Source organism: Gossypium hirsutum, chromosome A07 (genome assembly GCF_007990345.1).
Source record: "Gossypium hirsutum isolate 1008001.06 chromosome A07, Gossypium_hirsutum_v2.1, whole genome shotgun sequence".
In the NCBI taxonomy this organism is placed as follows: domain Eukaryota; kingdom Viridiplantae; phylum Streptophyta; class Magnoliopsida; order Malvales; family Malvaceae; genus Gossypium; species Gossypium hirsutum.
In genome coordinates this window covers 50,529,682-50,601,770 of record NC_053430.1, presented here as the reverse complement: position 1 = coordinate 50,601,770, position 72,089 = coordinate 50,529,682, and the positions used below count along the sequence as shown (strand labels likewise).

The window sequence follows — 72,089 nt, the reverse complement described above, 5'->3', positions numbered from 1 at the left end:
AACCACTATCAAACCCCAAACCCATTCCCCAAAACTTCCCAAGAGAATATCAGCAGCCGAAACCTTTCCAAGTAAAACAGAGCCTCAAAACAATCAAAGATCTAGAAAGAAAAAAGCATTGAAACAACCACCATTGGAGATTCGCAAGAACCTTCTCCAACCCACAAAGCTGAAAACCTCCTTACTGATGACAAAGACAGCAAGCCCAGTCCGCCTCCACTATTTTCTCCACAGAAGCAGGAATTTCTTCAACCCAAAAGCATGCCAAAGATCGTCCACGCCCCTCCATAGCCAATGAGTGAGCCGCTTTATTAACACCACGCGGAACGAAATAGTAAGACACTTCTCAAATTGGCCTTCCAATATCTGAATATGCTGTGAAATTGGCCTGAGTATAGATCTATCCTCCCTACTAGAACTGAGTTTTATAATAGTAGTTAAAGAATCTCCTTCCAGAAGGACCGACCTAAAACCCATAGAAATCGCAAACAGGATAGCCCGCTCACAAGCCCTAGCTTCTACAACAAAGGCATCTACAACAGCTTTATAAGGGTAAGTGCATGCACCCATTATTTTATCCTCTGCATTTCGAGCAATAACAGAAGCAATAGAAGAATTAGAATCACTATTAAAAGAGGTGACAAAATTTAATTTAATAACCCAAGGGTTGGGAGGTTGCCAAATTTATTTCCCTTTATTACTAGGCTGACCAACAGTAGCATAACTCAACCTTAACTCCTGTGTATACCTTTGAACAAACATCAAAATATCCTGCAAAGAAAACTTTAGACCTTCGTGAATGGCCTTGTTTCGTTTAAACCAAAGAGCCTAAAATGCAATGATTAACAATTTCCTTGTACTTTCATCTGTTTCAATAAAAAAACTTACAACTTGATTCTTGCAATCCAATGTGTTCCTGATGAGAGCGATTGGAATATTCAAAAAGTGCCACAGTTGTCGTAGAATATCACAGTACCACAATAAGTGATCAGAATCCTCCGGAGACTCCTTGCACAAAGGACAAGCATTGTCAACACAAAGTCGCCGCTTGAGTAGATTAGTGAAATGAGGCACATAGTCATTAATCAATCTCCACATGTGAATTTTTAGTTTAGAGGGAAGCTGTAATTCCCAAAGCAACTTGTAGAAATTCTTATTGTTGTCTATAACAGCTGATTTGTACTTAGAACACTGTGACTTCTCTGTAAGCAAAGCCCGATATCCACTTTTAATCGAGTACTCCCTAGTGGTGTCATGACACCAAACCAACGTGTCTTGAGCTCTGATAGGTGCTAGAGGTATACTAAGGATACGACTAGCTTACTCTTGGTCAACAATTCGATAGATCACATCCTTAATCCAGGTATTTGAAACTCCATCGATTAACTGATCCATGGTAGTCCAAGTAGTACTGATACTCTGAACTGACAATCTATTGTTTCCAGGGCCAGGAAGCCATGGGTCGTTCCAAATGTTCACATCTTCACCATTACCAATCCGCCAGAGTAATCCGTCTTTAATCAACTCCTTAGCACTACATATACTTCTCCAAGTAAACGATGGATATGAACCAATTCTAGCTGACAAAACATTAGAATAAGGATAATAACGTGCCTTAAAAACCTTCGCTAAGAGACAACCAGGTTGGGCCAAAAGTCGCCAAACTTGCTTAGCTAATAAGGCTTTATTAAACAACCATAAATCCCGAAATCCCATTCCACCTTCAACTTTGGGGAAACACAAATCGCTCCAAGTACTCCAATGGATACCCTTTTTTGATTTACTGTTAGCCCACCAAACTTGTTTAAAATTCCTTCTAACTCATTACATAAACATTTCGGTAAAGAAAAACATTGCATGATGTAAACCGGAATCGCTTGCAATACCGCCTTGATGAAGACCTCTTTTCCTCCCACCGAAAGATATTGAGAGCTCCAACTCTCAATCTTTTGACAAAACCTGTCCACAAAATTGGCAAAAGCCCATCGTTTCTTCTTTCCTACCATCATTGGCAAGCTCAAATGTTTCTCTAGGTTTGAGGCCACCCTTACTCCTAAGATGCTGGTGATAGAATCCCTCTCTTGTTGGCATATATTAGCTCTAAAGTAGATAAGCGATTTATCCAAATTTACTTGCTGTCCCGAAATCAATTCGTATTCTTTCATTATATTCCTAATGACATTGGCCCCCTCCTCAGATGCATCTCCAAAAAGGATATAGTTGTTCGCAAACAACAAATGATTGATTACAAATCTATTCCTTCCTATTAGAGTACCTCTCAACATCTTGTTATTAGTAGCCTCATTCATCAAGATAGAAAGTCCTCAGCACAGATTAAAAAAAGGTAAGGATTCAGCGGGTCGCCTTGTCTCAGCCCCCTTGTAGGAGAAAATCGATCATTAATGTCTTCATTAATGCCCACAGTATAAGTAATCGAGCACACACATCGCATTATCAAAACAACCCAATCCTGATGAAACCTTAACTTAGACATCATACCAGCCAAAAAGTCCCATTCAACTCGATCATATGCTTTGCTCATATCGAGCCGCGTTTCTTCATCTTAAGGGAATGTAAGACTTCATAAGCGATTAAGACATTATCCGAGATATGTCTCCCCGGAATAAAAGCCCCTTGGGCTTCATCAATACAATGACCCAGAATTAAACTCATTCGATTCACCAACACTTTCACAATAATCTTATAAATCACATTACACAAGCTTATGGGTCTAAATTGTGAGAGAGTCTTAAGTTTCGCCACTTTTGGGATTAATACTATATGGGTTTTATTGATTTCCTCCATTTTAGTATCCCCCTTTAAGATAGATAGACAATAATTAGAGACATCAGTGCCAATAACATGCCAATACCTTTGATAGAATAGAGCTGGAAAACCATCAACACTTGGGGACTTAAGGGGCGCCATCATTTTCACCGCTTGCCAAATTTCATCCGCAATAAAAGGTTGAAGCAAATAATCATTCATATTCTTCGAGATCTTTCGCTCAACAAGGCCCAATAAAACGATCATCTTCGCCAACATCAGAATCCTGTATAGATCACAAAAAAATTCGACGCAATCTACAACATTTCAGTTGATTTAGAAACCCATTGTCCATTCTTATCCTCAAACCCCAAAATTCGATTACTATTGTGACGAGAAACAACAAATTTATGAAAAAAACTAGTATTTTTATCACCATTTTGTAACCAATTAACCCGCACACGCTGTTCCCAGAACAGTTCATCTTTATCCGCTTCCAAATTTAAACCTAACTGCACCTCCACAATTTCTGCCAACACTTCATCAGTTGGGTCTCTATCATAGAGCTCCAATAGACGTTTCTCTAAAATCAACCGCTGCTCTTTTTTCTCCTATCCTGTAGTGCGACTCCAAGATTTAAAGAGATGGCCCGCCTTAGTGAGTTTAGCAGGCACACTCATATTTGGATCAGCCCAAGCCTTGCGAACGGACTCTTCAAAGGATTGCTCAAGACACCATTTTACTTCAAAACGAAAAAGCAGGTTCCACTTACTCTTCCCATAACACATTTTCCCAATTGTATCCAAAAAGATCAGGCAATAGTTTGAGATAGTGTGAGCCAGATGCTCAACTAGATACATTGGAAAAAGATTTATCCAGTCCAAATTTGCAACTCCCCTGTCTAACCTCTCTCGTATATTAGTAGACTGAAAATGACTTCTCTCCCACATGAACCACCTTCCAATAAACCCCAAATCGTTTAGGCGACACTCTTCCAACACATTTCTAAACTCAGCTATTTGTAAGTTGTCCCCCTTTTTTTTCAAAGGAGCTAGTAATTTCATTACAATCTCCAAGTACCAACCAAGGCCCCAAATGATCATTAGCTAACTGAGCAAGCAACTCCCAAGAATGTCGCGATATCGTTCATCCGGATGTCCATAAAACCCTGTAAGTCTCCAATTGACGCCATTTTCATTGTCATAAATATCAATATTCACATGGTAATTCGAATAACTTCTAAGAGAGACCAAAGAATTACCATTCCATCCCAACGATAATCCCCCTTTAGTACCAACTGCCCTAACGTCAATACTATTTGTAAACCCACATTTCAACCGAATCATCTCCATTCTCTTCGCATTTAACTTTTTTTCCATAAGAAACAAAATTCGGGGATTAATGGCTCTTAATTTATTTTTGAGCCTTCTAACCGTTCATGGCCTTCCCAAGCCACTAACATTCCAACTAAGGATCTTCATTGTGCCCGACTACTCTGACCTGCAAAGCTAGCCAATATGATATGGGCCTCATCAATTGAGCCACTGTCTAGAAGGGTAATTAAATCACTCACCACCCTCTGCCTTTTCTTTCCTTCCAAAGGGCTTATTGGATCATTTTCATTAGCCATATAAAACTTCATAGGCTCACTCCTATATTCGGCCTCAGACAAGCCATTATGACCCATATTTGTCCATTTATCAGCTCCCTTAATTAATGATAATTGACCAGATCCTTGGGGAACCAAATTGGGATTGTGATAAGATTCAACCGCCATACTCCCCTGATTGCTCCCATAATTTAACCCCTCCCCTAAATTAGCGCCCCAAAAATCTTTCTTTATTCATCGTACAACACTCCGAGCCATCTGCCTCTCTAAGCCATTTACTCACCGATGTATTCCACCGTCACACCACCGCCCGTAAAGAAATATCCCACCCAAAAACAATCTTGGAAGGCTCAATTCTGGTACGAAAATGGCAGAAACTCTCCCCATGCCCTAATTTACCACAAATGAAACAGAACAAGCTGAGCTTCTCATATTGGAATCTTGTATAAACAACCCGATCTTTTCCAATCATAATTTTCTTCTTCCGCTTCAAAGGAACTGTCACATCCAACCGAACTCGAATACGCATAAAAGATTGAAAACCCCTTGACAAAAGCGACGTGTCATAGTCAATAAATTGTCCTAGAAAACTCCCAATTTGTGCGGCCATTTGTTCTGACATCAAACTTGGTGGGAGATCATGAACTTGCACCCAAAAATCTGATAAGTTTAACAACACTAACATCGGATGTTCCCCCAATTGAATCCTATGAAGCAACAATAAATAGTTGTTAAAGAACCATGGTAAACCCGCAAGAACACGTTGGACATCTACCTCATGAAAGAATTGGAAAAGCACCCATTTCTCCCCTAAATTTGAAATACAAATTCCTTTGATTGGATGCCAAAGGTCTACTAAAGTGTTCGTAGTGAAGGAAAGTGAACTACACTATTAGTCAAGCAGCACCCCACTAGACAAAGATGATACGACTGGTCAAACACCGCAGCGTCCCCATGAAGCGCTTCTTCTTCCTCATCAAGCAACGACAGATTAGCCAAATCTTCCTCCATCACAAACCGTCTTCAGACCAAAACACACTACTTAACACAACAAAAATCTCAAAAACGTGTCAAAAGACAGACGAAAGAACCATGTCAAAAGACAGACTCATTAAAAGGTATGACTTAATTAAGTACTAATTTAAGTTACAAAGTTTGTTTGTTATATTACTTAAAATAAACACGGAAGGTAATTAGATTGCTTTTAAAAAAATTAAAGGTAAAATATTTAAATAATAATTTTTTTAACATTAATTTCATTATAGGTTTCTCTTTTTGATACAATGCCTAGAATATCCATAGTACCTCCTCACCCCTTAAATAGGAGGATAATGCACTTCAACATACTTGAACTCACGTCTTCCTGCATTAATAACAATGTCAATATCAATTGAGTTAAGACTCAATTGCCTTAAAGAATAATATTAAAAGAATATAAATAATTGAAAAAATTCCACATTAAGTGATAAATAACTTTTTATCTACTTATGATTTTCAACTTTTTTTTCGTTGAAAAATTCTATTAATTATATTTTTATTAGTTTAAATTATTAAATATGCTTAAAAAATTAAATCATTCAAACGTAAAAAAAAAAAAGCGAAAATAATAATTTCATCTTTTGAGAATAGTGGAAATGTTTGTAGACATTGGGTATGGACTTACTAAAAATGGTTTATCTCGAGGGCTTTTTTCTTTTTTTTTTTTTCCTTTGATTAGTTGATGAGCTCTTCATCTTTGGTGAATGCTAAATGGTGAAGTGTTGTTTGCATGTAACTTGGGAAATGATACTGTAGCTATTTCAGGTTAATACGTCTGTGCCTAATCTAAATTATTGATTTAGTTGATGTCAATAATTATTTGAGCAAACAATTTAATTAGAGAAAATAATGAAAGTTTCGTAATTAAAATTATTTAATAATATTTTAGTTTTTTATTTTAAAAAAAATTAATAAAAATATATTTATGGTGAGATTTGAATCCATGTTAATTATATTAGTAAAATATTAAATTTTTTATATGTTCTTATTTTAATATGCAAATTTTATTACCTCTACTAGTTCTATATATTAATAATATTGTTAATTGATTTAGTGTCACAAGTTAAGTCGATATTAATTCATGATTGATAACAATATCATGATAAATAATTACAGTACATTTAGTATTGTTAATCTGGTGTTTCTATGTGTTTAGTTTTTTTTTTTACTTATAATTTAATTTTTTATTTTAATATCGTATATGTTTCTTATATTATTATGATTAATTAATTTTAAACCCTACGTTTTATTATTTATTATATGTTATTTTTAAACACGTTTATATTCTAAATCAATAGTTTTCACACGTATACATATGTAATAGAATTTCTTATATCGTAAAATATAACAATTTGGATGAATTTGTTAAATTAAGTTTTGCTTGAGTCTTTGCTCCTTTCAGTCATAGTTGTTTTGATTTCACCTTGTAGAACTTAAAACATAGTTATTTCCAGTCCAGGTGGTTTAGCTCACCAGGACATCTTTTTAATAATTTGATTTAAAATTATTATTTAATTTAATTTTTATTATCGTGTTTTTATTTTTTAAATAATCATAAATATAATAATGTCTTGAAATTTTAAGTACAATTAATAGTATTTGTCTTAATTAAATAAAAAATATAAAAATATCCATGCATTTTAAAATTGTTTACTAAGTTAAATAGAAATTATGTATTAATTACTGTAAAATAATCATGAATTTCTTGATTTATTTGCAAAAAGAAGTAAGGTTTAATATAACGGCACGCAAAATGATTTATCATCAATAGTTACAAGAATAAGATAACTCAAAATGTACAACAAAATTCCAATTTTAAATTAAAAATAGATACACTAAAAAATCTTTAACAAGTTGGATGAGACATTTGACTAACATAATTTGTTATCATTCTTATTGATACCCCTAGCAAACGGATGGGGGAACTACCGTCACTTTGACCCTGAGATCAAGAAACCGATGCTTGGACAATGGCTTGACATCAATAAATGCTTTCAATACCTAAAAATTCTCTCTAACCGCTTCGAATGTCTATAGTAAAATGAGAAGGTATAAATATCATTCAAAGACACTCATATAGAGGCAAGAACTAAAGACACAAAGATTAAGAGCTTAATTTTAACCTTTTTTTTATTATTATTATTATTATTATTATCATTTTTTCTTGTACACATTTGTGGTTTTAGTTGTTATTCATTCTTTTAAGTGTTATATTCTTGTGTGAGAGCGCTTAATTGTTATATATCAACTTTCTAGAAGTGATAATCATTTCCAAACCCTAGTTATAGTAAGCTAAAGTAGTAGAGATAGATAATTGTACATTAATACTTACTTTTTAAAGTATGTTTGCAAACCTATAATATTTTTTAAATCTAAAATGTTGAAAAAACTATTTTTTTAAAAAAAAACTAAAATTGAAATATCACTATTTCATTAATATTAGCACTAAATTATTTCCATTAAATGTTTTAAAATAATTTTTTTTGCATGCATTTTAAAAAATCTAAAATTGATCTATTTCTATTTAACCCTCAAAATAATAAACACACTGTAATAAAACAAATTATCAAAAGTTTTATTCAAAAATTTAAAGTACAATTTTACAAAATTTTAAAGCCGAAAATATTGTTTATAATTTTTCTAATAAAAGGTTGTAAGCGACATGGATACAATCAAGATCAAAATCGTAAACGATATTGTTTATATATTTCTAATTTTCAAATATATAAATTTTCTAATTAATATATTTAATTTTATTTAAATAATAAAAAATTTATAAAATAAATGAGCACGAGATAAAATAAAATAAAAAACAGTGTATATATAACATTGACCACCCCTACTACTTTTCAACACAATACCATTATTAAATATAATACAAATTATACTTAGACAATTAATATATTTATTTCAACGAAAAAATATATATATTTAATGGGTTAATTGCACTAAACAATCACTCATATTCTAAATTTGAAGTTCAATGGCTAATTCAAAATCCGAATTATAGTTTGGGGACATCCAGGGCAGTTAACCTTTAAAATTTGACATTCCTAATAATTTATGTTTATGTTATAGATGAATAAATTGCAAAATTACACGAGAATGATTTGCTGTAATTTAACCTTGTTGCCTGTACAATAACATTTACATTTTACCGAATATGTGACTTCGAAATAAAAATTTCATAGATACAATGAAAATCAAACTTGTCATGCATGTCTGTATTAAACATTAGATTTTGTGGTGCTTTAGAATGGAAAGATTGCATTATCATCCTCAACAAATGTTTTCATTTCATGCATTAATGATATCATTTAATTAAAACAAATGCAAATATTTTTATGTTTCTACCAAGTTGTAGATGTGTAAATCCATCAAGGAAGAAATCACAAATGTTCAAAACCACAAGGCAGTCAAGTTCTTCCAATTCCTTTATCCATCAACAACTGAGAACAACAGCTTCTTTACATAATCATTATCTATCTACCTTTAACTACAAGGGCCAAGTAATGAACACAAAAGAATAGCATGTTCACCCGAGATACTATCGTTTTAATCATTTTAACTAAACAAACTTGTTACCCCCGTTAGGAAATGAAAACAAGGCTCAGCTTCTTGGAATGTCTATGTCTAACAGTGCAGCAGAACAAACCGTGTCCTTTCATACAAGTGGGGCACCAAATTTCAACTTGTTAAATAAATTTAATGTCGGTCCACTGGCCTAGCTCAAAACCATCTGTATTTCATCACCCTACACTATGCTATGGACCCAGTATAGGCAAACAGTAAATCTTACATGATAGGAAATCAAGATCTTTACACCCCAATTCAGACATTCTCAGATGAAACATTTCCTTATTTAATAGGTACATGTCCACTTTCTTATTCAACATTTCACAACCAAGTAGCTCAAGGCAAAGAAATTATTTGTTTACAAGATTGCTAAAGCATCCAGTATCTCGTATGAATAGTAAACGATGAAGAAGAGACAGATTATACACTTCATAGATTAAAAAGATCTCACCATGATGCAGAGCACTGTACTGGAGTATACCACGTCTGCAGTGATTCTCTGATTCTGGATATTAACTGATCCAAAATCCGACAACTTAGGTTATACTTACTAAAACGAGCTATTTTTTTAATGCTTTTCACGAGTCACGACTTCCACCATATGCCAAGAAAATAAGCAAATGGCATTGAACCAATCTGGTAGATACCACAAAAGTTCACTGGTTTTGTAAAAGTTTTAAAAACCTCTCCCAAAGCCCAAAATAAAAGGAAAAATGTCAAACTTAAAATATTTTTGGGAGACGAGAATGCTAGATCAAAAATCCACAAGACGGATATACTCCAATTACCATAAAAACTCTCTGAGAAAGAAAAGTGAAAACAGATTTCATCAAGGTTTACACCTGAGCATAACAATGTAAGTCCCTTAAATAAGAGAAAAAGAAAAAAGAGGGATCCAATAACAATGTCCTCAGTACACTGTACACCACCCATGTTATCACTGAAATAATATGGATTATGGACACATAGTACATGCATATGTGATGCAGAACAGGGGAAACTCAAGATTAGAAAATAATCAACAAAAAAAAAACTGAAACACGATATTGAAGCATAATTACAAAGGCCTTACAGAATGTTAACCAAGCAATAAATAATGGAAATGAAGCAAGACAGTTTTATTATTGAACTTAGTATCATGATTCATTCATGAACTCTCTTAAATCTTTTTTTTTTTTTACTGCAACAAAAAGTGACTCGATTCAACAACCATGCTTACATTCATAATAAAATAAAAATTTAACATATGAAAAAAATTTCATAGATTTTATCACCTGAAATCACCGTCCAAATGCTCCCGTCTCCATTTTTATATTCCATAATCCATATGATATGCCAACCATGATGATCATCGAAAATGTATGTTTGAAAACTTCCAATTTCCCTCTCATCGGCCATCCTGGCATAGCTAGAAGCCGGCTGGACTTGGTATGTCGGCAATTCCGCACTATATAGAATAAAGACAAAAACGCAAGCAAAGCACACAGGAACCTAGAGCAGACTCTCCAACAAAATTTACAGCATGGGGTGACCGGGACCCCAAAATCCCCTTTGATAGCTAAACTGATTGCACTAATGCACAACTGCTTTTGCCCACCTTTCTACATATGGTTCCTCCCAAACTTCCTTGATCAAGTTCATGTCCAAGTTTCGCGGATTGACTCTACAAATTTTATAAAGAAACGATCAATTCCGCTATTCATTAGCATGTTTTTCATAAAGCATTAATCAATTAAGAGTGAAGCAAGTAAAAAAAAAATTGAACCTTGGCAATTGATTCAGCTAACAAATCGTCATCTGGAATTGAATCGCCGGATTCAAAATCCCCTACCGCCATACAGTCCTTAGGCGTTTCGAACATCGACAAAGGAAGCTGCTTAACAACGACACCAACGTCAAAATAAATGAGACCGGAGCTGGGAACATCGACCCCAATCCCTTTAACCGGGAACCAAAGAAACAACTCTTGAGCCGCAATCCCCGACAACGCCCCGATCTGCCCATAACTCAAGGTACCCGACACATTGGTATCAAAATGCAACTGGCTTTCAAACTTGGCATTACAGGCCTGATCCAAATGAACCTCGAAGCGGCCCGTATCGTCGATGTCAAATCGGGATATACCCTTCGGAAGCAACCCCATGGGCAGCCCATGGGCCTTTAGGATATCGTAAATAGAATCTTTCTCGCAGCTGACAGCCGCGAAGATGAAAACAAGGTGAATACATGTGGAAACAATTAAAGGAATCATCATTTTGGGGAGGGGTTCTCACAAGGAATTTTGTGTTAAAGCATGGGGATTGGAGAATTGTTGGTCATAGAAACGGGAATTTAGATTTAGGGTTTATGGAAAATCTGAGATGAGAAGAAGAAGAGGAAGGAGAGGGTGTTGCCAGCTTGAATACAGAGAGGATTAGGAGAATGATGAATTATTGGAAGTAAAAGACTGCTCCCTCGATTTTCCCTTTGTGTTTTTTTTTTTTTTTGGGGTGGTGGGGGGACAGTCGCCGTTATCTTCTACGGTTGGGGTTGGTTTCTCATGTACGATTCCACCAATATTTTACTGCCACGTTGATGGCTATATTGTGATTATAAAAGTTTAATGCGCGACTCTCCCGGGGCTTCGGTTTTACTTTTCGCCCTTCATTTGCTGTTCACGCACGAGAAGCTTTTGTGTGATAGACGCGCTTCTAAGGAACGTGGTGGGGTAACCCACAGTGACTGCGCCGCGTGTGGTGATTATGGTTAGAGCGCTGGATTAAGGGACAAACACCCCCCCTCCCCGAATTAATGTCCATATTTGTTATATCTATTTTCAGTAAACTCTTGTTATTGATTTTTTATTGTTTAGAATTAATTCTAAGATTAAAATTTTAATAAATTATGAGTTTAACTACATAATTTTAATTTTTATATACATAATAATATTTTCACAAAAATTATTTTTTATACGATATAAAGGGTGAAGATAGATAACTCATGTCAAATATGTGTCTAAGAATTTTTATAATCACTACATTCATGTCAAGACGTAAAAATCATTTATCTCTAAATAAAATTAACTCGCTGCTTTAAAACTGTAAATTAAGTTAAAATATATTATAAGTTTTTGTACTCTTTTTATATTTAGAATTCAATCATTATATTTTATTTTTAAAAATTTAATTTATCTACTTTTTAAATTTTAAAATTTAATTCTAATTATTAATATCATTAAAACATTTCAAAATAAAATAAAAATACATACTTAAAAACCATATAACTAAAAAATGATATTATAATAAACTTAAATTTAACAATAAAATATAATAATTTGTAATAAATGATTGCATCGTTAGCAAGAATGACCATGTTTTAATTTTAAGTAGATTATATAAGCAGTAGAAAATAAAACAAGTGTTTTAAAAGAAGAAAGGGGGGACAGTGCATGTGAAAGATGGAGAGATTTGGACATTGGTAGAGTGATTATGATGATGATGATTTTGTCTTTACATAAAATAATTTCATGGGATTAATTGGAAAAGAAATCTCCAAAGCATGTCTTTTGTGAATAATTGGTGGGTATTTTCATGAGGATAGGCTTGGGCAAGTGTATCCATTTTCCTTAGCTTTTCAAGGAAAATAAACTAGTTGGGGTCTTTCTTCATACATTATCATTAACTCCCGTACGTTACTAACTCATTACCCATCATGTTTCTTAGCCTACCAAGTTTTAATAATTAACTAATGCTATAACCCAACACCTTTTATTTATAAATACATCCGGAATCTATGTTATTATTTTTTTTAAAATTTAATTTACCATTACATACCAACTTTTTAATAATGAAACAAAAAACAACTCTCTTTTTTCGGGGAAGAATGTTTATTTGAGAGTAATTTGTAGTAAATATATGAATTAATATTTAATACGTATTTGTATATTATAATTAGACTTATTTATAAGTTGAGCTATTCGAACAGACTTGAAAATTTAAGGCTTCATCCTGCTTGATTTTAAGTTTATAATATTTTATATTATGTTATTTTTATATATTATATAATTTATAACACAAAAAAAATCTATACTAAATATATAATACTACTCTAATGTAAATATTAAAATAATATTAAGATGACTATATAAAAAAAATTAATAAAGAAAAAAATATTAAATTATTAAATATTAAATTAAAATAATATAAATACTTTTTTAAAAAAATTAAAAATTAATATGGGTGGACCTAAAATGGGCTTATGTTAGTCTTTTGCAAATATGAGCAGGTTTTGGTAAATTTCTAGACCCATATTTCAAGTCGGACTTGGGCAAGCATAAAATATTTTAATATCATGCTTAGACCTGACTGACTCATGAACACATCTAATTATAGTATATTGTAAAAAGATTTTTAGACATAAAATCTTATGAAAGAATCAGTATTTTTTTTATTTAAGTGTAATTGGTTATTTGTAACTTTATTTTAATTAAAATTAAACTTGTAACACTTTAAAAAAATTAATAATAAATTTAGTCTTTAATATTTATATTCTTTACATTTTTGTCTCGATTCTTTTATTCACACTTTAATAAATTTAGTCTTTTATTCACTTCACAAAAATTTAAAACATTACATAAAAAATTTAGAAAATGTTAAACAAATTTATAAAAATTCTAAAAAGTATCCATGCAGCAATAAAGTAAATGTGACATTGTCGCATCAATGTTGTTTTTTTTAAGTTGTCATATCAATGTTGTTAAATTTTTATTAGTTGATTTGACGTTAAATGTAGTAATTATTTTAGTCTATTTCCGCACTTAAGGAGCTTGTTTTCTAGCACTTTCAGTATTAAGTATTGCATTTTCGATATTTAGTAGTTAGTATTACAAGTTAGTAAAAATAAGTATTTTTAACACATTTTGTGAGTGTACCTATTAGACCGATACGGGCTTTAGGTAGTTTTAATTTGTGTAATTGAGTGTGTAGGATGATGAATTATAAGCCCAATGGACGTAGGAGTAAAGAACGAGTGATGTACAAGCTTCTTGAGTCATCAAAGCATGAAACAAACCAAAGAAGGCACAAAAGGCTTGTCGTGTCGCGCCATAGGCCTTGCATGGCAAGACATAGGGTCGATATGTAGCCCAAGTATTTCCGGGCTATTTTTGTCCACACAATCAACTTTATACGAAGACCTATGATGTGCTGAAGACCTAATTCAGGCTGTCAACACTCCTATAAATAAAACCTTAGGGGTTTGATGTAACTAAGTCGTCTTAGACACATCCAAAAACCCTTGTAGTTTAGGAGTAGGATTAGATTAAATTTTCTTTTACTTTTCATAAACTCTTTATTCTTTCCTCTTCGAATCGGTTTCAACCTAAGATTTCTTATATTTAATAGAAGTATTTCAATTTATTTGCTTTTACAAGCGGTGATATTCATTATTCCAATAAACAGATTTGTTACTTTGTTCTTCACTCGACATTAAATCAAGATTATTCCAATCTCTTTTCTCTTCTGATTTATTCCTGTTATTTACATGTTTAATTTAATTGAGTTTGAGATTATGGATAACATGAGTGGCTAAATTCGTTAGGAGAGATTAACGAGTGGATGGACACGTGATTAACGGAGGATTTAGGGTTTCTCGATAAGATTAGTTAGTTTAAATTTAATTATATTAATTTACTTCTCTTTCCTGAATAAGGGATCCAAAGTTTACTTCTCTTGCTCCTTTTGGACCCAACTCAAGGATTTTAAATTTTTTTGTTTACGGATCCCAATATGCCCATACACATTTTTATTCCAATCTTTGAGACCCATGGTAAGTTTGTCTAACATATCGCACATATCTCTATTATACCTCCAGATTCTTTTAACGATACTTGAGAAATTCTGATGTTGTGTCCAACTAGTCAGGAACCTGAAGGGACGTCTTTTAGGTAAATTAAAATCTAGGCAAAGTTTTATGAGAAAAAGCCGATTATCAGATTTGATTCTTACTAAATGCGTGATCAGACACTTTGGAAAGTTTTGAATCCATTCTATGTTCCCCATAGCTCGATCGAGCCATTCAAAGACCCCTCCTCTTTTCCAATTGAAAGAAGGTCATTGAAACCTTAAATCATGTAAATTATTAGACTCAACAAAATCGCCAAAATGCAAACAACAACTACCTATGGAATCACCAGCTTTCTTATCAAAAGTAGACAAAATAGCATTAAAATCGGCTAATACCATCCAATGGGTCAAACCATTAGGTATAGTTTCCTTTTGGACCTTCTATAGTGCTTTCCTCTCCATGCTTTTGAGATAGCTATAACAGCCCGTTTTCAGTAGTGTCGAAAACAATGGTTTAGGACCACAATTCTAAAAAAAGAGTTATATTTTATCATTTTAATGTCTTTGGGATTATATTAAGTTCGTATTAAAGTTTCATTAAGAAATTTTTAAGTTTACATTGTTAATTAAGTAAAAATGGCTAAATTGTAAAAAGTGTAAAATTTGAGTTCTATTAGTTAAAGGGGTGTAATGGCTTTGAAATCTTAAACTAAAGGACTTGAATGGTAGATAGACCATTGAATGAGTTAGTGGATAGTCATGGATAAGCTTTTATTGAAATTTTGATAATTTTTAAAGGATAAAATGGTAAATGAATAATTAAAAGAAAAATTAAGAAAATAAAGATGAGACAAGTCATCATGTTCTTCCTTTCATTTGTTTCAACCAAAAATCACGATTTTTATAGGGTTTGAGCATTTGACTAGGCTTTCATCTTGCATATAAGTGATTTCGAGTCTCATGTTTAATGATTTTTAAGTTTTTTTAGTTTGTTTTAGCTTAATCTAGCTAACCCGGGGATTAATTTACAAAAATGATAAAGGTTGAGGGACTTTCATGAATTTTTTGAATGGTTTTTTATTTTAGTTGATAGATTATGAATCTTTGTTGAAAAATAAACAAGTTCTGGTTAAATGGTTTTGATGAATTTTGGAATTAGGGGTTAAATTGTTAAAGGTGTAAATATATAGGTTTTATTATGAATTTTTCATAAATATGAGTTTCTTTAACGTCTCTTACAACATGGGTTAATTTGGATTTAGGTTAAAATGGTTAGATTTTAAGTTATAAGCTTAAGGACTAAATTGTGAAAAGTCAAAGTATTAGAGGTAAATTTGTGATTTTGCATAAATAAGAGTTATGGATTAAATTAAATTCTAGAAGTACTTAATTGAATGAAATTATTTATTTAGATCAAGGTAAATCATAATTGAACCTAAATCGAGGAAAAATTAAGGCTTCGGATTAGTTCGGTATTACTACGCCCCTAACTATCGAGGTAAGTTCGGATGAACTTTAATCATTTTAATGTTAACTAAATTAAATGTTTACTATGTTGTTTTAATGTAAATGAATCAATATGTGAATATATTCATGCTATGATGAATTGACGAATATCAAGTCCCGGTTGAACCTTAAGAATTCTTAGGATACGAATGACATGTCATTAGGGATTTCATGTTTCGAGTGCTAGTCTTGAATGTCCTACCTATGGCGGAGGTCCTGGATTTGTTGTGGATTCTCCACAGCTCGTGTGAGTAGCATCGTGTAGCTTACATTCTGACCATTTCACAGCTCGTGTGAGCATTGATGTAAAGGAAAGATTACGGTTATATGTAAAGGCACATTGTGTGTGAGCTTTCCTGAGTATCCTATGTAATTCTAGATGGTTCAACAGGTAAGAAAAGGAAATGAAATGGTAAGTATGTGAATGGATTGAATCATGTCTCATAGAAAGGATTTTGTGGGCTAAATGATGTATTTACCTATGGAATTTACTCATCTTATGGTTGATTACATTTGAATTATGAACAAGTATACTAACTTGTGAGTTGGTGATGTTATATAGGCTGTTACTAAGCTTGTGGCATTTATGATGATTTATGATTAATCTTCAAATTGTATAAATGACATGGTAAGTTATGTTTTAGTTTATACGAGCTTACTAAGCACTCGTTACTTACGTAGTTTCTTTCCTTTGTTTTATAGTTTTATTGAAAGCTCGATCGGTTAGAAGCTCTTCTGAGACCTATCACACTATCCAACAATTAATTCAGTAGTTTTTTAATATTTTGGCCAAGGTTTATAATGGCATGTATAGGGTAATTTGTAATGATATTTTATAATGTGTTAATTGGCATGTATAAGTTTTGGTAAGATATGTTGGTTTGGTACACTTTGATGCCTTATTAAGTTATGTCATTTTGGTTACTTTAAAGTGCTTGTTTATAAGGTTCTTTTGTCTTGTTGATGATGGCTTGAAAATGGTTACTTGTGACATGTTTTGGTACATATTTGAACTAAGGCATTATGTTTGAAAAATGACAATATTGACATGTTTAGGTAAATGATGTTTCAATGAAATTGTGGTGCCTTTGAATGGCATATTGGTTAGGTGAAATGAGTTGTTTGAAATGGCATGATTAGGTGTATTTGAATGATGCTTAAGTCCTTTGAAAGTGTGCATAAATGGAATGGTTAGTTATGCATGAATTGGTCATGAAAAGGCTTGATTTTAGGTAAATCTTGGGTTCACACGGTGTGAGACACGGGTTGCCACATAGCCTGGTGATACGGCTGTGTGTAATCTAAGAATTCTTAGTTTTCCAAGTTAGTGAGTTACACGACCTAGCACACGGCCTGGCACACGGGCATGTGGGCATCTCAATGAGTTACATGGGTGAGGACACGAGCTAGGACATGGTCGTGTGTCTCTTGTTAGATTGTTACATGGCCTGGGGAGATTTCACACGGCCGTGTGACCCCTGTTTTCCAATTTTTACAACTTTTTCTTAAAACTTATGTTTTGTTTCAAATTAGTCCCGAATTGCTTCAAAGCTATTTTTAGGGCATCAAAGGCTCAATTTAGGGACAAAATGTATGTGTATGATTGGTTTATGATATATTTAGTTTATTTTAATATTATGATGTTAAATGTTTTTGATTGTACGATAATGCTCCGTAACCCTAATCCGGCGATGGAGATGGGTTAGGGGTGTTACAACTGTCATATACAAAGGTGACTAAAATAGCTTGCATAAGAACACCATAATATATTTTTGCTAAGATAAACTGGGTGTGATTTTGAATAATTTCCAGATGAATCGTAGCCTCTGGCTTCAACTAAATGTGAGGATTGAAAACCAAATTTTGTAATAATATCATCTGTCTTTCCACCACTAACCTTTGGCTCCAAAAGGCTAACAATATTTGGTTTGTGCTCCACATTATTTTCTTTAAGAGTGCGAGGAAATTTCACATTCGCACAACTTTGACAAATCCAAACAAATATGGATAAATTAAAGTTCAACATTATTATTTTAATAAAATTGAAAAGCAGTAAAACAAACCCAATTTAATGCCGCAGATTTTCATGATTTCTTGGATTTGTATCCGGCTCATCAATAAGCTTGCTTATCAATTCTTGCTTGAACTGGTCCTATAGTAATGCCACTATATTATTGACTAATTCAATCAAAGGTACTCTAGGAGGCAACACTTTAAAGAGGCTACCTTTATCCCTTATAATTTTTTTATCATACTTTCACATATATTCAATTTGGTCCTTATCACTATCAACTAGTCTAAATTAAATCAATTCAGCTCATTTCATCACATCATCACATAACATATCTTATTTTAGTCTAATTTAAGGTCAATTCCATGATTATTTCAATTTGCAATTATAGCAATTAAACTTTTACCTCTTTTATGATTTAATCATTTTACCTTAATTGGTCACTAATTCGACAAAATTACACATCCAAAACCTAATTTACTTATATAATAACTCCTTATAAATATTTACAGGCTCGATTTATGAAAATGAGGTCTCAATACCTTATTTTCCAAAACCACTAACTTTAGGTACGCACTACTTGTATCTTGACTAACTAACCAATTAATAAAATCTATCAAATCAAAATTTATCATAATATTATACTTAACTCTTAAATTTTAATTACTAATGTTTGCGAACTCCCTCACCGGAATTTTGATCTCGAAACCACTATTTTTGATGTCGTAGAAAAATAGACTATTACAAAAAGTGTCAAATTCGGAGGGCTGAATGCATATTTGATCCTTGTAATTATAACTAAATATAAACACATAATATTATTTATATAATTATATTTTGCACTTTTTAATAATATATAATTTATATTTAATTATGTGTTTGAAAGTCAAATTGATAGAATGTGTAAGTATTAAGGATTATGTGTCATTATACTGGTTAGAAAAAGGCTACACCATCACTTTCGTTAACCATTTAATGAAGAGTAATCAAAATAAAAACGATCAAAATAAAAATAATTTAAAACATTAGTGACTAGATTAAAATTTTAATGAGAGAGTAATTGTTGCGTGAGTAATTATTCTCGTTAAACAAATGTCCCCAAAATAGATTCTTTAAGGTCAACAAAAATATCATCAATTAATCAAAATCTCATTCTGATCACTATAGCTATAGCTAAGGCTAAGGCTACCACTCTTGGCTTTTGCAAACTCATGTACTATCATTGTTCTTTAATTTTGAGGTATTAACTTAGTCAGCTCTTGAGGATGCTTTGATCACTCATCTTCCAGGCTTTTTTGGCATTTTCCTTTCAAACCACAGTTCTGGGTATTCCCTGATTCAACTTCTCACTGCAATAGTTTCATGTTTTCTTCTTGTTTCCTTTAGTGTAGGACTTGTAATAATTGGTGGTCAAACTTTTTCTTTTTTTTTGCTTGAAGGTATGTGAATATCGATAAAAGTAATGGAAAGAATTTGTTTTACTGTTTTGTGGAATCTGAAAGGAAACCATCAGAGGATCCAGTGGTTCTTTGGCTCAATGGTGGACCTAGATGCTCAGCTTTGATGGTTTTATTTACGAGCATGGTATTATTCTATAAACCATCTTCACCCAAAAAAAAGTTTCATTTCTATCTCATACTGTGTTATTTCTATTAAAAGTATTCTGTTTATCTGGGTTTTTTAGACTGCTGGAAATGTTTTATTAAACTGTAAGATTGATGAGTAGTGGAAGAAGGTAAACTAAAGTTGTGCAACTGCTTGACTTGGTCTTCCCCTAGATGCATCAGGGGTTTAGGGTTCCCAAAATTAACTTAGTTGTTCTATTTTTGTCCTTGATGAAAATTAAAGTGAGTCTATTCTGTGGCCAGTTGCATAATTTATTGAGGTTTCAATGGGTAAAAGTAAGGCAAGGTATATTAGATTAAAGAGCAAACTAGTTCTTTCTGTTAAAAATTCCATCCATTTCTATCGCTAAAAACTGGTAACAGTAAAAAATGAATGAAATTTTTAACAGGACTGATTTGCTCTTTGATATAACGTACAGGAACTAATTTGCCCATTTTTTTTAGTAGAGGGGGAAATGCAAATTGACTCTTAGTATAACGACCTCCATGGTACTTTTACGGTTTCAATGTTTCATGTTATTTTTTATATGACAATGATGAATGCTGAAATGAATGCTGGTGGTACCTTATTCTTCTCAGTTGGAGGGTGCTGAGACAATTTATCAACTTATAGCACTTGTTTCTTATACTTTCTGCCAAGGCCTTTCAATTTTGAAGAAGCAAAGACAGAGGGAAGTATGCCCTACCTGCATATTAATCCATATAGTTGGTCCAAGGTTGTTATTTCTTAGTTACTTCAGCTTGATAGGAGAAAATAGATGATTGATTTGTTTATATTAATTTCCCCTATATTTCGGGGCTCCAACATTATATATTTAGATTCTCCTGTTGGGGTTGGACTTTCTTATTCTAAGAATCAAAGTGATTATGTGACCGGTGACCTGCAGACTGTCGCCAACACACATGCATTTCTTCTCAAGGTGAGAAGTAATGAAGATTGGTAACATACGTACTCATCGTTGCTTGAGCTCTTTACTTGATGAGATACTTAGTCTGTAAGTATCTATTGTGTAACAGTGGTTTGAGCTGTACCCCAAGTTCCTCTCAAACATGCTTTTTATTGCTGGAGAGTCATATGCTGGAATATATGTGCCTACTCTTTCTTATGAAGTAGTGAAAGGAATATCCTCATAATTTAGACTTTTTATAAGTTTTAGGATAAATCTAAACGTGAAGATATGAATCTTTCATAGGAATCGATGCTGTTACTCAGCCTGTTCTCAATTTCAAGGTACAAGCATTTCCGGAAACTATTTTGGTTAAAGTTTAAACGCATGCATGCCTTCTAACCACAATCTTATGTTTTAAAATGTAGGGATATTTGGTCGGAAACGGGTTTACTAATGTTGAATTTGACGGTAATTCTTTTGTTCCCTTTGCCTATGGAATGGACTTGATTTCAGATTACCTATATGAGGTACGTTAGCAGCTCCTGGAAATGATATACCGTGTTTTACACCTTTTGTGTTCTTAGCACTAGATTTCCATTAATGACTCCTTATGGAAGGTGCAAGTACTGAATGCAATTATTAGGTCTGAAATTTGTTGCAGTTGAAGTATCTGAACTTTCTATTTTACATTTTACTCGAACCAACAATTGCAAATGTCCAGTTATCTTACTAGTTTATTGTTGGTAAATGACATCTTATATTTTTCTTGGATCTCTGTTTGTTATTGGAAACAAATAGATTTAAAAGCGATGTAAGCGTTAGAGTGAAAACAGGCCATGATTTTAATTCTTTTTCCTCGAAAAGCATAGTTTTTATAGTTGGAATTACATGCAGGAGGTTACAAATGAGTGTATGGGGAATTTCTATAATCCACACAATGATACTTGTGAAACGAAACTGGAAAAAGTTGATGAGGTAAGTGACTGGTTATTTGCTTATTTTACAATGACCTTTAGGGAAACTTTAGATAAGTTTAACTTGCATTCTTTTTTATTTGCTTCTGAACTTTTAATTAATTGCAGAACTTATGATATCTGAACATATACAATATTCTAGAACCGTGTTATCATGACCCAGATGCAGCTGAGACTAAAGATGTTAAGATTAGACTACTTTCTAGCTTCTGGAAGTTAGGTGAGACTGACAAGCCTCTTGCTGTACTAAAAAGGATGTTTGGTCGTGCTTGGCCATTTAGAGCCCCTGTAAGAGATGGTATAGTTCTGACGTGGCCAGAACTTCTTAATAGGCAAAGTGTTCCATGCACTGTAAGTCTAGCTTACTCTAAGTAGTTCAAATATTTCCTAAATGAAGTATGCTTACTTGTATCTTGTTTCATATGTGTTTTCTTTAAATACATTAATGGGCTATCATGTTGTTTTTATGCACCGCAATCCCGAAAACTAGTAAATACTAACATGGCCTTTGATATTGATAGAGCAACTCTTGTGATTACAAAAGAAATGCAACTTGTGTAAGATTTGAACAAATAGCTTGCTCTTTGTTTTATGCTTGCTTTTGCTTTCAGAAGATAGAGAAACTATGCTTGGATGCAAAAGCAAGGTTTAGATGACGTAAAAAGTAGAAGTAACTCTTCATATGAGCATATGCTTCATGTTCATATTATAAGCCTCATTCCACTTCTTATAATTGGAATAATTGAGCTTTTCTTTCCTCACAAATAAAATGGACTAAATAGACCTTACATCGTGAATAATTGTTTGATGATTAAAATTCTACTTTGTTACTAGTATCTGATTATGTTATCTGTTATTGTTTTTGGTCAATAACCATCAGTTGATGGACTTCATGTGCTCTTTTGTCAACTTCTTTGCTAAATTATTCCTTGTTTGCATCAGACTCGAATAACTAATGTGTATGATTCTTGTTTATTTTTATTTATCTCAACTTGTTCTCTTGAAAGTACTGATAAGTTATTTACTCAAAATTTCATATGAATCGTGTAGAATGATGAAGTAGCAACAGCATGGCTGAATGATGGAGCAGTTAGGAAAGCAATTCATGCAGAAGGGGTATGCACTCTCAAATTGTTATCTCTCCAAGTTCCCCAAAATGGTAACTTTATGATCCCATGACTCCATAGGAGACTGTGATTGGTAAATAGGAGTTATGAATAGACAAAATCTTCTATCATCATGATGATGGTAGCATGATCAAGTATCACAAGAATCTTACTTCCAGGGGATATTGGGCACTCATATTCAAGTAAATCTCCAATTAATGTCGCATAACACTATAGTTAACTTCGGAAAATGTCACTTTTATGGTTTCCCAAAGTACTTTCTGGGGTAATGTAATCCAAGTGAAAACACTTAAGAGATTAATGGCTTGGAATGTTATATGCTGCTATCATACAATAATCAAAACTCTATGCATAAGAGTCCAAGCTATGAATCACAAAACAATGCATCAAGCTTGCAACTGCCTCCACTTAATGTCATATACTGTTGAGTTTCAATATATTCTCTTATTGGTTATATTTGTTTCTCTTTGATCAAACCCCCGAGCATTGTATTTATATGAAGTTGCATCAAGAATGTAAGCTCTATATTTATTCGCAATCCTCCATGCGGTCAGTAGTTTCTCATAAGCGATCTGCATTGTACTTTTATGGCAGCGAGGATGATGATATGTGTGTTCCATTTACTGGGAGTGAAGCCTGGACTAGATCGATAGGATATAAGATAGTGGATGAATGGAGACCATGGATATACAATGGACAAGTTGCCGGGTACATTCGGTCACTTTTCTTCCCTTATTGTTATTTTCTCTCCCAAACTAATGCCCTTTCTGTTGTTTTGTGCAAATATGTAGGTATTTACAAGGTTATGAGAACAACCTGACCTTTTTAACCATAAAGGTACCCCCACAATGCTAGCATTGCTTTTGCTAATATTATATCTATAGTAGTAACTGTAAATTTCTGGGATTACCAATTTTGATGTATCGGTTTTCGGATTCCTTGTAGTGGTTCAGGGAGCAGGGCATACCCTGCCAGATTATAAACCTCAAGAAGCATTGTATTTTTACACCGGATTCCTGGCAGAGAAATCTATATGGGCTTGTTTTATCTTTTTTATTCAAGTTTAAGGTTTTAATTAGTTTAAGGAGAGTCAAACTGGTTGATTCGAGCACATCTCGTCCGCAGATGACTAGTCAAACTAAATGATAAAAAAATATTTTTATTTAATTTAGTTATAAAAAGTATTTTTATTATATGCAAACTAAAAGTAAGTTGTTCGAAAACTATTTTTAAAATTATAATTCAGTTTGGTTTGATTCATGAATAAGTTTTGAGTTGAGAGGTATTTGAATGATTACTTCTTGTTCACTATTGATCATTAACATCACCAACAAAATCTTTTTATTAATAAAAAGAATAATTAATACTTTTGTCACTGATTCATTACTTGTTAGTTTTGTAATTCTCATTCTTGAGATATAAGACTCTTTCACCACTAGTGAAATGAATTTTTTAAGGGGGTATTTTGGACTCTTAAAGTATTCTTTTTTAAATTCTCTCAAACTTGTTTCTTTACTAAGTCTTATCATCAACTACATTTCCTTTTTCTTCACCTTACCAACCATCACCTTTCGTCGTGTTCAGTGTTACCAAATTTGTTTCAGTCTTTCTCTTTGCCTTCTTCCAGTATATCTTGTTTACTTGTTTGTAACACTTTTTATGTCAGCTGTTTTAAACTATAGCCTTATTTTGAACAAAGTTATTCTGAACATAACTATCTTTAACCAATAGTTATTCTAAACAACAATTATTTTAAATAATAGGTGTTCCTTTGGAAGAAATATCAAGTGAAACATCGGTACTGCTTATTCAACACTTGATAACATAATTTTCTAAAATATAATTTTATTTGTCTCAAAGAAAATATAAAATGTTAGTAGCTAAAATTGATGACACGTTTGGTTGGGGGGAATGGAATGAAGTTGTAATGGAATAGAACTGTAATCAGTAATTCAGTTGTCTGGTTGAATGAAATGGAATAGAATTATAATAGTATATTGTGTTTGGTTGAATGTAATAGGGGTTGTAATAGCACAACGAAAAAGGCTTAAATGACCAAAGTACCTTTAGCAGAATTTTTTATTAGGTAGATTATTGTTATTGTTATTAAATTTTAATAAGATTATTATCAAATATAAATTGATAAAAACAATAATAAATATTTTAGTCATATTTTAACATAATTGTTAATAACATTTAATAATAATTTTAATATGATATTATTATTAAGAATATTTCAATGCCTAATATATTTGCTTCAATCTAGCCTCTCATCTCTTCTCTTACAAATAGGTCAAAATCACGAATATAAAAATGAATTTTACATAATACTCTAATAACATTTTATTTCAATGGTCAATTTTAATATAAGGCAAATTTGTTATATTTTATTTTATACTTTATAGTAGCATGACAATAACAATTAATTTTAAGGTATACTCTTTAATAAATTAATTATTTACAGTAATCTTTGGTGAAATAAAAACCTTCAAATATTACATAAAAATTACTAAATTTTAGTAATTTTCGTACGTGAAATAAAAAATAAAAACTCATAATTTTTCATGTTATTCAAAAACCGTAATACTTGATTTTATGTTATTCAAAAACTCATAGTTCTTTAGATTATTAAAAAAACATGAAAAAACTCGACATAAATACAGAAGGAATTTTAGATCCGTAATCCCTTTGTCTCAAAAGCCATTCCACATTTCCTTATAAAGAATGCAGCTTGATATTATATCAAATGTATTATTGCCTTCCAAGATTTCAATACCTTTAACTTAATACGTAAAACATTACATGGTTTATCCATCATTGAAAAAACCGAATAGGAGGTTGAATCGGATGAACTATCTATTTCTTATTTTTTCTTAATCAGTCTATAAAATTTTCCCATTCAACTTATAAAGCCAAATCAATAGATTCCTGGCTCAACCTGTTGAATTAGCCGGTCTGATTTTTAAAGCCATGGTTTTATCTAAAAAACTAAAATATTTTAAGGGTCAATGATGCAATATTAACCTGGATAACAAACCTCATTACTAACTCGCTGATAAGCACACAAATATAAAATGATAAAATGAGTGAATCCACATCGGTACAGCCTTTATGCTTGTCTATCGAACCAATGAAGACAACACCAAGTCCTAAACTACAACATGTAATGCATTTTCAAACATCTATTCCACATATCCTTGGATAGTACTAGGACAAACATGTACAAGCAATACGAAGAATTACAACAAAATGAACTTTCCTCGTAACCAAACCCCAAAGCACTCTCGGAATCAGAACCGGAGTCTTTTTGTTATTCTCGATAAGAAACAGCGAATTCTCTCCATAGCATTGGCTTCTCTTAGAAAGTCAAACTCATATCCGATTTTGACAACACAAAGGATAAATAATTAATGACATGCAGAAGAACAAAGAAATAAATCTGAGCGGTACGATACTCTCAATTTACATATCTGAAAAATACATAAAAGAAGGATAGATGTGTTTTGCAAGGAACATCAGTGTGAATACAAATACCTGTTTTTCCATTTCCCTGGTAATGGAAAACAGATCAAATTTGATATCAGTCTTTTGAATGAACAGTACAAATGCTTGCAAGTTATGAATGTCAGTCATCATAAGATCCCGAATTCCCGGATGTTGCACCTGCCATAAACTTGAATGGTCAAAATCACATAGACATATGAGGCTTTAAAATCATCTTCAAGGGGACTTACCTTAACAACAACATCGTTCTTATCACCTCTCAATATTGCTCGATGGACCTAATTCAGATACAAACATATGTTAAGGTATATCCATTCGGCTTTTGTAAGCATTATCCTATTTCCGGAACTCAAGAACCCTGCAAAACTGTTAAAACTTATGGTAGCATTAAAACAGCAAATGTGCCATATCCTGCTGCATGTTGGAAAGCATGAAGCTTGTTTAATGAAAATGTTCAAAGATTTTATATGTTTAAATACATAAACCTATACCCTTCCCAGCATATGCTTATATAAACTTATACCCTTCCCAGCATGCTCATATAAACCTATACCCTTCCCAGCATGCTCATATAAAACTTCAAACCAAGTAAAGAAATGAAAAAGTAATACCTGTGCGATCGATGCTGAACCAAGAGGATTTTCATCAAAATTCTCAAAAATTTCACCCATGCTTCGACCAAACTCCTCTAAAACAAGTTGAACAACATCAAATGGTATATTTACCAATAAAAGTATTTAGTACCAAGGTTAAATGGAAAATATCAATAAGTAAAACAGGATTTCAAAAGGAACATAAATAAATTTGAACATACAGGTAAAATTTAGTCTTTAATTGAGCTGAAAGAACACAAAAAGCAAATGTTGTGCAGTTTGCCAATAGCTAAAAATAGTAAAATCAACAAAAGGAGCAATCAATAAGAATCAAACAGTACAAAAAAAGAAGAAGTAAAAACAGACAAACCCATTTAAATTTGAACTGAAAGAACACAAAAGCAAAGACTGTAATTTACAAAGAGCTAAGAACAACAAAATCAACAAAAGGGGCAATCAATAAGAATCAAATAGTACAGAAAAAGTAAAAACAAACAAACCCATTTTAATTGAACTGAAAGAACACAAAAGTGAAGACCGTAGTTTAAAGAACTAAGAACAACTAAATCAATCAATAAGAATCAAACAGTAAAGAAACTAAAAGAACCAGAAAAAAACTAAAAAAAACAAACTCATTTTGTTTATCCCACATTGCTTATTGCTTTTGTGGATCCTTCACAAAACTCACTCGAAGTTGAAACACCTATCATTTCAACAATTACCCAACAGTCAAAACTATCAAATTAACAACAAGAAGAAGAAGATAAAGAAGGGAACTTATAGCGCGTATAAATATCAACAGCTCGAACCCAGAATTGAAATGAACGATGCCAAGGTCTTAAATGAAGAGAAACCTTGTCTTGAATCGCTTTGAAATCAAAACCAGAAGCTAATGTGTTTTTCAATTGAATCTGGATTTTTTTCCTTGCTGAAGACTTTGCCCTTAATTGAGAAATTTCTACGATCTGATTCCTACGAAGAAAAGATTGAAAAAATTGGCAAGGGGCAATGGTGTTTAGGGCTTTATAAATGGAGAAGGTAATGAACGTAGAGGCTGTAGTTGAAACTGCAGAAAGGATGACGATGAAAAATGAGGGTAAAAATGAAAAAAAAAAAAGGTAATCTCTCAGCATTCCTACCGTGCTCTGAATGGCAATTCAGAGGGTGAGGCAAAGAATGCTATTCATTCTCTATTCAGTGATGAGCGAGAATAGAAAACTAAACAGCAAGGCCTGTAATACACATTCCATTCAACCAAACAAGAGTTTGTGGTGGGCCAATAGAATTGAGTTGTAATGGCTATGCCATTACATTACAGACTGTTAGTAGTTACGCTCTTTCATGCATATGGGTATTAGATTCCTGAAAATAAGGCATTAATGGAAAGTTTTTAAAAATTACTTGGAAATTGCATTTATTGTACTGGACTTTTTCTCACGGTTAAAGGTTAATGCTGGTTCTAGGTTGTGTGTGCCGAGCAGCCTTCTAGTTATGGTGAAGGTGGTTCAACTTTATTTGCTATCCTAGATAGAAGTAACCATGGCCTAAGGTGTTTTATTTGGTATTACATTTCGTGAAACCAATAGAGCTTCATTTAAATCTGGATAGCTAAGGGGCTGGCTCCTTTGGTAAAATGGAGTAATACGATTTTAGTCCCTTCTAATTACGAAGTATTTAATTTAATCTTATTTAAATAATTTTTTATCCTTTGGCTCCCAATTTTATTTCCACCTCACAATACCCCTGTTCGGGCCTGCAAATGAAAATCTAATGTCCCAAGTTTTTTGTTGATGTAAGGAAAGATGTGCTAAGAACAGTAAAAGGGCACCATTTGAGAAAAAAAAATATTAAAAATAAATTAAATTGCAAGTGGGAACGATCCAAATGTCAGCATATTGACCCCATCTTTCGTTAGCTTCAAATATGCCAAATTTAGTCCCAATTCACGTTAAGAAGTATCAATTTTAGGCATAAATCAATGACTATTTAATTAACAACTCCTAAAATAGAAGTTGTGCATATTGTTAAAGCCGTTGATTTCATCCAACTTTTTTTAGTCTGCATGTTTAAAAACCTTCTTCTTTCTCCACTTTTTACTCAATAAATGTAAAAATCCCTCTTTTTCTTCAATTTTCCAAAAACCAGAATTTCTTTGTTAATTGTCTTTCCCATCTCCCATTCCTCTTTTGGTCTTTCTCATTCATCTTTTTCTTCTAATTTGTTTCTTAACATTCTTCTTTCTTTTCTTTTTAGTACTTTCAACCATATTTATATTGTTAAGAGTTTTTTATATATATATTTGTGTGTGTGTGATGGAAGGAATGGATCCAACGGAGCTTCGTCGAATGTTTCAAATGTTCGACAAGAATGGAGATGGAAAGATCACCAACAAAGAGCTTAGTGAATCGCTAGACAATTTGGGTATCTTTATCCCTGAAAAAGAACTTACTCAAATGATTGAAAAGATCGACGTCAATGGTGATGGTTATGTCGACATTGACGAATTCGGAGCATTGTATCAAACTATAATGCATGAAAGAGACGAAGAAGAGGACATGAAGGAAGCCTTTAACGTTTTTGATCAAAACGGAGATGGATTCATCACGGTGGAGGAGTTGAGGTCGGTTTTGTCATCCTTGGGGCTGAAGCAAGGAAGAACCATAGAGGATTGCAAGAGGATGATAAAGAAAGTGGATGCGGATGGTGATGGTATGGTGAACTTTAAAGAGTTCAAGCAGATGATGAAAGGTGGTGGCTTTGCTGCTTTGAGTTCAAGTTAATAGAGATTTGAAAGAAAAACAAAAACACCAAAGATGTTCGAAAAGATGAGGAAGCCTAGCTTGGGTTCTCATGCATCATCTTATTGTAAAAAAATTGCAATGTTCTCTCCCTATCATTATTAGTTTGATTTTATGATTTCTAAATTATTATTTAATTTATTGAATGCTCCATTTGAGTGATTGGTAAGAGTTCCTTTTTTTTTTTTTTCTGCTCATCTTAGTATCCATGTTTCCCTTATCAACCATCCAAATGAAGCATAAAGGATTAAAGAGATATCACATGTTTCCCTTTAATTAAGATATTTTGGGAAATTGTCAGATAGCGAATCAAATATGAAGGGGAAGGGCCAAATTAACTTCTGTTTGCATTAGTAAAATCACCATTGCATGAATTTAAACAAAGGGTGGAATAAGGGATTGTACAATGTTTTAGACATTTTTTACCTAGCAAGAAGATAGACTAAACATATCTGCAATCAGAATCTTCCAGCCGTTCCTCTTCCAGTTCACTTATGTTCTTGACTATATCTTGAACCTTTTTTGACAATTGATCTGTATGTTCCTCAACAAATTTCAATATCGTGCGTAACTGTTCCTGGTAAGCTGCACATCTCCGCTTACATTTTTGTTTCTCGTTGTTCAGCTCTTGTGTCAGTTCTCGTATTCTCTGATCCTTCTCATCCTAGGGGAAAAAAATCATTGTAGGTGAAAATCAGAGGTAAATAGGAGGTAGTTGCACCAACGGAGCATTTCTTTGTCTACATGTTTATTCTGAAATGATTACGAACAAAAGCTGAAAGGGTGATGGCTTACCAACCCTGATCCACAATTTCCGGCATCTTATTTGTTTAGTATACTGAATGTGATAGCAAGATCTAGTAAGCTAATCTCAAGTTCACCTTGATATTTACAATTAAAAGGGATAGACAATGTACCTCAGTGATCAAATTTTTGGTGGACCCTCGCCATGGCACTTTTCCAGGTGACATTAATGAGTGATTATGCTCCTTTACAAATTTGGTAACAACCCATTTTACACCATCCCTTAAAGCCAACCTCAGCATTGCAGGGCAGCCTTCTCGGGTGATAGGTGGGGGAGGAAGAACCCTGTCTTTTCTATACATATATTTCTTTTCGCGGAAACCTTCTTTCGAACAAACAAAATCTTGACCAATTACACTATTGTTTATCCGTGAACGTCGATTATGATGGATTCGTACTGTAAAACCAATGTGTCTGCCATAAGAAAAATAAAATTCCCTTGCAGCATCTCTTGACTTGAACTCCATGCCAATATATGGCTCTGCAGCATTGCGTAACAAAGGTAAACCCTCACTAGACTCTTCTATAATCTTGTCAACTTCTCCCAAGCATAAATCTATGTTGTCTGAAATCCCATGATCAACCAATTCTTGCTCATCAAAGTTTTCGACTTGCAAACACCTTACACTTTCATCTGAATCTATCCCTTGACTAGACACGTTCTCCATTATGTTCTTTCTCAAGCAAATAGTTCATTTATCAGCTGGCCAGAGGCAAGAATAACCAAATAACTTCATTTTTCTAATTTCTTCCACACAACATTTGAATCTACCTGCAATTGAAAAGACAAGCAGACAGATAAGTGACAAAAATAATAAGCAAAAGAAGAATCATCATGGAAATTTAGTGGCTATAATTCAACTCAAATAAGCGGAAACATGAACCCTCGTTTTAATATATTATACATAGTATAATGGAATACCAGGGGCCTTGAATTCTCGCAAGACCAAAGATGCATTCATGCAGAATTTCACCTCCATTCATTAATAGTAACAAAAGTGCCAATACCAGCTAGACTAAATGCCATACAATTTGCTAGGAAAGATCAAACTTAGCTCCTATTTCAATATCCCAATAACCAATACAAGCCACACTCAACATAAAAGTTCTATTTCTTACTCAATGGAACAACAACAACCAGTTTACCAACATGAAACCAAGTAATCAAAAGGAGATTTCCCAAGTCTTGACGATTACCGGACAATAAGCAAAGATCTTCTTAAAACAGAAACATTTCTAAGCACAGTTGCAAAGTCATTTAATTCAGCTCATAACCCTACTTTCAGAAAGCAAAGAATTAGCTGTAATTCTAACCTAAGCTCGTTCGTAAATGATCTCTGGCATTTATTATACAAAGATTCATCAATTCATTTTTCTAGTCAAACCTTTTTTTTTTTTTTACATGTAAGCACCCGATTTATATCAAATTCCACAGCAGAAAAAAGTATCCCATTATATAATCGTTTTGCTAAAAAATACAAAATTAACTTCCTTTTTCACCGATGAAAAAAAAAAACCGAGCAACTATCAGCCAATAAATTACCATAAAAACATTGAATTTACTAAAATAAAAAAAGAAAAACACAAATTAAATATTATAAATCCACAAAATCCTCAGTAAATAGACATAAATAATTTAAATAGCAAGAAACAATAACGGTAAACAAAAGTGAAAAATCAACTCTTACATGAAGTAATTGGAATGAAGTTGTATAAGCGAAATCAATGTGACGCTGCCAAAGTTAATAGATTTTCCTCCTTCGGGTTTACAGGGAACCAAATGGTAATTAATTTTTTTTTTAAATCCAAAGAAAAAAAAATTGATGGTTTAAGATGATTATTTACCAACTATGAAGGAAAAGGAAAGAAAGAAAAGCTGGGATATTTTTTCGGCCAATGAGAAACCCTTGACATTGGAAAGCTTGGTATTTGCTAGGGTTCAGGTGAGGCGTACGGTGGAGCTTGATGGAGGGGAGCCGTATCTTATCACATCTTGTGTACCATCCTCATTTTTGGAAAGTAAACCTTAAACGACACCGATTTATCCCTTTTTCTATTTTAATGCTTCAATTTTTCCTTTTATGTTAGCTTAAATTACCAAAACTAGTTTGGATACTGTATGAACTAATTATATGTATAAATTAAAATAATATTTAATTATTTTGTAATTTTTTATAACGATAGTTTAAATAGATATTAGTTTATTTTTTTATAAATAATATAAAATTACTTAAATTTTATTTCAAATATAATTATTTATATAATAATCTAAATACGTTTAATATAGATTTTTAAATTTAAATTAGTTTTTTGAAAAAAATAATTTATTAAAAATATTTATAAATATAGAAGAGTTTTAAATAATTGGAAAATAAGATATTAATAGTTTTAAATTGTCTATACATTTTTAATTTAATTTAAAGTGTTTATGGTAAGTTTTCATTTATTTTCATACATTTCTACTTTTATTTTGTAAAATTTTAACAATATTAATTATAAATTAGACTCTTAAGTTTTTTTTTTAAAACAAAAACTCTTAAACAATTTAGTAAAGACTAATAAATAATTTAACATAAGTTATAATTTCCATATGTTTGCAATAATTATTAATGGTAAGTATTTTTAACCAATTATTTAATAATAAGTTGATTTCTCATAATTTCAAATAATTAAAGTTTTAAGTTTTTTAATATTAATTTAAATAAATGAAATTATAATAGGTGACAAATACATATTAAAACTAATAATTTATGTTACTAAAAAACTAATAGTTTATTAAAATAATATTTATATATTTGAGGTAAATTTTTAATGATATAAGAATTTAGTTGTATGTATCAATTAAATTTATAGTATTTCAACAATACTAATATTTAGAAAATAATAATAAACAAATATAAATATTTAAATTTTAAAATTATAATTTTGTATTATGATAAGTATATAAATAAAAAATTATTATTTAAAATAAAGGTGAATTAATATAAACTCATATTTAAAAGTCTATTTCAAGAAAAAAAATCCTATTCGGTTTAGGCAAATTTATATTCACTTGTGCATTTTAATTTAATATACCAAACAACAACACAGTTTAATTGGTATAGGTCTAGTATTAATATTACACTATTAACAGTAATGGTATTTTGCATTTAAAAAAAATTGGCAAGAAAGTGAATAATCAAAAAAATTTACAGCACAATTTTCTCAAGTTATGATGTGGTTGTCTCTAGCCTCTTGCATCACAGTTAATAGCTACTCTAATAGATTATGCATGGGATATGTATTAATATTAACAATTAAAATAATTAAATTTAATTATAATATTGGGTTTTAGAGTTTAAGCATAACTATTTTCTGTATTAAATTAAATATAATAAAATAAAATTTATGTAAACCATAAAAACGATTGTATCGTTATCTTCAACGCAGGAAAAGAATATAGATTTTTTTTCCTAACAATGCCCATGTATGACTAATAGTTTGGAAATTTTATTTATGAAAATTTTTGTAATGTTTGAGTAAACAATATCGGTAATGATATAATCCCTAATTTACAGTTAGGGAGAGAAACATTAAAATCAATTAATAAGGAATATTTATTTTTATTGTGATTTATTGCTATTAAAATCATGCCTAAGATAATATTTATTTTATTCGGATTATGATATTAAATTAAATATTTTTAAGTTTAATATTTTCACAAGTAAAATAAAAAAAGATAATTATATAAATATAAAAAAATTTAAACTTTCACTATCATGTGATGATAATCCTTAAATCAAAACAGAATTTTTTATTAGCATATTAGGTAGAATTGGAGAAGTTTTTTTCCTTTTCTTTTTCGGCTTTTACAAATTTATAGACAAGGAATATCTCTATTTTAAAAGTTAAAAGTTTTGGTTTGGAAGTTTGAAGATCAGATTGATAAAATTTGTAATGTAAATGATTAATTATTGAATTATATAGAATTATGATCAAATTGATAGAATATGTAAGTATTGAGGACTAAATGTGCTATTATACCAGTTAAAAAATATCACACTATTATTTCAGCTATCAATTTAACGGTGGGAGATTAAAACAATAACAAATACAAAGTTTAGTACCTAAATTGAAAATTTATAAAGTTGAGTGACTAAAACAAGAACACAGGCATAATTAGGTGACTATTTGTATAATTGACCCTAAATTTTTTTAATAAGAATAAATTAATAATAATTCAAAAAAATAAAATTTTAAAAAGATAAAAATATTTATTAAAGAATAAAGCATAAAAATGAACCTTAGCATAAATAAAAATAATTTTTTTTGGTTTTTAGTATGTTTTTTTTTTCAATTTTTATTGATTTGAAACAAATTTAACTATTCGGAATTATATGGCACAGATTGAATAATTAATTTCTAAATTTAACTCTTACAATCATGCTTGTGTTGTATCATTTCGGACCGATATGATATTTTATAATTTCTTTTAAATTTAAGTAAATTATACTATAAATTCCTAAACTATTATTTTTATTCTAAATTGATCCTTAAATTTCAAAACATTTTAATTATATCTTTAAATTTTTAAAGTTACATATTTCTGTTACTAAAATTGTTAAGAGTGAATTAAAACATTTTAATGGTTTGAACCTAATTTAGAAATTATATAATGGAATTGAATTTTATAATCAATGTATCCATAAAAGCTAATCAAAACAAGCTCTTCTATTTTTTTTTTCTACAAGATTCATATCTCCTGATGGATATGAAATTGGTAAATTGTGAATGCCATTAATTTGATTTTAATGTTAGAAATTGTATTTATGATTTACCTACACGGTTATTGCCAGGATGATTTTAGGAAAAATATTTTTTATTCTTTGATAATCTTTTTAAGAATAAATTTTTAAATATTTTTTTAGATAGATAAATTAAACATAAATTATATTTATTATAAAATATTATATTAAAAATCAAAATTTATTTTATATGAATTAATATTTTATATAAACTTAATAATAATAAGTACTTCTAAGCATGATTTAAATAAATATTCATATTTATATTACTAAAATATTTATATCTTATTCTATAAAGGATTTATTATTAAATATTTATAAATTGTAATAATACAAATATTTTCAATAAAATTTTAAAAATACAATTTAAAATTTAAAATTATTATTAATGTTAATTTGTTTGTAAAATAAAATTCTAATATTAAATAATTTATTAAAATAATAAATTATATGAATATATATGTTTAATAAATTTAAAATTATAAAATTAATTTTTATATAAAAAATTTTAAAGCCATAAAAAATTTTAAATTTTATAAAGGGTCTTCTCGAGAAAACGATTTAAAGAAGAAGTTAATTAGCTTGTTTTCTATGGAGTCCTAAGTTATTTTTGATTTACCAAACTTTTTTCTAAGGAAAAATAATTTATCACAAAATTCTCTCTAAATAATTTTCCATAAAATAAAAACAATATTAAAATATGGCAGAATTTTATTACACATAAGGTGATATGGTCCGGTTTAATTAGGATTTTTAGATCTTTTGGACTGACTATTATAGTTCGATTTAATTTTTTAAATTTATTTTAATAAAATAAACTTTTAATATTATTTAACAAAATTTTATTTATAAATGTTTCTAAAAACAATAGTTTTTTTTTAAATTTTTAAATTACTTTTACTATTTTAAATATAAAATATTTATTTTTATATACTATAAAAATTTAAAATTAATTATATAATAAATAAAAAATTCAATTCAAATTATATTTTGTAAACTGTCCAAATGGCTCTCGATTGGGTTTTACTTTGGATTTGGTGGGTTATTTCTCTACCCCTAACTGCACATATGGAAATCTATTGTGAATAGATAGCTTCCATCTCGATCCCCTCGCTCCGCACCCAAGCTGATCGTTTCTGCACTCACTTAACAACTCTCTGCTTATAAATTTAAACCCAAAATTCTCCTCCTCCTAGTACGCCATGCCCTGCTCTTCACTGGATTCCAACTTGGATCTTCAATCTAGTAAGTCCTTCCTTTTTTTTCTTTACATATATTACATATATTTCAAATTTAATGAACCTAATAAAAACTGAAAATCAAGAAGTTTGATTAACAGTTTATAATTTCCTTTTTTTTTTTAAAAAAAAAACAACTTTATCAGTGGGTGTAAATGCTTCCATGGAAGAACCCGAAGCTGAACCAATACAAAATTCAAACGGAAAAGAGTTTGTTGCCGTTGAAGGAACTTCCGATGAGGAACCATATGTCGGGAAGGAATTCGAATCGGAAGAAGCAGCCAAAGTGTTCTACGACGCCTACGCCACTCGTGTGGGATTCATCATGCGCGTAGAAGCGTTTCGCCGCTCAATGCGTGACGGCAAAGTGGTCTGGCGTCGACTGGTCTGTAACAAAGAAGGGTTCCGGAAGCTAAGGCCTCGTAGAAGTGAAAATCGAAAGCCTAGAGCGATTACCAGAGAAGGGTGTAAAGCCATGATTGTGGTAAAGAAAGAAAAGACAGGGAAATGGATTGTTACCAGGTTTGTTAAGGAACATAATCATCAGCTGGTTCCTATTCCCGTCAATGGTCGCCGAAGCATGCTTTTGTCGCAAACGCCGGTAATTTCTTTCCCTCCCTATGATTTGCCTTTATAAGAAGTGGATTCTCTAAATGAATTTAACTGATTTATATAAATTTATAGCAGTCTGAAATTGAACCGTAATATGGTGAGTGCTAATGTGTTGCAGTCTATTGGAGGAGTTTAAGGTTTGCAAAGTCTCGAGTACAGTTTATGGCTCAATTCTAGAATCGACGAAAAGTATTTAAAGATTAATTACATAAGTTGGTTGAATATGACCCCATGCCTTTAAAGAATTAGTACAAGAATTCATATTTGATAATTTAAGTTACAAGAATTCAAACAGGCAATGACTTCTTAGTTCTTACAAATAGAACAACTAAGTACCAGTTACGAGAAAGTATGCATTCTTCCAAGTAAGAATGAGCTATATTCAATCGTAGTCCTGATTTGAGCCTTGGAGCATTAGTAAATGGTCTTTCACTGTCTCTATAAAGTTTGAAGACTACGACTCTGGTTGTTCTTAGGCCTTCAAAATTGGGTCACCATGCGTTCAAGTGAAGTTGGCATAGAGAAAAGTTCCTTCATGGGTAGGCTCATAAAAGCAAAGATGCAGATTGATCAGGGAATGGTTCAGAGCTCATTTCCATAAGCAAAAGTTTTCTGTGGTTTCACAGTTCATTATGATCTCAACAACAGAACTAGCTTTTGATGACCGATCTAAAGATATTGTTGCAATGTCCAGAACAAGAAAGATTTTTCAAAGCACTAAACGATGGAGGTAGATGTGTGAAGCTAGATATTCCTTAAACTGGTAGCTATGTGACTAAAAAGTATGGTACAACCCTTGATATATAATGGGTGAAATTGTGTTTCTGAAAATTTTGTTATATTAATTAATATTTGATTGGTTACAACTCACGAGTGAGACTTATAGTTAAGATTCAGGCTGAAGTTTTGCAACCCCATGCAGTCTGTAAGCTTCCTTTAATCAAATGGGCTGAGTGGGTAAGATGCTAGTGTTGAACCACCTGCTTGAGAGTTCAGACTGGATCCCCTCCAGTTGTTTGCCATATTTGTTCACCCAAACCTGACCTCGGGCTGTTGCTCATACCTTGAAGCCACTTGGTATGTTCATAAAATTGTATGTCTGATATGTGTTCCTCAAATCAAACGAAGCTGGAAATTCAGCTTCTACTGCTCTGGCCGAGTCTTAACATGCAAAACTTGTTTTTATTAGTCTGATTAATTAGTTGATTGATATGCTAATCTTTTGCTGATTGAGTTACTATGTATTCATTTCAAATATCTTTGCCCCTTTATGTACAAAAGCTAGAACTTCAGACTTGGAAAATGGTCATGGTAATCTCCTTGTTTTAAAGTTGTTTCAATGTTTGGTTTCTTTTTGCCATTGTGGAAAAATAACCATGCCACTCTTGTTTCTCATCTCTCTTCCATACACAACCCAATAGGATGAGAAAGATGTAAAAATTCGAGAATTGACGGCTGAGTTACAACGGGAACGAAAGCGTTCTGCAGCAATTCAAGAGCAGCTTGACATGGTATTAAGAGAAATGGAAGAGCATTCTAATCACCTATCAAGGAACATTGATGATATTGTTCAAAGTGTGAGGGAAATCGAGTCGAATCCGGTTGCACATTTTAAGAGGCAATAGTTCTAGTAAACTGTAAAATTTTTTACATACTTTCCACTCTCGAAAAGAATGGCTTGTAATCTATTTTGTTCTTTTTCCTGGTGTTTTTCTTACATAATCTAGATTGAGGTGAGCAACCGTATACTTAGAAGAAGATGAACTATTAAAATTTTGCTATATTTATTATAAACTCTAATTCTGTGCAAGTTCTTTTGGCCTCACGTGCAAGGGTACATTTTGTTTTCTGACTCTTTCCATGACTAAGAAAATAGATTTTTTTTTTAAAAAATGCTAAATAAACCATAGAACTTCATTAGAAAGGGAAAATAGTTTTCAATCCTTTATTTCATTATAAATTAATGATATTATTTTTATGTCGAATGGGTTTTAGTTCGATTGATATTAATATTGTTACCAATGTAGGAGGACGTGAGTTCGAATGTGCTGAAGTGTTATACTATCATCTAAGAATTGAGGAGAGATTATTAGTAGTTTTAAGTATTATATCAAAAAGAGCAAATGGTAAAAATTTATAAGAAGTTTAAATTAAAAAAAACATTAATTTTATTATAATTATAACAACCCTTCAAACACAATTAAAATCAAGCTCCAAGAAATTAAAGGAAAATGAGAAATTGTTAAAAAAATATGATAGATTGAAAATTTTAAAAATTGAATTTTGAAAAATTAAAGTGAAAGTATGTTTTGTTGTCTTGCCTATAGAGTTTTTCTTTGTTTTTCTTTTAAGAGTGTATGTTCTTGTAATGCTTTTTTCTAATAGATGTCTTTATCCTAGACAAGAAGTACCTTATCTCAAGATATAATATTGAGATTTGATAGTTGAGTTTGGATTTGAATTCCTAACTCTAAATTTGAGTTTTCTTAACTTTGTATAATGATGAATTTGAAAATTAGACATTACAAACGAATAATTGCGAATATGATTGATGATTAAATTGGTTTGAATGATAATTATGATTTAAATTTTATGATTTTATAATGAGATAGCCTGAGTTGCTTCGACAACGTAATGTGACATCACTTATTCGGATCCGACGATCAGGTTGGGTATGGGGTGCTACATTTAGTAGTATTAGAGCTATAGCTTTAGTCGATTCTTGGATTGAATCAAGCCATGTATTCAGTCTAGAGGTAAATACCAAATTTAAGTCAAGTCTGAGCTGAGAATTGAATGCTGAATTATTTGTTGTTTGTGATTATAGCTTGAAAATGTCTAAAGAATCAAGAAACATTGTTGATGATGAGATTAGTAGTAGAGATCACTCTATTGAGGGAGAAAGTCAAGATAGGATTGAATTACTCGGTAATAATCAAGTTGGTGCTCAATAAGTAGCTATGGCTACTAGCCCCCGACAAAAGGGATAAGGTGATGAAGATTTGCTTCGCTTCGCACTATAGTAGATGTGCTTCAAAGGGTAGTGAAAGCTACTCCACAAGTTGCACCATTAGTTATAGTCAATAGAGCTTCAATAAAAGAGTTACGAAAATATGTAGTAATTGAATTCAAAGAATTGAAAGGTGTTGATCCCTTTACTGCTGAGAACTGGTTAGAGTCAACATAACATGTTCTAAAACAACTACAATGCTTAGCTTTCAAACGAGTTGTTTACGTTATTTCAATATTCAAAGAGGAGGCATATCAGTGGTGGTTAACTGTAACTCGTCATGTACTAGTAAATCAGGTCACCTGGACATTCTTTCAAGCTGAGTTCAAAAAGAACTACATCATGGAATTGTAATTGGAAAATCGGAAATGGGACTTTATGATATTGAAACAATGAAATATGCTAACTGAAGAAAAGAGTTGCAAGCATTTCCTCCAAGGATTAAGGGATGAGATCCGGGTTTAGTTTTTATCTCACAAACTTAGAATAATTGTTAACCTCACTAAGCGATTGAAGATGGTGGAGCAAGCTATGGACCTAGATAAGAAAACAAAATATTTTCGGGCATATGAAAAGAGAACTAGAGCTATTAGTTTCCAACCTTTACCAAAGTGAGCTAAAGAATTTTGAGGATCTTGGAGATCCACACCATCGAATGAGAGATTTAAAAAAGGTCGGTTTAAGAAATCATATGTATTTGTTGCAAGTATTTGAGGGTCAGTGCGAGACAAAGTGTTTTGAACTACTAGTATTGTGGTAAAAGACATCAGAGTGAATACTGATAAAAGGTGGGAGCATGTTTTTTATGCAAATTCCTGAAGCATTTAGCTTGAGATGGCCTAAAAAATGTGAGTGATGTACCTATACCTACTCAGAGATTTGCTCTTGCATCTAGAGGTCGAGGTACTCCTCATGGTAGTTTAGTTACGAGGGCTAACTAGAGGAAATAAATTGACTCGTTAGCACATCAGCCTGAAGATAGGGCTCCTACTCGAGCCTATGTGGTTTGAACCAGAGATGAAGGTGATGTTACCAAGTTGTAGTAGGTATATTCCTTTTATATTCCGCACTTATTCATGTTTAATAGGCCCTGGTTCTACACATTCATAAGTTAACTCTAGCTTTGTAAATTCGAAAAAATTGAAATCTGAGTCATCAAACATAGTGATAGTTAGTGCAAGCGCCTTAGGTCAATCTGTAATTGTTAACCGAGTATGTATACATTGCCCATTAGAGATTCAAAATAAGTCATTTTCGATTGCTCTATTGATTATGCCATTTACTGATTATGATTTAATTCTTGGAATGGATTGGTTAACTAAGTATAATGTGATTTCAGACTGTCGTAAGAAGAAGTTCTCGATTTAGAGTCATGAAGCTGAGATTGTCGAGGTTAAAGGTATGAAATTGAGTGATTCCACTCATATTGTTTCATCGGTTCGAGCTAGTAAGCTTTTGAATCAAGGCTGTGAGGCGTATCTAGCCTATGTAATTAACTCAACTTTAGAAGAATGCAAGTTAGATAAGATTCGAGCAGTATGCGAGTTTCTGGATGTGTTCTTGAAAGATTTACCAGGATTACCTCTTAATCGTGAGGTAGAATTTGCAATTGAAGTTTATCCTAGTAGAGCTCTGGTGTCCATCACTCTTTATCTTATGACATTGACAGAGCTTAAAGAACTAAAAGTTCAACTGCAAGATCTTTTGGATTGAGGCTTTTTGCGCCCTAGTACATTGCCTTTATGAGCTCCAGTTTTATTTTTAGAAAGAAATACATATTGTTACGAATTTGTATTGATTACCGTAATTGAATAAATTGATGATCAAGAACAAATATCTATTATTGTGAATTGATGATTTGTTCGATCAATTGAGAGGTACAACATTCACGGATCTTATGAGCCATATTTTTTTAGCCATATTGGGATAATTTTGTTGTGGTCTTTATCAATGACATCCTAATCTACTCAAAATTTGAGGAGTAACATGATAAGCATCTAAAAATTGTATTACACGTGTTGCGGGATAAATAACTATACGTGAAGCTTAGTAAATGCGAATTTGGTTGCCAAAGGTTGTATTTCTAGGTCATGTTATATCAGTCAAGGAGGTTCGCGTAGATCTCAAGAAAATTAAAGCTATTTTGTAATGGAAATCGCCGAGAAATGTGATAAAAGTTTGAAGTTTCTTGGGTTTAGTTGGTTATTATAGAAGATTTGTAAGCGGATTCTCCAAAATAGCATTGCTATAACGAAACTCCTACAAAATAATGTGCCATTTGTGTAGAATGACCAGTGCTAGGAGAGTTTTAAAAAACTTAAAACGATGTCGACGGAAACATTAATTTTGAACTACCTGAATTGGGAAATGAATTTGTAGTATTTAGTGATGCTTCTTTTAGTGGTTTAGGTTGTGTTTTCATGCAAGACGACTAGATGATTGCATATGTATCTCGACAGGTAAAGCCGTGTGAACACAATTATTTGACACATGATTTGGAGTCAACCGATGTGTTATTTTCTTTTAAAATTTGGAGGCATTACTTGTATAATGAAAAATGCTACATCTATACTAACCATAAAAGTCTTAAATACCTCCTTACTTAAAAGGAGTTGAATTTGAAACAACCTCACTAGATACAATTTTTGAAAGATTACGATTGCGTAATTGATTATCATCTCGAAAAAGCTAATGTGGTAGCTAATGCCTTGAGTTGTAAGTCATTATTTAGATTAAGGTTGATGTTTGCTAAATTGAGCATTTGCAACGATGCTAGCCTATTAGTTGAATTGAAAGTGAACTTGGTGTTGATCTAGCAAATTAAGGAAACATAAATTTCAGATGTTAAGCTATTCGAGAAAAGAAAACTTGCTCAACAGAGCATTAATGTTTAGAATTTTAGTGATCGCATTCACGCGTGCATATAAAACAAACGATTTTATAGGACAATTTTAAAGTGCGGTTTTACTGCAAGCGTACAGGTCAATTGTAATATTTATAGTGTTACAATGGAATACCGGAGTATTCTAAGGATTGAATCCAAAAGAGTTGGCGATTTAGCGATTTCTATTCAAAATTTCATGTAAGAAAAGAGTTTAGTTAGCTACTCACTAATTGCTATAATACGACAAAGCATAAACATAGATTTTAACACTAATTTCTAAATTAACTATCCTAAGGACTAAATTGTAAAGATTGTAAAAGTACTAAAATTCACAAATAACTAACAATCGGGTGTTGGTTAACTTTGATATGGTTCATTAATCTTTGAAAGAAGGTCCTAAACTGCTTGAACTCCCAAAATGGCTCCATTTTACCTCTTAATCTCAATTTTACCAAGTTAGACAAATCAATTCGGATTATCTCTTGATCTCATTGGTTATCCTAGGACTAAGGAATTGGTGTCTAGTAAGATCTCCTCTCAGTCTCACTTGCCTAGATGTTCCCCTAAGGTCATCAACCCTAATTTTTTAGGTTCATTCAATTAATCCAATTTATTACAATTTGGTCCCTTAGCTAAAAATCAACTTACCCACATCTTTATTAACCAACTCCCTTTGGAGTTTACTTATCCATGTTAAAAACTAAGTAAACAAACATAAAAATAAAAACTATAACAACCATGAACATAAACCCTAAGGAAAATATAAAAATTGGGATTTTTACTCCTTAAAACTTGCAAGAAAGATAATTGGAAGCATCTAACAGTGAAATCTAAAGCTAAGAACACAAAAGGAACAATATTTAATTGATTAAACATAAAAGAAACTAAAATGTATCAAACTTAAAGTTGAAAATGTCAATACAAGAAAGGGAAAAGGATTAAAGCTATAAATAAACCTAGCTACAGTAATACCTAACCTAACTAACTACCATTAACACTGAGAAAAACAAGAAAATGTACAGGAAAAGTAAACCCTAGGCTATGGAAAAGAAAACTACTCTAAACCTAAACTAAAAGATGAAATAAAACCTAAACTAAAGAGGTTTCTAAACCTAAAATACAACCTTTCTTTTCCACAACCAAGAGTGGCTTTTAATATCTGATTTCTGACCCAAAAATGTTGCCAAAAGTGCCCTTGAATGCTGACTTTTGATTGGTGCTTCGGGTGCATAGACTCCGCCTTTGATGTCATTTTTTGTCTCCTTATGGTAAGGATAATGCGATACCCAAGTGAGGATATCATGATAACCTAGTCAGAATACACAAGAGGAGTTGTCACAAGATGGGTATTGCGATACCCTAAGGGGATATCGCGATACCTTTGTAGCTTGGTCCCAAATCTTCCCCATTTTGAGTCTGTCGATGGTATTGTGATACCCTAGCTCCGATATCATGATACCACTGCTTGTGGCTTGAATTCTATTCCATTTGAGCCGCCTAAATGTCCCTACAACACTCAAGCACACAGTAGGGTCCCCAATGGCACAATTGACCATTTTGGGTCTCAAAAGTGTTAAAACACAACATTTTATTTATTAAAGCTAAAAACGAAAACTAAGTAAAAAAATGTAAATTGCTTAGAAACAAGCTCGTTAAGTGTAATGTGAAGTCTAATTTGACATATCAAATTATGATAGATCAAACTCCCCACACTTAAGTCTTTGGTTATCTTCAAGCAAACACACAAAACATGCAAAAAGATGACGATCCTTGAATAATGAATTTATTTGACAATTGATGAATGGGCATGCACTATGTATCAAGTCCTTTTTATTGTACAACTAAAAATTGATGCATTGCAAACTAATAGCTATGAGAGTAAATTATCTTAGTTTAAAAAATTACAGAGCAAACAAAAGTAGTAGTTTATGAAAATCAAATTTTACACATTATTTCATCACAATAAGACATGAAGATATGGCGTATCTATGTATGAAAGAAATTGACTTATTTATTTACAATAAGTTTCCACAAGTTTCGACTTATACACAGAGACAATAAGGTCACATAGGGCTTAGTGGCTTGTAACGTTTTGAGGCTTAGGTTGGTACGGATTTAAGCTCAAAATGGTTCAAACAGTATAAACAATATAACACATGACATTGTTCCCAATTCCCCCCAAATGTGATCATTTGATCTCACCGCCTTATTTCTCCTTTTCTTACCTTCCTTATCTCTCCAATAATTTGGAAGAGATTGGTCAATTTTAGCTTGTCACTATGATTTTGAGACATTAATGTTATGCTCTTTTCTTTTTCTTATTTTCAGCATATTTTTCATTTGTTTTTCTTTTTTTCTCTCACAATGTTTTTGATCCTCACTATATTTTGTTTCAAAATGTTTTTGATCCTCACTATAGTTTCTTTCTTTCACATGTTCCTTTCTTTTTATTCACAATTTTTAGTGAGAAACAAATAGGAGCTAAACCAACCTCTCCTCACTATTCACTTAAGTAAATTTTGTAAGAAACCTCCGCAATGTTCCTACCTAACCCTTGATGTACATGGCTTGACGTCCAGTTGATAGTGCAATATAAATTTTAAGGACTGTGAAGGGTTGAGTTTCGAACTCACTTTCGTCTCAAGGTTTCAAACATAAAGGTTCATTGAGGAAGGACAATGCAAGGCTCAAATTTGGGAACTAGGGATAATGCAACAACTAAGTAGTCATTTAAGCTCTAGGCTATACAAATAATGCATTAGGTCATCCCTTAGCATTTCAATGAATACAAAACTGAGACATGTTTCTACTTGTTTCAATGAATAAAAACAATTTCTAAAACATACATGTACACACCTATCTTCATTTTTATTGATCATTAGGATAAAGTAAAGAATTTTTCAACTAACTCTATCCTATTATGCAATGTAACTAGTTGAACTAAACATTTATTCACAAAGCATAGAATTCATTAAGCACCAATTAAAATTTATACATTCAAAGAACTTAATCCACAATTCAACAATATCAATAAATTCATGTCCAAAAACCATGCAACAGTAACAATAATCAAAGAAATAAAATAAAATATTTTTGAAAAATTTTGAATTTTTTTTGAAATATGGAATAAGAGTTGAAAACATGCAAAACACACATATAAACAAAGTAAAATAAAATAATGTACTTATATTACACATTGTCCTCAATGTGTAGTCCAATACAAAAAAGGGTTATCGAACTTTCCTAGCGGCGTGATCGCTCATTGTGATTTGGTTGGGTCATCCACATTCGCATTAACGTTCGAAGTTGTAGTATAATCTTTGAGTGAATGGCTATGGAACACTCTTTATCTAACTTGTGTAACACCCCAGATGTTGGGGTTAGAAGTTTTGTGATTTGTAGGTAGGGTTAGTGGCTAGATCAGACAATTAGGGTTGTTGCTATGTTTTATGTCAGAATGGGCTTGTTGATCTGGTGGTTTGTTGTGTGTTAATTTTCCTCTAGGTTCTGGGTTCGAATCTTTATGTGTGTTTATGAGAGTAATTTTATTTTAGATATTTATGTAATTTTGTTTTTATTTTATTTTATGTATTTATTTATTTATTTATATTATTTTAGTTCGTGAATTAAAAAAATAGAGTTTAAACACGTTCTTTTCTCCCTCTCTAGTACGTTTGTTTTTCTTTTTATCTTCTCCTCCTTCTTGCTTTCGTTTTCTTGGTGGTTTTGTTTTTGGGAAACATTGTGGTTTGTTCTTCTTATTTTTTTTCAGATTTCACATGTCATTGCCTCACATTTTCGTCCAACAGGAGTTTGAATTAGGTAAGTGTCGCCTTTTGGTATGTTTTTCTATGACTTTTAAATTAAATTAGTTGAGTTCTTAGATTAGTTGTTTGTGGAATTGAGATTTCAATCAGGTAAGTGGTGACGTCTGATCAGTTTGGGGGCTTTGGTTCGCGAAATCAGGTGTGGGTTCGGTAACTCTTACTTTTCATTGTCGAAATTTTGATTTAGTTTAGTGAAATTCGACATATTTGGTGTATCTCTGAAAAATTATCATTTGAACTGTCAATTGTTGCAATTTTGCTTGAAATACTGTGGGTTTTTAATGTGTTATTGGGTTAACAGTGGTTGGGTAGTGTTTCGAGAGCAAAGGCACGTTCTGCAACTAGTTTTGGTGTGGTTTCGGGAGCACACTAGTGGCCACACGAATGTGTGCCCCAACACAGGTGGTTCAAATAGCTGTGTAGAATTGAGAATTAGGGATTTAGGGCCAATTTTGGTACCACACAACCTAGCCACACGGGTATGTGTCCCCACACGAGAGTGTGAGATCTCCACACAGTCGTGTCTCCTTTGCTCTTTATTTTTAGCACTTTTGGACATCGGGCTGCTCACTTGGGCGTGTATGGCCATCACATCGGCGTGTGTGGTCTTCACATGAGCATGTAGACCCTCACACGGCTTGGGAGTGTGACCTTATGTTGCCAAATTTTGTACTGTGTCTATTTTTTATCTGATTATCATTCTATGTGTTCCGGCCCTTGGCTAGGTCTTTGTAAGGGTGGCCGGGACATTGTTTCGGCTTGGACTTGTGCTTTATTTACAATCTTAGCTCTAATTAAACGATTCGGTTAGTGTTAATTGATGTTATGTTATATCTGATTCTGATTCTGGGCATTTGAATGTGTGCATTTTTGATTTCGTACTCTATTTTTGTAAGTCTGTTTTCAAAATGGTGTGCATTTTGCATTTACATTAATCTTTTTGGGTTTGGTTGCGAAGAGAAGGGAGTCCGATCTGTTCTGGCAGTTTCAACTATAACATGTCTGTATAGCGGTTTACCGCAATGCACAATACAACATCTATGTCAGCTCTATTGCATATTAACATTTAAATGACTTAGACCACATACTTGGTGTATAGGGTTGGATGGGCCTTTCGAGGTCCTATGTGGTGTGCATGGTTGGATGAGCTTAATTAACTCTTTTTGGGGTGTGATTGGGGGACGAAGAGGTGTTTGGTTGGTTGGGTGGGTTTTTATTACTTGTTGCATTCATTCCACATTCTGTCTATCTGTTTGATTGCGAGACTAATTGTTTATAGATCAAGGTGCTTTAGTACTGACATGTTTGATTTGTTTGTGAATACTTTTCATATATTAGATTGTCATTGAGGTTTAGTTATTTGTTTTACTATGACATTTTAGTGTTCATTTATCTATTGTTTTCGAACTCGCATTGAGCTTATGTAGCTCACCCCCTTAGTGTTTCCCCTTTCAGGTACACTTTCGTCTTCTGTAGCTGGACTCGGCCCACTGGAGGTCTCGGAAGCATCACATTTTTAAAACTGGTTAATAAAGTGTTTTCTATAAATCTGAGTTTTATACAAGCGGTTTTGGACTGTAAGTTCTGTCTTAAATTTCGTGGTATGAAATTTTGTGTTAAATGCAAGTAGACATTATTTGGATTGAACAACTGTATTTTGAAATATCGAGATTTGGTAACTGAAAATTTTTATGTAGCCTAAATATTGTTTGTTTTCTCACTTGTCGACCAAGAATTTCCTACGATCACTTTGGTGATCAATGTAACCTCCGGGATTCGGTCTAAACTTTTAGGCCAGTTTTTGGGGCGTTACAACTTGATCCACCGAGTTCGAATATCAGATGTTACAATGTACAAATACTAAGAAAAAAAATTAAATAGTTGGTGTGTAATTCTTTTTCAACATAGTTCATATTATTTTGTACTATTATTGTTTATATTAAGGAATTATCAAATATTTACAACAATGTTTGAAACGTTATAGAACATTATAAAATTCTATTAAAAATACTCTTTAAAGTGTAACTTACTATACGCTCTACTCTTAAGATGTTCCTAGTATGCATAATAATCCTATAACGCCGATGACCCGACCCAATTGGTTGGATTCGAGCCTCGGGTGTTACTAAGCAGATTTGGACTCGCCAAAATTTCTCAATACTTTAACATACAGAATAATACCTCATTTATTCTTACTAATTAAAACAAACTTAGAAATTCAACATACATATAAGTATCTACCTACCCTTAATTTGGTAGGCTTACAAATAAATATTCATATAATGACATGAGTTGACTCTGAGGGCTTCATAAGTCTACGGAAGACCACTTGCGAAAACTCCTACTCAGAATATGTACTAAGACATCACGGTAAACTATCCTCCTATGAGACTCGTCCAGCCTTCAAGGCTCGAACATGCTTATATAGCCTCACTTTCTATGCATTAGTGTCCACTCTGTTGTCCTCTCGATGCAGCCCTAGTGTCATCCCTTCAAGTATTTTCCTTACCTGCTATGCAGAACATACAGGGGTAAGTTCATTAGAACTTAGTGAGATGATCCCTTTTTTTACCTGTATTCATGTCTTCATCTTAACAGTCATGTGGGCTTTATTAGACAATCAGGGTCATCTTCCTCAAAGTTCGCCACTTTGGCATTACCTTTGAATTCTTTGTCCTGAGATCATTTCACGAACTACGCCACTATGGCGTACACTCCATTTCAGATATCTTTCATTGTTTTTGGAAGTTCCAAACACACACTTTGTCAATAGATAGCCATTAAGGCATCCACCTACATTCAAACATTCATCGCTACAAAGGTGCATATATAACAAAAACAACCATAAGGCTTCCACATACAAAAAGTTCCACCACAAAGGCTCACATGTAACAGTCCGGTTTAAAACCTAGTCAGAATAGTGGTTTCAGTCTTAGTCAGAAAAAGATTTTTAATATTATTTTCCATGCCTATTATATGTGAATTAGCATGGGTGAAAGTTTCATATGAAAATCCGATCATTTGTGTGCTTAATTTGATAAAAAGACTTAATCGCGTAAAATGTAAAAGTGACCTTCTAATTGTTAAAGTGCTTATTTGCTATGTCTTTCTAAATGAAAGGTCCTTATGTTGTTATTTGACCTTTGGAAGTTTTAGTGGACATTAATGGCCTTTATACATGTGATTTTATAATGTTTTAAGCAAGGTTAATTTTGTAAATTAGAATTATAAGTTAATAAAAATTAAAAAAATTAAATTAGGCCATATTCATCATCTATTGCCGAAAATTTAAAGAAAAAGAAGAAGAATAAGCAAGCTAGGGTTCGGCCATTGTTCACTTTGAATTAGGTATGTATTTTGTTCGGTTTTTGATAATTTCTACGTTTTTGTGATCGTTGCTTAGTAATCTATCAAGCCCATGCCCTAATTTCTGATTTTGTTGATGATTTTGAGTTTAGCCATTGATGAAATTATAAGCTTTGTGAAATTAGTTGTTGGCAAAATGAAAGATATGTTTTGGGTTAACATATTTTGTCTTTGAATTTTTGATGAATTTGAGTAATTTGGATTAAATTGAGAAATTTGTAAATTGAGGAACTAAATGTGAAATAAATGAAATATGTGGGCTAGTATGAGCTATATGAAAATTCGGCTAGACATGCGTATAAAGAAATTATGTGTATTTTGTGATTTTATAAAATAGGGGCTAAATTGTCAAAATGTGAAAATGTGAGGGCTAGTTTGTAAAGTGCCCTAAATATGTTTTTTTGGATTGATTTGAATGAATGTGAAAGTGAATAAGTTAACTTTGAATTGATATAAATCAAGAACCGAAGAAAATAGAATTAAATCGGGGAAAGTTGAAAGTCGTCGAGTAGCCGATTCCGTCTATCTGAATCTGTATGAGGTAAGTCTATATACAAATAAATGTGTTTGAATTGAATTAATATCAATTATATGCTATTGATCTATGATGAATAAATATATGAGTTGAGAAATATGAGATATCCGAGAAAGTATCGACAATGTTTCGACGTCCGAAAAGTCTCGTACGAACCTTAGGAATAGTTAGGATACATATGTCATGACATAGGGTCCGATATGTGTTATCGTGTAAGACCACGTCTGGGACGTTGGCATCAACTTATGATTTACGTGTAAGACCACGTCTAGGACATTGGCATCGTACTTGATTTCGTGTAAGACCTTGTCTGGGACAGTGGCATCGACATTTGATTACATGTAAGACCACATCTGGGATGTTGGCATTGTACAAGCTTTCCGAGTTTTCAGTGTATCCTTATGATTTCGAATGGTTCAATGGGCATTTCGAGATACAAATGATTATATGAAATGCGTATTCTATACAGGTACGTTTGAATTGTATACTATGTTGAGAATGAAAGGAAAATACATGTACCTTTGTGAACATATGGTGTAATAATGAGAAAATATGTTATACGAGCAAATGGATTGGAAATATGTGAATTGTATGTGAATTATGTGTTATATGTTAGTATCTTAGCCATGAAGTATATGTATTTTATGATGTTTATAGGCTTAAGTTGATAAGTTTATTTGTATATGGCTTACTAAGCTTTTGAAAGCTTACTTTGTGTGTATTTGTATTGTTTTTTTAGATATCGTAGCTATCAGGAGCTCAGGGATCGTCGAGGATTGTCACCAAACTATCGAACTATATTTTGGTACCTTTTGAAAATGTATATATTGAAGTATGGCATGTATAGGCTAGAAGTATGTGAATAAGTTTTGTGATGTGTATATTCAACGATGTGATTTGGCTTGGTTTTTGGTTGTGTATTTGAATGTGTTTTTGGTATGAATTATGTGATGCAATATTATCTATATGAAGTGCTTTGGATGATCAAGAGAGTTGGTCAATTTGTTAAGTTTTTGGTATGTGTTTCAAACATGAAATATGTGGATAATGAATTGGTATAAATAGTGTATGTTTTGGTTGTGAAAAGGTTGAAATTTGATGTGCAATTTGTGCCTATTTAATGATGGTAGGGAGGACCCTTTATGGGTAGCAGGTTGGTCTTGGAAATGACCTATTTTATCCCACACGGGCAGTGACACAGGCTTGTGTCTCAGCCGTGTTAGTCGAGGGCCATTTCAAAATGAGCTTGAGCAGACCACACGGGCGTGTGCTAGGCCGTGTAGCCAAGTCAATTTCGACCACGGGCTAGACACATGGGCGTGTGACTGGCCGTGTGATCCAAGTTAGTAGCCTCCCTAATTTTCACATGGCCTGGCACACGAGCGTATCTTGTGGCTATGTGGATAAGTCAATATGTATGCCCTGTTTTGACACGGCCTAGACACACGGGCGTGTCTAAAGCCGTATGAGGCACACGGCCTGATCGCACGGACATGTGACCTGTACAACTTTGAAAATTGTTTTAGTTTTGAAAAATTTTGTATGAGCTCAGTTTAGTCCCGACCCATTTTTAATGCATGTTTGAGGCCTCGAAGACCTATATTAGGGACTCTATGGTAATATTTGAATATGATTATTGATGAAGTATAATAATTGTTCGTATAATGTTCTGATTTGTCCGGTAACACCTTTAACCCTAGACCGGCGACGGATACAGGTTAGGGGTGTTACATCACATATACCGGATTTCTACCACAAGGGCTCACATGTTAGATTACAACCATAAAGGCTTACACATATCAAGTAACTACTACAAAGGCATACAGAAAACAACCATATAGGCTCACATATATCAGACTAGCCATAAGGGCTTCCTTAGAACAACCACAAAGGCCTCCACAGAACAACCACAAAGGCTCCCATAAAATCAGTAACTTGGTGTTTTCGATGATAGGGATTCGCCTACACTCATCGTCATGAGGTTTGCCCCTCATTTCTTGATACTCACCCAACCATCCATATCCACATAACAAAATCAAATGTGGTCTTCATTTGCCATATGATGCCATAGCAATATGGTTAGGCTTTACACTATGTGGACTTTACATACCCCATATGATGCCATAGTGCTAGACTAGGTCTTATACGATATGGTCTTCGCTTGCCATGGCCATGGTCTATCACATATCAGAATTCATGTTCATTGTCCTGACAGACCCGTACATGCAAGTAGACTCAATATGCAAATTGATGCATGATTGACTCTTTACACAGACTTCGACATGCAGATGCATTTACTCTTTCATTCGTATGACACACTTCTTTTTTACTCATGCATGACTCTTCATGCAGAGACTCGTTACAGACACATGACTACATGCATTTACTTAGGTCCATTACTGAGTTATTATACGAGTGACATACTCAAGCTCGCCAAACGTATATTCATCAAGCATGTACATCTTAATAGAATAGAGGTGTATTATCAGTTTGGCGTCAACCAACACCTGCAACATATCAGGTACAAATTTCATTCACAAAGTCAGCATATCACTCGCATATCTTACATTTGTTTCACATTTTAGTCTTTCAACAAGGAAGAAATGAGCATACATAAAAGAGTCAACTTAGAAAGTCACGAGGTACTCACCTGAGGTCTTTAAACAAAAACTCACACTTTGGTCTTAGGATCCTCCATTGTACAACAGTGACCACTACTTATAGAAGAAATGACTACTGTTAATCAACTATTATACTAACTCTTTTCCTTTCAACTCAAACCCAAAAATACTAGGCAAAGCCTTATCTTTATCCATGCAACACACTTATTCTTTTTCGAAATTTACACTAGGAATCGAAATACATACCATGGTGAGAAACAACCCCTTATATGAGAGCACAATTCTCAATCCTACCGTGGTAAGAGGTTTCCCTCTGTTAGCCACTTTTATGGAGATAAGAATGGTGTCTTTAAATAGAATAGGAAGGATAACATTTCTGTTGGAAAAAATTGAGTTTGGAAAATGCAGTGGAAAAAAATTAGGGAAAATAGAGTTTTATAAAATTTTTCAAAACAAGATCTTGGTTGTGATATCTAAAGTAATAAACACTTAATCAAAATTGTATATTTTCGATTCGTCTATGATGAGCGCTTTGACCAAGTAGTATTCTCCGCTATCCTCAAGCTCACGTCTACCGAATGTAGAGTCGCTTCAAATAGAAATTTTTCACAAAAATTACCAGTGGGGTAATTTCGTAATTTTTCTAACCTTTTGGGTCAAGTTGTAAATCAGAAAAATATCTCTAGAAATTTTTTGAAATAATCTCTTGAGATAATTTTCTCTCTATAACTTTCTTTTGAATTTAAGTGTGTGTAAAATAATGGCCCAAGGCTCTCTTTATATAGGGAGAGTTTAAAGAGTTCAATTACGATTAAACTTAATCACTTTTATATTAAATTAATATAATATTTATCAAGATAAATATTATATTAAATTTAATATTAAATCTTATTAAAATAATAGAATTAAATTAAATTAAATATTAAGATAGTTACTTTAATATTAAATTAATAAAATACTATAAAGATAAGTATTAAATTAAATTTAATATTAAACTATTAAAATAATATTATTTTTGGAATAGTTAATTTGAAATCATATTCTTTGGTAGAGTCCTAGTATGAGTGTAACTCTTTCACTACTTAACCACCGAAGACCAACCATGGTCGACCAGCAGGACACAGTCGTCACAGCCGTCAACACCGTTGTGTCTTATGATGCAGGTGCGACATCCTTACGACACTTCGGTCCAGTTCAGTTGCTACCAGTTCGGTCCGAGTCAGTGACGACTCAACCGGTTCATCTAGTCACCGGTTGGACCGTCGGCCCGATTTCACGTACGGGGCCCGGTTCTACCAATTTTTGGGTCTTGGTCTCGATTTTGGGCTCTCGGGCCCAACTTATGATCTCAGGTCCAATTTTCAAGGTCAGTTTGCCATTGGGTCAATTGTATGACTTTAAAATTAATTTATAAAAATAGCATATTAATTTTAATTAATTTTATTAATTCAATTTTACTTGATCAAGATTAATTTTTTCAAAAATCACTTTAGATTTTCCAAATTAATTTTTGAAGAAAATTCTTTAAGCAAATTCTCTAGTTGAACAATTCTCACGACCACCTAATTTAATTCCACATCGAATAAATCGACTCAATTAAATTATTTCCAAAGTCATAGAATTTTATTCTGATTCAAATACAGTCCGCTCGAGCTTTTGTTGAGCTAGCAGAGGGACAAATCAGACATATGCAATTAGACTCTAGTAATTGCAATTATGTCTAGAAGCATTGTTCTAATAATTCTCAATTACTTTTCATAGAGTTAGCCCACAAGAAGTACCATGATTGAAATCTCCTTATTGTATACTCTTTACGAAAATAATTCATCCAACTGTTTTGTCCAATGACCTCGTCATGTGTGTGTTACCATTATATGATATCATTGATTCATTTGAGTTAATTCTATTCACTCAATTCAGTCCTATTTTATCTCATTGCCACCATTGTGTCTTCTTAATAATTAATATGATCTCTGTCAATAAATGATTGTGATAAATTGCTCATTCGAGAACTAGCAACCTGTGGCCACATTCCATACTTATCAATTCACATAATGTTAACAAGAGGATGTCATTAACTCTTTAATTGAGCTATGAATTCTTCTATTACTAGTAAAGCCATGCCATACACATGTCATGTACCCAACATACTGGCTATGGGCTCGATCATCTTTATAGCATAAGCCTCCACTTATATCAAAGCACATGAGTTGTATACGCATGATCAATGACTAACTCAAGATTTAGGTAAATCACACCATGAATGTGACAAGTGAATTAATTCACAAACAGATTCAGAATTAATTAATCTTGGGTCCAATCCAATGTATCATTCTACCAATGAATACATCTATGTCTCTTCCCGTGTAGTCAACTGCTCCAATAGCCAAGACTAGCCATCTCCCCAATTGGAATTGTAGACGAGATAATATTCCTTCTCGATATTTGAATCAAATGCTCATTTTGATTCTTTTACGGGATTATGGGCTCATTTATTTTATCTACTGAAGTAAGTTGTTATTTATTTTATCTACTGAAGTAAGTTGTCTTTCCCGCAATATAAATGTTTTTACAATGCCACTTATCTTCAGTTTGAATTTAGACAATCAATTAGCTAATATTTGCTTGTAACAATTTCATTATGCATGCAACATATAAAAGACAGAAATACAAAAGACATAATAGTGAAATGTGAAATTAACTTTATATGTTTATTCATTGTTAAAATAAATAGAAAATAGTTACATGTTCACTACAATATGGACACATTTCCAAACAATCTCCCTCTTGCCTAGTGAAGTAAATATGTCATGTTTCGCATTCTCATATCCTCGACGTGTTTGTTAAAACTCCTAGTTATAATAGTTTTAGTAAATAGATCCGCAAGGTTATCTTCAGAAGCTACTTTCATCACATCTATAATTCCTTTGGCTATCGCCTCTTGTATCAAATGATACTTCTGATCAATGTGTTTCATCCTCTTATGACTTCCCATTTCTTTGGTATTAGCTATTGCAGCACTGTTATCACAATATAGTGTTATAGCTTTTTCTATACCAGGAATGACTTCAAGATCGGTTAAGAACTTTTGAAGCCATATTGTTTCTTTCATTGCTTTAAAAGCAGCCACATACTCGGCCTCCATAATAGAGTCAGCAGTGCAAGTTTGTTTTACACTTCTTTATACTATAGCTCCACAGCCTAAAACGAATACATTTCCTGACGTCGATTTCCTCAAATCTTTACAAGTTTGGAAGTCGAAATTTGTGTATCCAACAAGAGTAAGGTTCCCCTCATAATACAAAAGCATATAATCCCTGGTTCTTTTAAGATACCTTAATATATACTTTACAACTTGCCAATCCCTGAGACCTTGATTCGCATAATATCGACTAACCATTCCTACTGTGAAATAGATATATAGACATGTGCAAAGCATCACATACATAAGCCTTCCAACTACTGAAGCATATAGAACGTTACTCATATGCTCTTTTTCTTCTATTATCTTAGGATAGTCATCTAAAGAAAGATGGAAAGTTGATGCAGTCAGCTGAATGCTTGGCTTCGCATCGATCATTGTAAAATGTTTCAGTACCTTATCGATGTATGAAGCTTGAGATAGAGGTATCATTTATTCTTTCAGTCTCTAAGTATTCGAATTCCAAGAATATAACTAGCTTCACCTAAGTCCTTTATGCTACACTGTTGAGCTAATCACAGTTTAACCGATGACAATTCTTGTATATCATTTCTCATAAGTAGAATATCATTGACATACAAAATGAGGAAGGCCACCTTTTTGTCCTTTATACACTTGTAAACACAAGGTTCATTAGCGTTTTGCTTAAATCTAAAAGTCTTGATCATTTAATCAAATTTTTATTCCATGAGTGGGATGCCTGCTTAAGTCCATAAATAGATCTTATCAATTTGCAAACTTTTTGCTCCTTTCCTTTAACAACATAGCTAGTGTGTTGAGCCATATAAATGGTCTCATCAAAATAGTCATTCAAGAATATTGTCTTGATATTCATTTGCCAGATTTTGTAACCTAGAGTAGCGGCAATGGATAAGAGTATGTAAATAGACTTGAGCATTGCTACCGAAGAGAAGGTCTTATCGTAATCGATGTCTTCTTTCTATAAGTCACTTTTCCCTATAAGTCTAGCTTTGTGTGTTTCCAATTTCCCTTCCGCATTTCTCTTTTTTTTGTAGATTCACTTACACCCTATGGGTTTAATCTCAACCGGTAAGTCTAGTTCCCACACTGTATTGGATTTCATAGAATCTATCTCGACATCCATGGCCTGTATCTAGAGCTTGGAATCAATATCCTGTATAGCCTCCTCGTAAGTAAATGGATAATCATCCTCACAATTGGCTTTTGTATAGTGGATAATCATCATCACAATTGGCTTTTGTATATAAATACTACCATCATAGATGAAGAAGTCTGGTTTTTAGAAACTTTCCCACTATGATGGATTCCCCTATGTTGTTGATCGTTTGTAGGTCTCTTTACATCTTTCTCAAGAATTGAACTTAGTGATTGTTCTACCACTCTCGAAAGTTCCTCAAGTACCATTTTACTTCGAGGCTTAAAGGTATCCATGTACCTTTCCTCGAGAAAACTAGCATGAGTAGAAACTTTAATCGTATTATCTTTCGGATTATAAAATAATCCTCAGATACCCTACAAACATGCACAATTCTGTCCGTACATCCAACTCTTTGCATCCTTATTCAGAACGTGTGCTGGACAATCCCATATCCTAAAGTGATTTAGAGCGGGTTTCTTTCCATGCCACAGTTCATAAGGTGTCTTACAAGCAGACTTGGTTGGCACATCATTCAGAATATAGCAAGCCGTTTGTATCGTATATCCCCAGAAGAAAGTAAGAAGTTGTGAATAGCTTAACATTGAGCGAACAATGTCAAGCAAGGTTCTATTCCTTCTCTCAGCTAAGCTATTTTTCTATGGAGTGCCTGACATAGTTAATAGAGATAAAATCCCATTCTCTATGAAGTATTCTAAGAACTTATCGGACAAGTATTCCCCACCTCGATCAAACTGAATATTCTTTATGGATAAACCTAATTACTTTTCCACTTCCGTATGAAACTCTCAAAATTTATCAAAGGTTTCACTTTTGCAGGGCATTAGATGCACATATTTATATTGAGAATAGTCATCGATAAAAGTTACATAATAATTGTTACTTCCTCGAGAACTAATGCTCATGGGACCACATACATCAGTATTCACAAGTTCTAAAGGTTGGTTGGCCCTTATACCTTTCGCATTAAAAGACCTCTTAGTCATTTTACCTTCTAAGCAAGATTCACATTGTGGAAGACTAACTTCCTTAAGCATACTTAAGGGACCATCTTTCACGAATCTAGTGATTCTTTCTCGGTTAATATGACTAAATCTTAAGTGCCATAGGTACTCTTTATTAGAGTAATAAGTTTTAAGCTTTTTATTCACTATTTTAGTTTGAAGCATCGAGTAGATATTTAGTTTGAAAAAGTAGACACTTTTTTCCATCCATCTATTAAAAATTAAAGAATAATTTTTGTGAATAGCATCCCTTTATTTAATGTCATGGTATAACCGTCACAAAATAAATATGCTACAGAAATTAAATTCTTCTTAAAATAAGGTACATAAAATACATTCCTTAAAATAATCTTCCTAAAATTATCAATGTGTAAAATAACTTCACCCATTGCTTCGGTTGAAACATAGCTCCCATCTCTAGTCTACAATGAGAGGCTCCTATCATGCAGACTTCTTGTTTTGCTAAACCCCTGTAAAGAAATGCACATATGGTTAGTGGCTCTAGAATCAATAACCCAGTTGTTAATTGATTCTTCCACTAAGCAAGCTTCAACCACAAAAAGTTTCATACTTTTTCCATTTTTTGCTAGGTAATCCAAATACTCATTGTAGTTTGATTTGAAATGTCATTTTCTGTTGCAGAAGAAACATTTGATCTTTTTAAGATCTTTTGACTTCTTAGCCTTCTTCATATCCACACGTGGTGGAACCAAAAACTTAGTCAATTTCTTCTTCCCCTTAGCTTTTTGCTTCCCTTTAGAAAACGAAGGGCCCACAACTAAGTTTGCTTTAGGTTTGTCTTGAACCGACTTACCACTATTCAGCATCAACTCATAAGATTGTAGTTCTTTCATAAATTGAGTCAAGGTAAGCACCTTATTCCCTAAGTTGTAAGCGACCCTAAAACCAGCAAACTCCTTGATTAAGGATTTCAATACTATTTCAACCTGAGTGTTCACGTCTAGTTTAGTCTCATTATCCTTCACTTTCAAAAAGAATCTCATAAGCTTAAGCATATGTTATTTGACCAGAGTGTCAGTTTACTATTGAGAATTCATAAATTTGTAATAGCAGATTATCGAGACAATGCGACTTGGCCTCCGAGCAAATCCTCCAAATTTGTCATGATCTCTTTAACAGTACAGAAATTCTTATGTTGATTTTGCAACATACTACTTATTCTTGGTAACATATAACATTGAACAAATGAGTTAGAATCTCTTTAGTGATTTCTCGCTTTGGGCTAAGCTTCAGAAGGGAACAAATTTGTGTTTCTCACAGTTGAGAACTATCAGCAAGTTCCATTTCTATTCTTAAAAGTTATCCTTATTTAATTTATTCTCAGTAAGAATGCTAATAAGAGGAGCAGGAGACATATTTGAACTGAAAAAAATAAAGATTCACTAATTACTATATTTGTATTAAACAAATATTTTTCATTTCAGCAACATATCAAGAATGTAGTATAATGCATGCGTATTGTATTAAAACCTTGAAAAAATAATTTTTCGTTGCTATGATCATTATCACACTCATCAACCATGTTGCCTTAGGGTCCCATGATTAACTAGCAAGAACATGGATCACATCTAATCAGTTCATGAATTTTAATTCTCAAGACTCCACAAGAACTAACGACCGTTTAACGTTTGACCATCATCTTTAGCTTAAATATCATTTCTTGAGAAACTATTTACTAAGAAATAATCTTGAATGTGTAACCATTAACTCAACACCCATCAAGAACATGCTTTTATTTGTGAGTCATCCTGCCACAATCTCGTTGAAAGTCATGCATGACTAGTTGTCCTTAAAAAGAAATCTCATCTAGTGAACCCACACGACAAAGTTTACATTGGGATGCGACCAGGGTAGGAAATGGCTCAAAACTTTATGTAACACCCCATACCTATAACCCATGCTGGAGCGAAATACGAGGCATTACCTAACTTGATCTCATCCACCCAAACGTTCACAAGTCACCCAAACTCAGTCCATTTTAAAACTTTTTCAATTTCCACATTAAAACTCTTGTTTTGGGCCTATGAGCCCCTAATTGACCATTGGGAACTATTCAGGATTAGCCCTGGCCCTTAAACCATCTATAGAAAATTTACCTTTGAGACATGGCACACGCTCGTGTAAAAGGGAAACACGCTCGTGTGGCTATTTCAACATGGTCATGTAGATGGCCTGTGTGGCTTACACGGCCTAAGCAATATAGGGACATGCCCGCATCCTCCACTCATGTGGAATTTATTCTAAATACACACCTACAGGGGTTTTCACACGGCCTGGCACACGCCCGTGTACCTGGCCCGTGTCCTTCACACGGCCATGACACGCCCGTGTTCAAAAACATGGACATTCTGTTTCTGACGTCAGCATCCCCAGAATGACACAAGGCCAAGGCACACACCCATGTGCTAGGCCGTGTCCCTCGCACGGCTGAGACACACGGCCGCGTCTCTGCCCGTATGTTTACTATCATGCATAATGACTTTAAATTTTTATGTGTAAGGGACATATGGCCGGACCACACGCCAGTAGGGCAGACCATGTGCCATACACGGCCTAGAGACACGCCCGTATGTCTACCCGTGTGGCCAATACAAGGCTATTTACTAAGCCCCTTTGCCACCATTACTTATAAAATCTACACATTAATCAACTAAAGCCAATACAAGTCTATCTCATGCAACCACATCAGCCATAATAAATAACATTCCATGAGAGCATTTTACTCATCTATAAAACTAACATCTTTGTATATAAATCAAAATGAATATTAGCCATCATTCAAGGCTTAATACAAATGAGATATTTATCCCAACTTAACACATTTGGCCAAATCGTTAATGACACAAAACACAAGTCTAGTTCCCTATACATACCATATTCAAAAATATAAATCAAACAATACCGAATGCTTTGATTGATAGTGTGATCGATATCTCTGACTTAAGCCAGAATTCACTCTTACTGAACTTGGCGTACAATTTCTTGTCTCTAAAGGTCTGTAACACAGTTCTCAAATGCTTCGCGTGTTCATTCTCATCATGCGAGTAAATCAGTATGTCATCGATAAAGACCACCATGAACTTATCCAAGTACGGCTGAAAAATGCAGTTCATCAAATCCATAAATACCGCCGGAGCATTAGTCAAACCAAAGGGCATGACAAGGAACTCATAATGCCTGTATCTTGTCCGAAACGCAGTCTTTGGTACACCTTGCACTTTCGCCCTTAACTGATAGTATCTTGACCTCAGGTCAATCTTGGAAAATATGGTGGCTCCCTTTAACTGATCAAACAGGTCATCGATTCTTGGCAAATGATACTTTTTCTTCACTATTACCTTGTTGAGCTGTCTATAGTCGATACATATCCTCATCGACCCATCTTTCTTTTTCACAAAGAGCACCGGAGCACCCCAAGGGGAAAAGCTCGGTCTTGCAAAGCCCTTGTTAGTTAGCTCTTGTAGTTGAACTTTCAACTCCTTTAACTTCGTAGGAGCCATCCTATACGGAGCAATCAAGATGGGTGCTGTACTGGGGACCAACTCGATTCCAAACTCAACTTCCCTTATTGGAGATAATCCGGGTAACTTCTCCGGAAATACATCTATAAACTTGCAAACCACTGGTACCGATTCAACCTTCAACTCAGACACTTGAGTATTCAGCACAAAAGCTAGGTAAGTCCCATATCCTTTTCTCAAATATTTCTTAGTAGTCAAAGACAATACTATAATAGGAAAATTATCTGATTCTGTAACACCCTGAATTTGGGCCTAGAAGTTTTGGGCCTTGAGCATGGGAGCGGTTGAAGACAGCTTATAATATTTTGTTGTGCATGTAAATTTCATTAATGAAGGCTTGTTTTAGTGGTTAAGTGTGCTGAGAAGTGTTGGAGAAGTCTTGGGTTCAAATCTGAACTCTAGCAAAAATTTTGGTTTAAGGTAAATCAAACCCTGGGTGTAGTAGGTAGGCCTTAAGAATATTATTGGAGAAATTGTGACACAAAAGGCCTTGTGGCACAAAAAGCTTTGTGGCTTAGTGGCAAGTAGCGTGTGGAGCATTTAAGGGAGGCATGGGTTCGAATCCCATGGCAAGCAAAGAGCATTTATTTTGCTAATAGGGGGCGGCAAGAGTTGGTGTTGAATTTAAACTCTGATGATTGAGGGATCCCACATCGGGAAGCTAACATAAGAGTGGACGCGAAGCTGGCTTTAAATAGAGAGAACCATGAGGAGAGTAAAGGTACCTTTTTTGGCTGATCCTTTTCGCTTTACGGCATGCTCATTTGGGTTGGGCATCGGCTAAGAGTGTTCGGAGCGCGGATTAACTTCAGTCTCCTATCAGGTGTGTATTTCTCACAATTCTAGCTGTAGGATGGCTACTTCAGGCCACGATGGGCCGAAAGGGGCCATGTGGGCCCAATAGACCTACGGGCCCAATTGGATAAGTTGTTTGATTGTGTAGTAAATATTGAACTAGGCTAGGTGAATCTCATATCTGTGGCTAGATTTGGGCCAAAAGGGTCACACGAGCGTGTGGGCCCATTTGGGCTGAGAAAGGGCTTTAGGCCCATTCGTATTGTTATCCCTGTTTAGAATACTTTAGTTTACCAAATTACCAAAATACCTTTGGTTTGTAAAATTACTAAAATACCATTGGTTTATAAAATCACCAAAATACCCCTGGTTTGTAAAATTACCAAAATACCATTGGTTTACAAAATTACCAAAATACCCCTAGTTTGTAAAATTACTAAAATACCCATTGTTTATAAAATTACCAAAATACCCCTAGTTTGTAAAATTACCAAAATACCCCTGGTTTGTAAAATTATCAAAATACCCCTAGTTTGTAAAATTACCAAAATACCCATGATTTGTGAAATTACTGAAATACCCTCGACCTATAAAATTATTGAAATACCCTCAACTTGTAAAATTACCAAAGTACCATTGATTTACAGAATTACCGTTTTACCCTCAATTTACAAAATTATCGAAATACCCTTGTAGGGTAGAAATGCCAAAATACCCTTGTAGGGTAGAAATACCAAAATACCCCTGTAGGGTAGAATTACTAAAACACCCTTGTAGGGTAGAATTACCGAAATACCCTTGTAGAGTAGAAATACCTAAATACCCCTATAGGGTAGAATTACTGAAATACTCCTGTAAGGTAGAATTACCGAGATACCCTTGTGGGGTAAAATTACCATTTTACCCCTAGGGTGTTAAATGACTGTTTTGCCCTTGTGGGCAAGTGACTGACTTGGACTGTGTGGTTGACGGATTTGATTGTGAATATATGTTGGTGATATGAATGACTTAACTGTGATTGTTTGATTCAAATATAGACATGATATTCTGATTCTGTATGTTGTATGCCATGACATGTATATTTGTTGCATGGGATATGGGTTATATTGATGGAGGAAGCGTTTTGGTAGTCTCGCTGCAATCTGGTGGCTTCGCCACATATATATATCTGTTCTGGTGGCCTAGCCACAATATTTGTACCTGGTGACTTCGTCACAATATCTGGCAGCCTCGTTGCAATTTCTGTGGTGTGTAGCGGTTGGGTGGGTCGAGTAGTCTCCCCACATGGTGTAAGGTTAGTACGGGGGTGTATACGGCTGGATTGGGTTGGGATTGCATTCACATTCTGATTTTGATTCTGTTACCTTATACTGATTCTGATTCTAATTCTGTCACCTAATTCTGATTCTGATTCTGATTCTAGTTCTGATAATGTTTTTTATTCTGTAATGGGTTAAAGCCCATCTGGTACTGTCTGTTATAATGGGCTAAGGCCCAATTGGTACTGAAATTGTAGGTAAGGCTGGGGCCAGACTTTTAATTCTTTTATATGACTGACTGTTCCTTTTTATAGTAGGGGATTTCACACTGAGTTTTCGTAAACTCACCTCGTTTATTAACCTTTCAGGTAATTTCCAGCCTTAGACGGATCGGGGCTGTGAGGGGCTCGGAGGAAGCCACACACACTGTTTATGTTACAGTTTTGATTATTACTTTTTAATGTTTTTATGTAGGTTGTAGTAAAGCCGTTGTAATTTTATGGATTCTAAATTTTGAATTTCATTTATTGTTCTTATAATTGCTAGTATTAGAACACGGTTTTCCAAAGCAACTACTATTGTTCAAAACATCACGTATCCGCAATTATTTTTAAATTAAGTTTCCGTAACTACCAAGATTTTTACAAAGTTGTTAAGAATGTTATTCAGCTGAGGTTTTCTAACAAGGTTTAAAAAGGGTATAAGTTTTTAATTATTAAGAAGGGTTTTTAATGGAAACATGGTTTTCGAAAAATACTTCAATGTGACACGCCAGATTCGAGCCAAACTTCCAGGCCGGGTTTGGGGTGTTACAGATTCATCTGGCCCAACCCAAAGAACATTTCCGTCTTTACGTTTCAAGTCAATAACTTTTCTCCCACAGTCTATTACAACACTATGAAAAGTCAACCAATCCATACCAAGGAATACATCAAATTCATTAAACGGCAACAATATCAGGTTGGCCGAAAAATAATGACCCCTAATTGTCAAAAAGATAATTTCTACACACTTGGTCCACTAATACATGTTTGCTTAAAGGGTTGGACACTTTTATCACAAACTGAATGGACTCTACTATCATGTTCATACAAGGTATCAATTCTATACAAATATAAGAATGGGTAGACCCCGGGTCAATTAAAGCAACAACAGATATTTCATGGATAAAAAAGGTACCCGTGATCACGTCAGGAGACTCTGCCTCTTCACGACTAGCATAAGTCCTTACAAGCGCTCTGCCCTCGGACCTCATTGCAGCATCTCTTGACCCACCTCTGCTAACAGCCCCGCTTCCGGGGTTCTTTTGTGATCTACCCCTCAAAAGAGCACTACTTGCCTTTGCTTCTTGCTTTTTCTCTCTCTCTTCCATTTCAGGACAGTCTTGGATAAAATGTTCTAATAATCCACACTTAAAACAACCCCTTATTCCCCCGGCACTCACCGAAGTGACGCCTACCACATTGTAAACACTCTAGCCTATTTGGCCGAGCACTACCGACGCTCGCGACAGAAGTGGTCTGGGCACTAAAAGTTGTGTTCTACCGGTTCTTATTTCTATTCGAAAACCCCACCGAAGCATTCGATCAAGTAGTGAATTCCTTTGATCTCTTAGATGAGGACTAATGTGACTTCCCCATCTATCTCTTATTTGAATCTCGCGAATCAAAAGCCGCTTTCCTCCTCTCTTTTACCAACTCCTCTACCTTGCATGCTTTCTCAACGAGCACTACAAATTCTCTTAGTTCTAGGATGCCAAAAAATACTCGGATATCTTCATTAAGACCAGCCTCGAACCTCTTACACATAGTGGCTTCTGTAGACACGCACTCCTATGCATAGTTACTGAGCCTCACAAATTCACGTTCATATTTTGTCACCGACATTCGGCCTTGCTTTAGCTTTAGAAATTCCTTCCTCTTTTGATCTATGAACCTTTGGCTAATATACTTTTTCCAGAATTCTTTCTGGAAGAATTCCCAAGTGATCCTCTCTCTCTATACAACAGACACAAGAGTATTCCACCACAGATAAGCCGAATCCCGTAAGAGTGACACTGTACACTTTACGCACTCTTCAGGTGTGCACGATAGTTCATCAAATACCCTAACCGTATTCTCTAACCAAAACTCTGCCCTTTCTGGGTCATCATCTATGCTAGCCCGAAATTCCTCGGCCCCTTATTCTGAATCTTATCCACTGGAGGTTTCTCCCTCCTAATCATGTTCAAACCTTGCGGAGCTACCGGGGCATACTGAGGGATTGGAGGAGGTGGGGGAGGTGGAGTGTTCGGATTTGCACGAACGAACTTCATGTACCAAGCATCCATCATTTGGAGATAGGCTTCTTCAGCCCCTCCGCCTTGGCCCATAGTCATAGGTTCACTCTCAACTGGTGCTGTCCCTTCGACGGGAGCCGACGCGTTACTCTCCACGTCATCCGCCGTGGCTTTATCAGGATCCATCTACTATATAAAAATATAATTTATAATCATTAGGAGTCATCACACTATCAATATACAGTTATGGCATGTATAGCTAGACCCATACTCTCGCAGGTTAGTCCTAGAATCGACTAAACCATAGCTCTAATACCACTAAATATAACACCTCATACCCGTAACCTACACCAGAATGGAATACGAGGTATTACCTAACTCGATCTCATGCGCCCAAACTTTCACAAGTCACCCAAACTTGGTCCAATTTAAAACTTTTTCAATTTCTACTTTAAACCTTTTGTTATGGGCCTACGAACCCCTAATCAACCATTGGGAACTATTCAGGATCAGTCCGGACCCTTAAACCATATATAGAAAATTTATCTTTAAGACATGGCACATGCCCGTGTAGAAGGGAAACACACCCGTGTAGCCATTTCAACATGGTCGTGTTGATGGCCCGTGTGGCTCAGACGGCCTAAGCAATATAGGGTCACGCCCGTATCCTCCACTCGTGTGGAATTTATTCTAAATACACACCTACAGGGTTTTCACACGGCCTAGCACACACCCGTGTGCCTGGCCCATGTCCTTCACATGGTCATGACACGCCCGTGTCCTAGCCCGTGTACAAAAACATGGACATTCTGTTTCTGACATTAGCATCCCCAAAATGACACACGATCAAGGCACACGCTCGTGTGCTAGGCCGTGTCCCTCACACGGCCGTGTCTCTGCCCATGTGTTTACTATCATGCATACTGACTCAAAATTTTTACATGCAGGGGGCATACGGCCGGAGAACATGCCCATAGGGCAGACTGTGTGTCACACACAGCCTAGACACATGCCCGTGTGTCTACCCGTATGGATACAATACAAGACTATTTACTAATCCCCTTTGCCACCCTTACTTACACAATCTACATATTAATCAACTAAAGCCAATACAAGGCTATCTCATGCAACCACATTAGCCACAATAAATAACATTCCATGAGTGCATTTTACTCATCTATAAAAATAACATCTTTGTATATAAATCAAAATCAATATTAGCCATCATTTAAGGCTTAATACAAATGAGAGATTTATCCCAACCCAACACATTTGGCCAAATTGATAATGACACAAAACACAAGTCTAGTTCCCTATACATGCCATATTAAAAAATATAAATCAAACTATACTGAATGCTTCAATTGATAGTGTGATCGATATCTCTGACTTTGTTGATCCTTGAGCTAGATAGGCGGCACTATAAGAAAATGGAAACGAAGAGGGAGTAAGCATAAAGCTTAGTAAGTTGTGCATAAATAATTATACAATATAACTTTACCATTCATCAACAGGCTCATAACATACAATTGGGCATAAGAAAAACTTACTCATAAATATTCAGTACATATCGTATATCATAAAAATTGGGCTCATATTCTATATATGCCAAACAGTTACCTGTACCACTCACAACAAAATTATACTTTTTTCGTTAACTTGAAATAGTAACTTTCACCGTTGAATCATTTGGAACACTATCAGATATTCATTAAGCCTCAAATATGGGGTAAGGTGCCAATGCCATGTCCCAGACATGGTCTTGCACTAACACATCTCGTAGCCAATGCATGTCTCAGACATGTCTTACACTGACTTACGTCTCGAGGCCGATGCATGTCCCAGACATGTCTTACACTAGCACTCGTCTCAATGCTGATGCCATGTCCCAGACATGGTGTTACACTGCTCTTATAATGTGGCCGATGCATGTCCCAGACATGTCTTACACTAGTTCACAATAGCCCATATGTTATGGCATGAATATCCGATTTATTTCCTAGGTTCAAACGGGAACTCTACTATCTCTGTTATCATCTTGCTTTCTCAATTCCACAATCAAGCAATTCATGCTATATTAAATTCAAGTACAATTCAACACATACATTAATATTGTAGTTGTACTATTTACATACAACTTACCTCGGATTACAAAATGTGGCGACTAGTCGATTTAGCCGATTTGCTTGGCTTACCCCCGATCTAGGTTCGGATTCAGTATTTCTTGATCTATAATAAAAAAATGCACTTATTTAGTCACTTTATCAATCTAGGCACTCTACAATTCATAATTGGGAAAATGACCAATTTACCCTTAGACTTTTGCAAAATGAGCATTTTACCTCTAAGCCCGAAAATCGATTTTTCTCGAATTTTCTCATATCTTAAGCCTAGCTAAACCCTTTTTACTCTTATAAAAACTCCAAATTCCCACTATTTCACATACTTAACATCTATTTTACAACTCATGTTAAATAGTCATTTTAGGTGTTTTCATGCTAACACCTTTCACAAAAGTTGTTCATAACACACCTAAGACTAATTTTCTTCCATAAAAACTCAGCGAACATTACAAACCCTTTCATGGAAAACCCTACACTCTTGATCATTTTGCAAAATAGTACCCTCATTCGAAAGCTCATGCTTCAAAGGTCTCAAAAGTACAAAAATATTCAAGAAAAGTCATAAATCACTTACTTGTAAAGGCTTAAAGTTGCTGAAATTTAAAGCTCTTAAAACCCCATTTCTTTGCTGGAAATTTTGGTGGTAGAGAAGAAGATGAAAAGGTGATATCATCTTTCTCTTAATTTATTTCTATTTTAATCAATTTAGCCACCAAACCCATCAAGTTTAGACTTTTTGACCCAATTTGTCTCCTATGGCTAGCCATGCCTCCCTAGGGGGTATATTTGCCCTTTAAAGGCTCCCAATTAAAGGTGCTTGGCAATTTAACACCCTTAGCTATCAATTTAAGACTTTTGCACTTTATGCGATTTAGCCTTTTTTCTCAATTGAGCTCGCGAACGTCAAAATTAAATCACCAAATTTTTCGTACACTAGCATAAACATGCAATGACTCCAAAATAATAATAAAATAATTTATTCAACTCTGGATTTGTGGTCCTAAGACCACTATTCCAACTAGGCCCTAAATCGGACTATTACACTTTAACATACTATCACTTAGGGACCATCAATGGATGTTGTAGGTCTTATTCAAGGACCTTCTCCCACTCAATATTTTAAAAACATGCAAGGTCTTTTATCCCTAATTTCAATAATGATCATACAATATTTCTAGTGACATTCTTTTCTTATCAAAATGACATGCATCCAATATATGATAATATCCACATTCATTCATAAGAATCAATCAACCATAAAAACAAATAATATTTCTTTTAAGAGAAAAACCAAAGAAGTGAATGTGAACCATGCACCAAGTAGGGTCCCATAAAAGGGAGGTGAGCTAAATTTGATCGCTTAAAAACCAAGCCTTTCCTAGTCAGAGCTAATCCTAGACATACACCTTCTCGCTACCACATTTCTCGCAGTTATCGAATAACCTAAAGAAGTCAATAGAACAATACAACACATGTATTTTCTCATTACCACACTTCTTATTTTTTAAATGATCAACTACGGATCATCTCATATATATATCCCAATTATAACATTACATAATATAAATATTATAAATAATTATAAAACAAATATATAATGAGATAGATAATTAAAATAAAATTGTCAATTAAGGATTTCATGGTTTTATCTTTTAGAAAATAAAATTACATAATTTTTCGCCACAAGGCATTCATTGGGTCTTCAACCGCCATCACATATTTTCCTTATAATTGAATCCTTTTGGAAAATTTACATTTAAGTCCTATGTCCGTTTTCGGCTTTCAAGAATTCTATGATTTTTTAAGAAATATCCCTATGTGGAGATGATAGTCTACAGTTTATTTCCTAAGAACCACAATTTCGACAATAAAAGACAATTATATAAAAAATATATAATATCACATCCATTCCCATATATAAGTCAAAACATGCATAAGATATAAAGAATGTCACTTTCTATGTAATCAAATAATTCAAGAAGAAGAGACATTTATTTTGATTATTTGTTTATACTTATAGATAGAACACAACCTGGATCATGATATCAATTGTTGGAAAAAAGGTGTTTGAAAAACGTAGTGGAAAATAAATTTAGGGAAAAACTAAAGTTTTAAATTTTTTTCCAAATCAAGATCTTGGTTGTGATATCTAAAGTAATAAGCACTTAATCAAAATTGTAGATTTTCAATTCGTCTAAGATGAGCGCTTTGACCGAGTATTCTTCTCTGCTATCCTCAAGCTCAAGTCTGTCGAGTGTGGACTCGTTTCGAATGAAAAAAAATTCACAAAAATTACCGGTGGGGTAATTTGACAATTTCTCTAAACTTTTGAGTCAAGTTGTAAATCAGAAAAATATCTCTAGAAATTTTCTGAAATAATCTCTTCAGAGAATTTTCTCTTTATAACCTTCTATTGAATTCAAGTGTGTGTAAAATAATGACCCAAGACTCTTTATATAGGGAGAGTTTAGATAGTTCAACTATGATTAAACTTAATCACTTTAATGTTCAATTTAATATTACATCTTATTAAAATAATAGAATGTTTATCTACAAACACTAATTAAATTAAAATTAAGATAATTACTTTAATATTAAATTAATAAAATACTATTAAGATAAATATTAACTTAAAATTAATATTAAACTATTAAAATAATATTATTTTTGAAATAGATAATCTGAAATCAAATTCTCTGGTAGAGTCCCAATTGGAGTGTAACTCTTCCACTACTCAACCACTGAAGACCAACCATCGTCGACAACCAGGACGCCGCCGTCGCAACCCTTGGCACAGTCGTGTTCAGTGATGTAGGTGCGACACCCTTAGGGCACCCTAAGTCGATTCGGTTATTTCCAGTTTGGTTAAGGTCAGTGATGACTCGACCGGTTCAGTCTAGCCACTAGTTGGATCATCGACCCGATTTCACATACTGGGCCCGATTCGACCAATTTTAATGTCTACGTCTCGGTTTTGGGCTCCCGGCCCAATTTACGATGTCATGTCTAATTTTCAAGTTCATTTACCCATTGGTTCAATTGTGTGACTTTAAAAATAATTTCTAAAAATAATTTCTAAAAATATCATATTAATTATAATTAATTTAATTTTACTTTATCAAAATTAATTTTTCCAAAAATCACTTTAGATTTTCCAAACTAATTTTTCAAGAAAATTATTTAATCGAATTCTCTAGTTGAACAATTCTCACGACCACCTAATTTAAT

At 33.4% G+C, this 72,089-nt stretch overlaps 5 protein-coding genes and 1 pseudogene across 31 annotated transcripts; 3 read left to right on the top strand and 3 right to left on the bottom strand.

Annotated features, from left to right (window-relative positions):
- Positions 1 to 10,086: 10,086 nt before the first annotated feature.
- LOC107952760 (uncharacterized) lies at positions 10,087 to 11,597 on the bottom strand. Its single transcript, XM_016887925.2, has 2 exons — positions 10,755 to 11,597; positions 10,087 to 10,652 (listed from the first exon to the last, which is right to left on the bottom strand). Exons 1-2 carry the CDS (start codon positions 11,241 to 11,243, stop codon positions 10,548 to 10,550), a joined length of 594 nt encoding a protein of 197 aa, XP_016743414.1. The 5' UTR covers positions 11,244 to 11,597; the 3' UTR covers positions 10,087 to 10,547.
- Positions 11,598 to 19,459: 7,862 nt separating this feature from the next.
- On the top strand, positions 19,460 to 24,936 carry LOC107952759 (serine carboxypeptidase-like 20; annotated as a pseudogene).
- Positions 24,937 to 26,384: 1,448 nt separating this feature from the next.
- LOC107952758 (aarF domain-containing protein kinase 1) lies at positions 26,385 to 28,666 on the bottom strand. 26 transcript variants are annotated; one of them, XR_005930681.1, is made up of 5 exons: positions 28,443 to 28,666; positions 27,896 to 28,013; positions 27,060 to 27,136; positions 26,679 to 26,814; positions 26,385 to 26,607 (listed from the first exon to the last, which is right to left on the bottom strand). XR_005930681.1 is itself a non-coding variant. In XM_041117988.1 (5 exons), exons 3-5 carry the CDS (start codon positions 27,117 to 27,119, stop codon positions 26,407 to 26,409), a joined length of 309 nt encoding a protein of 102 aa, XP_040973922.1. In that variant the 5' UTR covers positions 27,120 to 27,136; positions 27,896 to 28,013; positions 28,443 to 28,652; the 3' UTR covers positions 26,385 to 26,406. The 26 variants fall into 26 exon arrangements, 12 of the variants coding, with proteins under 12 accessions (XP_040973922.1, XP_040973919.1, XP_040973915.1 ...); XR_001698913.2 differs by lacking the exon at positions 28,443 to 28,666 and adding an exon at positions 27,692 to 27,744 and having other exon boundaries at positions 27,896 to 28,394; XR_005930680.1 differs by lacking the exon at positions 28,443 to 28,666 and adding an exon at positions 28,181 to 28,390.
- A 360-nt stretch (positions 28,667 to 29,026) lies between these two features.
- LOC107952757 (calmodulin-like protein 3) lies at positions 29,027 to 30,001 on the top strand. Its single transcript, XM_016887920.2, has one exon. It carries the CDS (start codon positions 29,354 to 29,356, stop codon positions 29,819 to 29,821), a length of 468 nt encoding a protein of 155 aa, XP_016743409.1. The 5' UTR covers positions 29,027 to 29,353; the 3' UTR covers positions 29,822 to 30,001.
- Positions 30,002 to 30,155: 154 nt separating this feature from the next.
- On the bottom strand, positions 30,156 to 32,706 carry LOC107952756 (protein FAR1-RELATED SEQUENCE 5). The gene is made up of 3 exons (XM_016887919.2): positions 32,332 to 32,706; positions 30,757 to 31,415; positions 30,156 to 30,503 (listed from the first exon to the last, which is right to left on the bottom strand). Exons 2-3 carry the CDS (start codon positions 31,309 to 31,311, stop codon positions 30,282 to 30,284), a joined length of 777 nt encoding a protein of 258 aa, XP_016743408.1. The 5' UTR covers positions 31,312 to 31,415; positions 32,332 to 32,706; the 3' UTR covers positions 30,156 to 30,281.
- Positions 32,707 to 36,412: 3,706 nt separating this feature from the next.
- LOC107952754 (protein FAR1-RELATED SEQUENCE 12) lies at positions 36,413 to 39,087 on the top strand. 2 transcript variants are annotated; one of them, XM_016887917.2, is made up of 4 exons: positions 36,447 to 36,672; positions 36,812 to 37,266; positions 38,559 to 38,588; positions 38,699 to 39,087. In XM_016887917.2, exons 1-4 carry the CDS (start codon positions 36,630 to 36,632, stop codon positions 38,900 to 38,902), a joined length of 732 nt encoding a protein of 243 aa, XP_016743406.1. In that variant the 5' UTR covers positions 36,447 to 36,629; the 3' UTR covers positions 38,903 to 39,087. The 2 variants fall into 2 exon arrangements, with proteins under 2 accessions (XP_016743407.1, XP_016743406.1); XM_016887918.2 differs by lacking the exon at positions 38,559 to 38,588 and having other exon boundaries at positions 36,413 to 36,672.
- The last annotated feature ends 33,002 nt before the right edge of the window (positions 39,088 to 72,089 follow it).

Coding starts and splice junctions, on each gene's coding strand:
- LOC107952760 (XM_016887925.2), bottom strand. CDS start 11,243: ATGATGATTCCTTTAATTGTTTCCACATGTATTCACCTTGTTTTCATC. Junction 10,653..10,754: donor TAGCTGAATCAATTGCCAAG/GTTCAATTTTTT, acceptor TAAAATTTGTAG/AGTCAATCCGCGAAACTTGG.
- LOC107952758 (XM_041117979.1), bottom strand. CDS start 27,119: ATGGGTGAAATTTTTGAGAATTTTGATGAAAATCCTCTTGGTTCAGCA. Junction 26,727..27,059: donor GTTCAGCATCGATCGCACAG/GTATTACTTTTT, acceptor TATCTGAATTAG/GTCCATCGAGCAATATTGAG. Junction 26,608..26,678: donor AGAACGATGTTGTTGTTAAG/GTAAGTCCCCTT, acceptor AGTTTATGGCAG/GTGCAACATCCGGGAATTCG.
- LOC107952757 (XM_016887920.2), top strand. CDS start 29,354: ATGGAAGGAATGGATCCAACGGAGCTTCGTCGAATGTTTCAAATGTTC.
- LOC107952756 (XM_016887919.2), bottom strand. CDS start 31,311: ATGGAGAACGTGTCTAGTCAAGGGATAGATTCAGATGAAAGTGTAAGG. Junction 30,504..30,756: donor CCAAAAATTTGATCACTGAG/GTACATTGTCTA, acceptor TTTTTCCCCTAG/GATGAGAAGGATCAGAGAAT.
- LOC107952754 (XM_016887917.2), top strand. CDS start 36,630: ATGCCCTGCTCTTCACTGGATTCCAACTTGGATCTTCAATCTA. Junction 36,673..36,811: donor CAACTTGGATCTTCAATCTA/GTAAGTCCTTCC, acceptor CAACTTTATCAG/TGGGTGTAAATGCTTCCATG. Junction 38,589..38,698: donor AGACTTGGAAAATGGTCATG/GTAATCTCCTTG, acceptor ACAACCCAATAG/GATGAGAAAGATGTAAAAAT.